At 39.8% G+C, this 72,089-nt stretch overlaps 1 protein-coding gene across 1 annotated transcript; it reads left to right on the top strand.

The window, feature by feature from the left end:
* The first annotated feature begins 42,471 nt into the window (after positions 1-42,471).
* lmo1 (LIM domain only 1) lies at positions 42,472-67,655 on the top strand. Its single transcript, XM_044197641.1, has 4 exons — positions 42,472-43,312; positions 57,861-58,074; positions 65,645-65,770; positions 67,144-67,655. Exons 1-4 carry the CDS (start codon positions 43,291-43,293, stop codon positions 67,247-67,249), a joined length of 468 nt encoding a protein of 155 aa, XP_044053576.1. The 5' UTR covers positions 42,472-43,290; the 3' UTR covers positions 67,250-67,655.
* The last annotated feature ends 4,434 nt before the right edge of the window (positions 67,656-72,089 follow it).

Raw genomic sequence — 72,089 nt, 5'->3', positions numbered from 1 at the left:
TGCAGTATGGTTTAATACTGAACATCCACTTTCACATAATTTCAACATTAGGATCAATCACCACTGGTGGATGTGTAGCAGGCTATCCAGAGCTGCACAGTGTGACTCTTATAACGTAATTAGTCCATCTCTCTAGGAGGGTTTTGCTAGCTTTACCTATATGCCAAAGTAAAGTGCAGTCACTTTGATGATAAAAGGGATAAAAAGGCAGCAATAAGGTGAAATGTTGAGCAGAGCGAGGCTGGTGTGAGCCAGCCAGCGGAGGTCTAATTGGATGAAGGAACCCTGTTGCATGAGGCGTTCTTCCCTGAGAGTGCAAAGACATTATAAAAACCTCCCACGCTGCTTTCAGTTGATTCAATTAATTTATTTTTCTGTTAAACTGATAGAAATATTACCTCTTTTCCAATAAAAGCCTGACAGCTTTAACACTGTGACATGGCTTGAAGTCCTCAGCGCTAAGGAATTAATTGTGAATGTTTTTGCTCCCGTCACCAGCCCTGCCCTCAACGTGATCCCAAAAGGATGACCAGAAATCATCCTGTCTCCATGGCTGCCCAGCCCAGGCTCAGCCTGTGGTCGAGTGATCTCATTCCCCTCTTCCATGTTTGGTGCTGTGGCTTTTGTTTTGACCGGGCTGAGACTGAGCCTTAACTGATCGCCATGCCTCAACACAGCTGAGGAAAAACATTGGTTCAAACAATAGGCAGAGGATCAGAGAGGTGGGAGAGTGAATAATGTGTCAGGTGCCGAATGAATTAAAGTGCAGAGCAGGGCTGTGGAAATACCTCTGTGTGAGGCCCTAATCAGTTGCAAACAAGGGGGGGGAGCTTTCATTCCTGTAACTAATCATTTGCGGTTTCCCAATGCAGTCAGCCAACGCCAAAGGCAGAGACTAATAAACTGGGAGGCTGTGTAGATTTATAAATGATTAATTAAGGGGCCTCCCACGGGAATTACAGCAGCTATAAGCAAAAATATTAATTAGTTGAGATGAGACTTAAACTAACAGGAAAACATTCCAGCCATGTTGGAAAGCACATGGTGGGGGCAGCTTGTTTGACTCTGCGCTGACAAAGAGGGCCCTCACCGCTGCACCACTGTGGGGTGAGGGAGGGGGCTGTGTTGAATTTGGCTGGAGGATAATGAAGAGTTACATAGAGTGTCAGACAGAGAGACACACAGGTCCTTAGTATTGAGTTGTAAGGAGAGATGACTGAGTGACTGAGAGGGTTAGGATTGGGTCTGAAATTAGTTCTCGACTGCCTCAAGTACCTCTGCACCCCCCCACCCCCCACACACAGCTACATTACCATCTCTGGTTGCCTCTCCTCATGCCTGCCCTTCAGGGAGGTCTCTAAAGCCTTTCTCCTCCGCTTCTTTTCATGAATGTCAAGATGCTGAGTTTAAAGTCCTGCAGATTAAATGGAAAGAGTTGAGTTTATTCTGCGTCTAATGAAAGAACTAGGTAATTTCATGCAGAGGATCTCAATGTCACAATCTTTTCCAACTTCTAGAGCAGAGTCTTCTTATTTCCTGCCATCCACCGGGAAGGTGGCAACTGATTCCACCGTTTTTTGATTACAGCAGCATCGTGCAGGATGATGCTACCTGGGTGACATGACCCATCCAAAAGAGTTTGTGTAGGTGTGATAGTGAGGTGAGCACCAGGGTTTCATGGTGCTAAAACTATTCATGGCCAGTGTCAAATCTGATGGCTGATCTGATCCAGTTTCTCTGTCATCTATCAAGTCAGTCACCAACTGCTAGAGAGCTGCAGTCGAACAATAATCTGTCTCCTGTGTTTCATGTTGGCTATTCTGTGGACTATTTGTACTGATAAATAATTACAAATCTCCTTGTTTCTTGTTAATATCCATATCAAAACAAGGGGCTTGGAGGATTCTTGAAAAATACATAACTGACAAATTAGTGGCAGGAAAAAAACCCACATATATTTTTTTCAGGAATTCCACAAACCCAACATAGTTTCTGTCAGAAATACAACATATACAATATACATCTTACAATTTGAAATCACATATCAAGTCTCTGACACATTCCCCCTCCAGTCTGCACCTTGAAGAATAATGTGGCTGGCCTCTGCATACCTACACATACTGTATACCACAAGACAAACCAATGAAAAATAGCTTGAGATGGTAATCATACTTCCACAAATGACACTTTTTTTTCTCTTTCAAAAATTGCAAAGTAAAAACAAAACAATAAAAAGGAAGCGACCACTGCACTGGGCAGCCAGCATGAAATACAATTATATAAATATGAATTCATTTGTAAAGGTTGTGCATCCTTTTCAAAGGTCTTGGTGATGAGAGAAAAAAACACTGGAAGCACAAAGTGTCTGTGCCAACTCAAATATTATCACAGTTAGTAAAAATGGGATCAGACCTGTGGGACAAATAATCTAAGAAATACTTTGAGACCTGAAATAATCAGGACCTTAAAGAGAGTGCGAGAGTATGCATCTGGATGAGATTAACAATCACCTGACTATACTGTAGATGACTCAAACGTAATTCCTGAAAAGCCCTGAAGTGAGTACATCAAAAATCCCAATATGTCAATCTTGACTTCAGTTTCGTGTGCAGGTTAAAAAGAACTGGCCTCAACTATCTTCATGTTTTCAGCACAGAATCAGATGAAAAGAGTCTGAGATGAAAAATTAGGGCCAAGTAGACACTTGAAGAGAGAGGCAGACATTCCTTTAAGCCATCATAATTGTCTCACTGTAGGGACCAGACTCTGGTGGCGGTGAGGTGCTTCAGAAGTCAATGTTCCCAGAATCTAGTGTCAAGGGTGAATACATGTTTTTAGATTTCATAAATAAATATTTCATTCAACTGTCAATGGCATGCACGTGGTGGAAGAAAGCCCTTTCATGTCACTCTGGTTTTTGGATGGGTCGGTGGTATGTGTGCGGGAAAATTGAGGCTACTAAAGGCTACCAGCAGGAGTGAGCCAGAAAGACTCCCATTTGAATGATAGGCAAAGAGTTGAGCTATGTTTTCTTTTTCTTTGCTGAGAGGGTGTCCGCCAGAATTGGAGTGACGTTTGACAACAATTAGTGTTGCTGCTTTGAGCTGTGACAGGCAGGCCTATGTACAACACAAAGAAGACTCTGGTCCCCAACTTCACAGCAGATCATCACACATATCAGCCCCATCAAAAACCCAAACAAGACTGATACTGCAAGGCAATATCTACTGTAAGAGTTGAGAAAACTCGCATTCAGGTCCAATATGAAACACAAAAATAGTAAACTTCAGTTATATAAACTTGCCTGTCTAGCTGATCAACATCATACTGATGTTACAAAAGTGATACCAAAAAAGTTTAGTTAGGTTTAGGCACAAAACCTCAGACCTCATCCATTCACAGACTTTGAGGTGCCATAACATTGTCACGCTACTTCTGCCTTTACTCCTGACAGACAGTCATAATTGACATGGACGCTAGAGGTCTTTGACAGTTATATGTAAACATTTGTGAGTAGCATTATGCTTATGTTCATAATTTTATTTTGGGGTTGTACCAGAATAGGTTTACATAGTTTAATTTTCAAAAAACACCATATTTTTGATCATACTGCATATTGCTGCAGCACCACTTTTCACCCTGTGTTTTGAACACTCCATTTTAGCTACTGAGTATGTAGTAAGGCATCTTACTTCTATTCGATCTTTGTTGGGAGTTGCACATGCGCAGTACCTAGGTAAGCAAGAAGCCCTACTCAGATGCAGAGTAGGGCGGGTCCTGACGAGCAAGGTAGTATGATCCAAAACAAAGCAGCTTCAGCTGTAACTATGGCTATAGCCATGACTATAGCCCGAGTCTGACACCAAAACACAGGCATAACACCCCGAACCAGCTTCACAACGTAGACTGTAGCAAGACGTTTGTCACTAATTTGTCTTTCATACGTAACATTGTAACACTGTCTCTACATCACAGTAACAACTTTATGCCCATTGACTGCCTGGAGGGTATCTAATGTTATTTTAATTTCATATTTAGGTGTACTTGTGGAAACTGCTCAATTCATGCATTATGACACGTGTTACATAGTGACGTAGATATGTTACAGAGGTAAAGGCTGGATTACAATCGAACTGTTTTCAGGCAGTTCAGAAGCAGTTTTTTCTGTGGGAGAAGATAACTCCCTTCGGGGTGGACTTTGGGTTTTTTCACTTTGCAAACCTTTTACATGCACCAAAAAGATATATAACACAATAAAGGAAAGGGAAAAAGCCAAAAAGCATTTTCACAAACTCCTCCCAAGAGGAATGACAGCATCAGTCCTTTCTGCCCGTGTGCCAAAACGACATAATATTACATTCTAGTGACAAAACCCTCTAGTGGCCGTAGCAGTAATTATGACGGGAGCAAAGAAGAAAGTCAGGTGACTTTGTTATATAGCTACAAAGTCCATGTAGAGATAAGGTCGGGGTGGATGGATGGGTGAACACAACATCAGACGGGAGACAGCTGTTTGTTTTCAGTATCAAACTGACAGTCACCGTTGTTTTTTTTAAACATGACCATGATTGTTCCCATGTGTTTGTCATTGTAACCATGATGACAAAACTCCCCTGACCTTAATAAAGTACTTATTTTAACTAAAACCAGGATCTTTCCCTGAACCTAACCAAGTAGTTTTCATGCCTAAACCTAACCAAACCTTATCCATAGCTTTGTCAGATCATAAAACACGGTTTTGGGCGTCAGATCAGAAAATGCTTCTATGTGTCATTTTAGATGGCATGGAAAAACTACATATTTTGCCATTTAATTTGGACGATTTGTTGCATTCTAGGATGTTCTCAATGTAGCAGTATTTACCTTTTAGTGTATATTTCGTTGTGGACCAATGGGTGTCTTGGTTGTTCACACTGCTAATGTGAATGCTGATGAACAGACTTTGTTTCTGATGTTTCTGTGTTTGAGTAAAAATACATTAAAAAAAGAACTACTGAACAGAATAATGTTGAAATCTGGGAATTACTCTTAAATCTACCAAACGTCATGTACATTTTCACTGAGAGCTGTGGACATTTCATTTTAAACCATGACCGTTAATATGCTACAACAGTCACTCTTATGGGAAAACTTTACACAACATTCTCTTTACTCATATTCAGCCACAAGAGCATTACTGAGGTCAGCCACTGATGATGAGCAATAACGCCTGGCTCACATGTCAGCGTTACAGTGAATTAATGAAAAAATAGGTATATTTGAGAAAAATCTACATTTATGTACCAATTCATGTTAGCTTACACATTACACGTTACAATTCACCCCAAAGGTGTTGGATGGGGTTGAGATCAGGGGTCTGTGCAAACCAGTCAAGTTCTTCCACACCAAACTCAGAAAACCATTTCTTGATGGACATTTCTTTGTGCATGTGGGCACTGACACGTTGAAACAGGAAAAGGGCCTTTCCCAAACTGTTGTCACAAAGTTGGAAAATATCACTGTATTTTGTAGTATTAATTTGGACTGGACCTTTAATTTCCTTTAAAGGTCCAGTGTGTAACATTTAGGAGGAGCTATTGGCAGAAATGGAATATATTTATAAGTATGTTTTCATTAGTGTATAATCGCCTGGAAATAAGAATCTTTGTGTTTTCATTACCTTAGAATAAGCGTTTTTTATCTACAGAGGGAGCGGGTCCCCTTCCAAACCCAACACTGGCTCTAGATTGGGCCGTTCGCGTTTTGCGAGTTTCGCAGCCACCATAGTTTCTCCTACATGCTTGAAAGGGGAGTGTGAGGCGAGCATTATTCAAATGGTTGCAAACTGCAATTTCACCACTAGATGCCACTAAATCCTAGACACTGTACCTTTAATAGGAACTGAGACGCCTAGCCTAAACCCCGAAAAACAGCTCCAGACGAAAAGTACACCATTGTACAGTATGTGGTCCACATACTTTTGGCCACACTGTACACTGATAAGCAAAACAAACGAGCAGTTACTGTGTTAATTTGTCTATCATAATGTCGTACAGTACCAGGAGGCAATTCAATCAAAACTGCCTGTATCAGCAGCACAAACTGGCCTGTATTTACTGCTATTATTTGTAGAAGTTCAAAAGGTTGCTGCAACCCTACAGTATTTAAAAACACAAAAGCATGCTGATGTTGTGTGTGTAATGTTAATGTTTGTGTCCTGAGTAAACTGCAGGTAGAAGCAATGACTTCAGGAGCTAAAAACAAATTTAGGCAATAATTGAATTGTAGCATAAAATTGCCCCTGCAAATAACCATGAGCTATTATGTGAACACATTCTCTCTTCTTTCACTAAGAAACCAAACCACACACACAAAAACAGTATGCATGCATGAACACACACACATGCAAGGTGGGAGAGACCTTTGAGGGTTTCACAATAGCACATTTATCTGCAAAATTAAAAATGGTGATTGATCCGTGGAATATTAACGGTCAACAGTGTTTTTCATTAAGTTGTGAAGGGGAGTGAGGGGAGGCATTCTGGTAGAAGAAAGAGAGCAGGAAGGAAAAGAGCGAAAGCTTTATTTAATGCTGATCCTGTACTGTAAAAAGGCCCGAAGAGAAATGTAAATACTAGACTCCAATAACACGACAGCACACTAATCATATTTACAAACTATATTAAATCTGCCCATTGTGTTTGCCTTGCTGAGGATTGGCTACCATGTAATTGTCATTGTAACCAGTGTTGGCTTATGGGAAAATTTAACTGCAGTGATATAAGGTGACTGGTAGGATTATTATTACTTTATTATGACCCAGTATATGTTTATTAAAACAATTTGTCATGCAGAACAGGAGTGGGGAATGGAAACATTAAATCCTGCTCCACTCTGGCCGCAGAAATGAGTTACAATAAAATTAATGGTGGGGAGGCCTGGGCTGACACCAGAGTGGTACGTAATAACCTGCTGCTTCGTTTCATTTGCCGATCATTTCCTGTTGGGCCCTCACCATTAAACATACATGCTGGGGATTATTGAAATAGCCCTGCGACAGCCATTGTAGTGCAGAATTTGTGTATCTGTCTGTGTGCGTGTCTATCTGGGTGGCTGTGTATGCGTTCGCACTTGTGTGTTTGTGGGTGTGTGTTTTGGCTGGAAATGCTGCTTTTATGTGGCTGGGCATTTGATCTTAAAAACACTGGCGTCATGGCAATATGCCACGGTGTGTTTGTATTTCTGGTTGTGCTGTTATGAGAGGAGAGATATTAGGACAGAGAGGCAGTAAGGCTGGGATCTGAAGTCTTAGGAGGAGGCATCATTTCACTGAGTGCCTGGGAGGGGCAAGATTAGTCTGTCAGTTCTGTCTAAAATGACTTTGAGGCTATAGCTACAGGGATGCAGCAGAAGTTTAGCCAAGGAGTTAAGTGCATTTACACTGAACAATGCCCTTCATTCCCCTTGCGGTTTGGTGTTTGTGAGGACTGCCATGGTAAGGTGTAGACTGATTATATGACTTGGAGAGCATTTTTTTCTCCTGTACCTGGTATATTGCAGCCGCAGCAAACTTAAAACAATGGTATGGTTTGCTGCCTTGGCAAACCCTCCTTAACTAGCACAAGAAAAACACTGCGCAAATTTACATTTTAAATGCTGTATATACAGTCACACACATCTCAACCTGAGCAACACGAATGCTGCCTGATTTCAGGAGAGGTGCTGAACCCACGCCAGTCACTGTAATTAAGAGTTAAATGTTAATCAAAAACCATCAGTGGCACATGTGTTGAGATTTAATCTACATCTACAGGAAACGGCATTGGCACCTTTATGTTTTACTGAATCATGTAATGGGTAAAATGTTATTACTAAACAATCTGAAGTGCTTGCAAAGAAAAGAACACATATAAAGAGGCCCTGAGCATCCTAAAAGGTCACAGACGCCCACCTGTTCAATTTTAAACTTTCTAGTTTCCCCTCTCTTTTATGCTAATAGGAAATTATACAATACATGCATCTTCAGGCACCTTACTTTGTTTTGTAAAAATTTTATCGTTATTGTTTTTTGGGGTGTCCCTGGAGATGTTTCACCACCATCCACAAACTGTTTTAGTTTTTACAGCTGTGCACAGAGCTTCCATTTCCATGTGTTTTCCATTGTGGGAGATTAATGTCCATCAACAGCACATTTAATAATCAAGGGTTTTTAGTATGCATACTGACTGATTTCTCCAGTGTGAACACATTACATACTCAAAACCTGCTCAGAATCAGTATGTAGTAGGGATTTGGGACACAGCTATACTAAACAAGCTAATCAGGGAGACATGTCAAACTCTACATCACATGATCTCATAGAGTAAGTCAGGATTCCATCCAAATTCAGAGCAAATTTTAAACAAATTTCCAGAGAATAAGCTAAAGAAAATGCGAAGTAATGCGCGTTTCCATCCACCACTGTTATGCTAATATTAGGAGTTGAGAGCATCGAAATAAACAGCTGGTGGCGCAAATTCTCCAGTAAGGTGCCATTAAACCACTGCAAAAAAAGACGATGATGTAGTTATAAGAGCACCAGTCAAACCTTTCTTTCATGTATTAATTTGAGGAGGTCTCCTTAACACTCCACACAGATCTCATGTTTTTGTCTGCCTCATTTTTTAGTCACTAAAGTGTGAAGTCACACGTGTATTTTTCCATTGCACTTTGTCGCATTTTGCTTTTATCACTACACCAACTTTTCCACCTCAGCCAAGCGGAAAAACTTTTTTGTGACATTTCGACTTTTTTTTTCTTCTCCATTCTGTGCTGTTGTGCGCAAATTTAAAATGCGTACGAAAACAAGTGGATGGAAACACACTTACACAGACAATAGGCATATTCTGGTTGCGAATAGTTCCCACGATCAAAACCTGAGTTGCTGCATAAGACACTGAACTCTATCTGCTTCCATGTTTGTAAAAGGTTGACTAATATTATTCACCAAACTGGGCCTGAATATCAGTATTATTTTGTTAGGCAAATACAGTGGATGTGTCTATGATTTGAACAGAGTATACTTCTGTGTGCGTTAAGCATTCTTAGGTCTTTCAGGTCTCTCTCTCTCTCTCTCTCTCTCTCTCTCTCTCTCTCTCTCTCAGGAATTTCATAGTTATACAGAGAAAAAAAATGGTCACAGTAATAAGATAGGATCCACCCCATGCCATTCAAAATAGCCTGATCAAATCTCTGGTCTGTAAATCTCAGAGTATTGTGTTGTGTTTTTGAATTTACTGTTATTCCAACAAAGCCTTCGATTTTCTAAGAAAAGTTTCCTTATTACACAGGATACACAAATAAACCAGTGCTACCCTCTAATTCCTCAATAATTAAAAAATAAGCCTGTGCTCACCATTATATGACTCTATGTTCTGCGATGGGCTCCAAGGCCTCCAACAGCTCACATAGAGGAAGAAAATGAAACCTTTTGAGTTTGCAGTGTAAATCCCTTCATCATGAAGTGTTTAAGAGAATAATGCAAGTTAGAGGACCCTCTTAGAGATCTTTTTAAAGGACCATATGGTTGGTTTTAAATGTTTTAGCTCCTTAACAAAATAAATCACATTTTTGCTACATTTTTGCTGACAATATCATAAGGTTTACATTCACATTTACATTTCCAGCCTTTTAGGCATCTATTTCTGTTCATTTAGTATGATGTGTACATATTTATTTTATATATATATATATATATATAAACAAAACAACTTGCAGATACTTGAAGTTATATTTTTGTCATGATAGTTATGGTTATGTTATTGTCACATCATAATGCAGTTGCAAGGAGTTATTGTTTTAACTTCTCCTGGGTAGTGAGTTCACATGAAAAACTTTGACATCTGAGACTTAAGCTGCAAAATAGCGAACTTTAAACACAATATACTACTAAATCCACATTATCATGTGTGCCTTCATTTATTAATATTGTCAGTGGTTCACATAATTTGGTGAGTTCTTCAAAGTGGCTATAATCAATATTTTTATAATGACAATGTATCAAATGACAATGAGACAATGTGAAAGGGGTCACTTGTAGTGATGAACCTACAGAGAATTATCACCTGAATCTGCAGCTCCCCTCGGCGTTATGGAGCTTTATAGTGTTTTCAGCTAATTGTTTAGCTGTCAGGCTGTAACTTTACTGTTTTGGTTCACTCTCATAGCGTTATTTTCAGCCATAGCTGTCTTTAGTGAAAAAGTTCTAAAACCCCACTGTACATTACCTGCTCAGCACCAAATAGCAGACAGACACAGTTAGCGACTAGCTAAATCATCCCTTATTGCAGTTTTAAAAGCTAATTGATCACTTGTGTAGATCGCTGTGGCCTCATGATCACTAGAGGGCAGGAAAAACTCCAAAACACACTTTACACATTTAGGAGAAACAGAGCAACATCGGCATCCCATGTTATCTTTCTCAGCCACCTGTCACATAACCAGTAAGTTTCGTTTTCACTAGCTTCCTAGCCTTGGTTTGCCAACTCCTGAGAAAAATAACAGTGTCTCTTTTCAAATGTTCAGCTTTCTTCACTCAGTCGTTTCTTTACTTTGCATCTCTGTTTTGGACAGGTATAATGTAAAAGTGGCTTGTGTGAGCTTTTGGGCAGAGATGACGGCCATGTTTTCTATGAACATTTGGTTCATCAGACTGCCAAACTGAAACAGTGAGCTGAGATGTGCACAGAGCTATAGAGTGATATTTGATTCTCAGTGGGATCGACAGTAGTTGCAACCCTTTAACATTATAGTCAGTCTTTAGATTCACTGGTAATATAACAAATTTTGCTAAATCCATCCATCCTGTAACCTATAGTATGCACACTTAACTTCTCTGCTCATTGTACATGTGCACAATGTGCAATAGCAGTTTTATAACGATGGATTTCTTAAAACACATAATAAAAATTCTACTGAAAACCAATTCTTATATACTCTGCATTGATCATAAATGATTCACATGATTAAGTAGTACATAATCTGAAAGCTGAAATTACACTTTGTTACTTTTGCTGTGCCATTTTTGACAAAATTACTGTCAAAAAGTGGTGGTAATCAAATGGACAATAGTTTTTAAGTGAGGTCGTAGAGCTCATTCTTCGTTTCCAAACATCTACTACCCACCCCTCATCAGTTCACTACACCCCCCATACAAAGCCTCTTATGACCACATTAATGCAACTAATTACCATGTCAATCACAAGTAATGCTTATTAATTGCCCCTCAGAAAGGGGCTATTTCAAACAGTGAGTAGTGCTTTTAAAAGCCCACTGAAAGGCTGACTGTAGGGTAGGTTATGAGAGAGAGAGCCATGGTTCAGCCCTACTGCTGGCATTAGTCAATCTGCTGTCCAGATGTCTTCCACAGGTGACAGCTGCAATAGCCTAACAAGCAAATTAATCATGGAGCTTTTGTGGCGCTTCATTTTAGGGAAACTCATTTCGTTTCATAAAAGGCTTCATCTCGTGTGAAAAATGACAAATTGCGGCCATGGAGTGATGTGGAGGACCAAGCAGCCGGCTCTCATTTCTGCACCATGCCTGCAAGGTACTGAAGAATAGAGAGGCAGAGAGATAGAGCAAAGGGAGAACTGGGCCAGAACCAGCGACGCAGTAATGAAGCCCAGCTCTGCCCCTGTGGGCTCAAGTTCTGACGAACCTCACAGGTGGCTTGGTCAGATTAAAACCCAGCTTGGTTAAAAGACCTAGGCTTTGAATGAGGAGACACACTCTGTGGTCTGTCAGTCATTGTCCCAAAATTGCAACATGGAGGACATTTTGAAAAGCTGGGCCAACAACGGTTTGGTGGCAGGTAGTTTTCTTTGATTTAAACCCAGATGGCTTGTTATACTTTAATGCCTTTTTTTGTTTAGATGTGATGTTTTATCTCGCAGTTTAGTGGTGTTTTTGGAATTTGGGGTGTGTGTTAACCAATAAAAAAGCAAAAGTGTACAGTATGTTTTATTTTAGAGCAGGCAACCCAGCCTATACGTTTGGGATAGAGTTGGTAACGTATAGAGCATAACAAGTCGGTCCTCCTGAGAAAAACGACATCATCAGTCATTTCAGAGTTCAAAAATAACATTTGTTTACGTTGACTGACAAAGCCCTCTAGTGGCCATAGCAATAATGACTCTTGTCCGTCTAGAGCAAAGTAGTAAATAGTGTGACATCGTTATAAAACCACAAAGTCTGCAGAAGGAGGAAGTCTGGTTGGTTTGACGGGGCAGCAAAATGTCGAAGTTTGACATGGGAGACTGTTGTTTGCTTGCTGTTTCTTACCGGCAATCAATGTTGGTTTCTTTTAACCATGACCACAATTGTGTCCTAACCCTAAGTTGTTTATGTGCCTAAACCTAATCAAATAATGATATGTAATATAATAATATATAATAATAAACCATAGCAGTGTCAGATCAGAAAACGGTTTTGGAAGCCACTGATAAATGATGTTGTCCCTCTGATAGGGGCATCAGTTCAAGAAAAACACTTATGTGTGTCGTTCTGGAGGGAAATTACAAACTATGTATTTTGGAGGACTTGTTGAGAGTGAGGGGGTTTTGAATTGGACCAATTTAGTTGCACAAACAGATTGACCCCAGGACAAACCTAAAGTGTACTCCATGTTTTGATCAAAAACTGAACATTGTGTCTATATATTTCGAGGAGCAGCTGAACTGTGGAAATATTTTTATGACAGAACGTCAAGAGAAGAATGTCACATCACAATTTACAGGTATTTCAAACGAAAGTATGGAAAATTGAAAATGTACAATGGCCACACAGAACCAGCAAATTAAACTTTTTGGATTTAAAAGCTTCAGAAAGCCATTAATACAAAAAGGAGATAAATCCTTGAAAGCCGTCCAACAAAAACTGTAATTATCATTGTCAGTAGAAAACGAAAGAGCACAGGGAGGCAAGAGGATTACACTCCTCTACAACAGAGGAATGTTCTGTTTATTTCTCTTCATTTGTTGAAAGAAATTCTGGGGTGACAGATGTCAGCAACACTTTATAATTTAGCATAATTATCATGTTCATTCTATTCTGCCGGTGCATATTGTATTCCACCTTCTATTCTTCAAATTCTTACTTTAACTTGCTCTGATTGCATAGAAATTCATAGTCCCCCTCTTGAATGTTTGACCATGGCACATATGAAGTCTTTTTCTTAACTGCTTAACAAAAGCAGATTCTTTGACAATGTAAAGAATGCGTTGCAGTATAACTGAAAAGTTTTCATTTTGTTCCTCAACAAACTTTCTCATTGAATAAATGCCTTGCTATTCAGAGACTTTTGACAACATTTCTTATTGATTCTACTGTAGATGCTTATGTCACAATGTTTATCAGACATCAATAAAAACTGTTTTGTTTTCTGTTAAAAGGACCATATTACTGTTATTCACTTTTGGATCCTTAAGGCATTTTCTCCCATTCAGAGAAAGTTGATAGACTTTGTATGTATTCTATAACACTCATTATGAGAAGTTATTTTCATCCATTATCAAGGTGACTACTGTATGTTACATTTTACATGCTACTGAACCTACTCAACTATCACTAATACCTAAAAAATGGGAAAATGTACTGTACCAGGACACAAAATAGTGCTGTTTAAATATTGCCACTAAAGGAGTTCAAGGAGGCAGCATTCAATCAGTAAGTGATGGCTTGATCTTGCCCTGCAGAGTGTGCATCGCCATGGGGACCCCAGACCCTGACTCCCAGATGCGACGCCTTCCCAGACACTGAGATACGGCCAACTTCTGACTCTTCAATGTGGTCCCACTGGCAGATATGCTCTTATCAGGACAGGCTGTACCATACATTTTCCAACAGCCAAACACAGATATAGAAAAGGGGCCCTAAATAATGTGACAGGTGAAATTCTATGCACAGGTGACTATTATGTATGATTCACTGAAGCACAGTCAAGATTATATTACTGCGAACAAACTGGCAGGTATTTGGTGGAAACAGGTAGCCTGGCTTTGTAACAAAATCTAGTCCCACACATAACCCACCGTATAAACCCCAACATGCCGTTTTCACATTTTGTTCTTTGTATGCATTAAACAAATGAGATATAATGTGTTAATTAGTGAGCCTTTAAGGTGCTGGTAGACTGATTTTGTTACCTTCAACTGTTTTCCATTGTTTCCAGTCTTTGTGCTAAGCTAAGCTAATTGGCTGCTGGCAGCAGCCGCATATTGAACAGACAGAACTTGACCGTGCATTATCTTATAAAGTGAGTTTCCCTTAAAGAAGAGATTATCATTTCTTTACATTTAGTCGGTTTAATTTGAGCTTGTTTAGTAGCTCCATGGGTGTTGCTTTAGGGTAGTTAAATATGGGAATAGTTTGGAGTGTGCATGTGAGTGAGGGGGTGGAGTGAGAAAGAACAGGAACTGGACTAGTGTCGACTTGAAGATATGGCAATATACAAAAACTCATACATACTCACACACACACATACTCGGACACTCAACACCCCCCTCCCCTGAGGGCCTAGAAGCTAATTAGCTCCTAAAGCATTTATTTATCACAGATAAACTGTCCAGCAATCTCACTGGCACATTCCCCATTGGAAATAAGAACTACTCATTAGTTTGTTCAATTAAGCTTTCTTTTCCCACTTCTGCCTGCCCTCCCCACATTGCCACCGCGACGAGGATACACTTTTTGGTCCCACAAAAGTTGCTCCGCTTAAGCAGACTTTCCATGCATGCACTGCAGTAAAGGTGGAAGCCTTTGACATCTCTATCAATTTGTATGTGACCTAAATTAGATTTAGAGCCTAAACTTAATAAACCTGTATATGAAAAGTCCTTGAAAGGAGAACTATGATTAGTAATCCTAAAACAAAACAACAAGGGGGGAATTAATTCTCATTTTACATTTAACTGTAAGACACTCAAAGAAGCAGCCATCTGCTGGTGCTGTTGAATAAACTCATGAGGTGAACTCACTTCACATTGCAAACTTTTCCACACGAAGGTCTATTTGGGATTATTTTGAGCTGAATGAACTGAATTCATATTGTTGACTCTGCTGCATTTCATTTATGCAGCATGACAACAAGCTGGGACCAAGTAGATCCAACTTGGTGTCAATAGCCAATTATTCAGTGTGCTGAAATAGTACTTTTGAGCTTCCATCTGTACGGTATTTGCAAAAACATGTTCTTATTTCAGGTTGGATGGGTTGTGTTTGATCTGGAGGCTGAGAAATCCAGCTTATACTTTCTGATGCAATGTAATCTTTAAAACTACAACTGAGGAAGATGCCTGGCAGCTCACTTGTATTTAATGTTTAATATAATATTTAATGTTCTGTACAGTAGTTTTAGCAGTTTAAATAAAGTGCCAGTTTTGTCTTTATTTCTCTGTTGCCATGAATTAACATCTTCATCATAATTATAATCATAATTAATTTATATGAATGTTTTTCCTACTATTCTATATTACATAGTCATTCTGTGTAATACACAGAAAAAATGCCAAAAGATTTTATTAAGTACTGCACCTTTTCTTGTTCTGACTCATTTCATTAAATCATTAATAGCAAATTGCATTTTAAGCACCATTGGTATTTGAATGTCAGAGGTATAATAGATTTGTTGAAGTAACATTGACGTTGTCTGAATCCTGTTCTTAAGGTCAAACCCTCATCACAGGTAAAGGTTACAGATATTCCCACCAATTCCAGTTTTTCCTCATACACCAAAATACTCAGTAGCACAACAGTCATCAACATTGCATTGAGGCAAACTTCTCTGGCCTGCTGATGAATGCGCTGAACTTGGAGAGGGGTTTTACTTTCCTCAGGCCTGAGTATCTATCCCCTCAAGACAGTATTGCCGAGACACCACGAAGGCAATATTTGGCCCATTCCATCACTCTAATTCACTCCCTGCACATCCATATTTCATTCGGCCTCAGCTTTAATGAAAGTCATGGCAACTTCACCACCACTGGAGTCTCTAAGCGCACACATTGAACAGAAAAAAATCATAAATAAGGACATTGGCCTTCATACAAAACAATATGAGAGGGAATGAGGCCCGAAAGTTGGGGGGGGTGGTGGTGGTTCAGCTGTGTTGTAGCTGGGGAGGCAATCCCAAGTCCCCACATTTCCTCCATCCAACACCCCACCCCACCCCCACCCCCACCCCCACCCCCACCCCACCCCACTATACAGACAAGTGCCTGTTTATCCCATTGCCCTTCAGAAGACTTTTGCACAGGTCTCATGTGCAATCCTGTTATCTTCCACTGGCCTGAATATGCTCAGATTTTAAGTAGGGTTTGCTGTGTTGAGTTTGGCATCTATATCCCCAGGAAGCAAACATGACATCCCCACTAAAAGGCTGCTAGGACACAGGGCTGGGTGGTGCGGCTGTTACCTGCATGCATTGCGTGTACACAGCCCCTGTCCTGCTGGATACAACACTGCATTAGCAAGAAGAGTACAGTGTCATTTCCGAGCTAGCTCTTTTGGATGTTACTCATGTGATAGAAACACCTGAGTACCTTAATGTTGCCATTTGTTTGAGCCCTCTAATTTTAACTTGCAACTTAATGAATTAATAACAAAATAATAATGGAAAAAAGAAAATGTTAGGTAAAGAATTGCTCGACTTTCCTCATAGCAATCAGAATAGTCCTCAGTCTACTCAAACATCTGTGATGTATTGTAAATCTAATTATGTTTGACAGTCTCAGAGTGACAATATTGCTTGGTGTCTCTAAGAACAATATAGTATCATGTGCCACTTTACAGGAATAGTTTGGGAAATATGCTTATTTTCTTTCTTGCTGGAGTTAGATGAAAACAATTGATACCACTCTTCTATCTCAAACCACGCTCATTAAATATGAAGCTAGGAGTCGGTTAGCTAAACTCAGCTGGAAATGGGGAAACAGCTAGCCTGGCTTTATCCAAAGGTAACAAAATCTGCCTTCTTGCACCTCTAAAGGTCACTATTTTACACGTTATTATCTGGTTTGTTTAATCCAAACAAAACAAAGTGTAAAAATGTCACGCTGTGTTTCCCAGACTATTTCGTGGCAAGGAGCAATTGCTAGGCAACCAGTGGAGACTCCAGAAAGTTACTGCTCCTGGCAAAGAAATAGTCCAGCACATAACCACTCACACACATTGTTTATATACTTTGGTTTTGTATAGATGAAACAAATGAGACATAACGTGTAAATTAGTGAGCTTTAGAGATGCTGGTAGGCAGATTTTGTTAACTTTGGAGAGGGCCAGGCTAGTTGTTTACCCAGTGTTTCCAGTCTTTATGCTAAGCTGAGATAACAATCTCCTGGCTGTAGCCTTATATTTGACAGACAAATAATAATCAGCAAGAAAGCAAATAAGCGTATTTCCCAAAATGTCAAACTATTCATTCAAGATGGGTGGGCATGGAATATTTCTTTTTGGGAGACATCACCATATTAGGCAGCCCCAAAAGCATGGACATGCATGTAGAACTTTGTATAGTAGAGAGTCATACTTTAACTGGATTTACTATAGTAAGTTACTACAGGAATAGCTCAAATTAAGTTGTAATGATGAAATTATTTTAAAAGCATGCACAAGTCGCTGGTGTCCACTTCCTGCTGTCTAACCTCTGCTGTCCTGCATGATACCACAGGTAGCAGCATTCACTCATTGGATATGCACCATCCCAACTGTGGAGCTTAACTGATTAACACAGCCAGTCACCAGATTAATGAAAGCTGTAAATTATGCCATCATTACTCAATTCATTATTTCTAAATAATTACACCAAATGCACAGGATGAGACAAAAGCAGCTGCTGTATTTTAGTCTTTGTCTCCTTGTTTATATATATATAATGATAGATAGATAGATAGATAGATAGATAGATAGATAGATAGATAGATAGATAGATAGATAGATAGATAGATAGATAGATAGATAGATAGATAGATAGATAGATAGATAGATAGATAGATAGATAGATAGATAGAGCTAGGTGTACCTAATAAACTGACAACTTAGTGTAGATCACAATACAGTACAATTAAATTAAATATAATATTTTCATGTTTCTCCAGTTTTGCTTCTTTTTGAATGAAATGTGTTTCTCAGATATTTCATGGTGGAAATAAAGGGCAGCGGAAAACATCATTTACCTGCATTTGCTGAAATAAATGTATCAACAAGGTTTCAAGTCAATGGTCTAAAAACAAATACAGATGAGTCTATTATCCTATTACAGCCACTCAGAACAGTACGATGCAGAGAGATATAAAGAACAGGCTGAGCCCATCAGAGGACATTAAATGGGGCCAGCTCTCACTCTCTCCACTCTCTGCTTTCACAGGGAACCAGCAGAGCAGAGGCTGCTACAGTGCAGCAGGCCGGGATCACACAAGGCCTGCGGAATTACACAAATAAATTGCTACCAAACTCATATGCTGCTGTGTACATAATGTAACTGTGCTCAAATCAAACATAAACAACGTCTGAGCGAAGATAAATTATTTTCTGGAAATTAAAACAAAAACAATTGACACATGAACAATACTTATACAACTTGCCAAGTTTTATGCATTTCATATCATCTAAAAGGGCTTTTTCATTTATATCCATAGGCTAAGAGGAATCAGTTTTTAAATTTTTTAATTAAGAACATCATCACTATTTAAGGTGGAATTTGTGCCACATTTACAAAGCAATGTACTGTAAAATCCCTGTAAGAATGCATCATATTGTGTTTTTATTCATCATGTTTGACTCTATCCAAAACAGAAGTGGATGCTGCTGTTTCCTGCAGGTGAAGACTGACATGTAATGACAAAGTGCTGTCATTTGAACTGTGGATGTAAAGAGGATAGTCACAAATGAAAATGAGGAGGGGAAAAAAATTCCATTGCAAATATCCCCTGAAGCTGCCTCTTTAAAGAAGCAGGCTCAGCATAAGGTATTCACTTTTACAGATAAAGGCGTTCTTTCCACTCATAATCAACATATACAGTAATGCATCATTTTCTACAAGATAGCAAGAGAAGAATTAGCTCAAATTATTTAAAGTTTTTGTTAATTACTTTTGGAGCCTGAAGCTGTTCGCTGCAGCAGCTCGTGCCTCAGAACTGCCGGAAAGTTTACAGTCACTCGGTCACATTAGCTGACTTATAATTCAAGCACTTATCACCCAACTCTAAAGCAGTGCTTTATGAAGCATCCCGGTCTTTATCTGTATGTACACCTCCAATGTGATCACATGGCTAAATGATATTTCTGCTAACACTCATCCCTTAAATTAAAAAAAGCAGTGGGCGTGCATTTCTGTGGGCATAATCTTATTCTCCTGATCTCAATGGGGCATTTATGGAGGGTTTCATAACTCTAATTATCTAAGCCCATTACAGTATATCAACTTTTAGTGGTCCATTGTATTCCCAATATGCATCAACTGGACAGATGCCTCTGTTGCATACAATATTTATCTCAAATTAGAAGGCATAGAAGCTAAACTTTAGTTGCATGCAGTGCTTTATGCCTACATAATTATGAACATAGTATACAGACATTGTTGCTGTGGAGCAAACTCTTTCTTTTTACTCAATCACAGTGAGCCAGAGCAACATGAGAGTAGCCTTACTGCCAAAAAGTGACTCCCAGGTTTTAGCCCCCATCTGTGACTCAGGGGTTACATTTTGCATACAAACACAATATTAACATGGTAATATAAACCCAAAATAAAAACAGATCATGTATAATATAAATATAAGATTACAAGGCTTCACCATACTGTCTGTTGGTAACCATTTAACATATAAATGGTATGCTATAAAGTAGTTGTAAGCAGATATAATGACAACAACTGTAACTCCTAATATGAAGCATTCATATCTAGTGGATAAACAAATAATGAATGGTTGATAACATGATGTAACAAAGTTGTAATCTTAAATAATGACATGTCTTCATCAGTTTCGAGAACCTTTATAAACATGCCTGTGATTGAATTGTACACGTGTGTTAAAAAGCTTGATATCACATTTTAAGTAAGGATTGCTTCATAATTATATGTTATTACAGCTATGTTATACAATGTCAGTCATTCATCAGCTGTTCATACACCAGTATTACCAGTTTCTTTATATAAGGAGCTGCAACTGTTTTCAAATACATTATTAAACATCTCCTCATATCTGCTTATAACTACATAAGAGTGTGTTATCCTGTGTTATAAACCAGTGTTTATAGGCTGCTTATGAATGCTTAATAGGAGGGGATAAAATAACATATTAACCTATATGTTTAAGGTGTATATAGGATGGGAACTGATCTGAAATGCTGTTAATGTTTTGTGACAATTTTACATTGAGTATCCCCTGAAACATGGGCCCCCATACCACTGCAGCCGGTAGCTCAGCCCCTGACAAAGCTGTTAATGTTCTGCAAAGAATGTGCAAATTGCAGAAACGAGTCCAAGTGTGGGCAGAAAACACTTCTGGTACTTAGAACCAGTGATGGAACAAATTTGGTCAAATTGGTAAAGTGCCCAAAGGGAGGAGGGAGATGTTCCACGGAAAACCAATTCCAAGCTTGGGTGAACTCAGGATTGTTTGGAAACTCTCCAATCTGGGGGCCTGCATTGAATTGCGTGTCAGGCAGAGACTGTTAAATAAGATTAGAATAAGGACCAGGAGAGCAGCACAGGTACCTCACAGGATGGATGTGTAATGTCAAACCACAGTCAGCCATACCTCAGCTGAGGTAGTATTGGAAAAATGTTACATGAGGTGACATGTACCGGACAGTCAGAGGAAACATTAGAGGTTTTTAGTGTATTATGAGCTCTGTTTGGAACAAGTCCCGTTTCCTGCTTTGATTTATTCCTCGTAGCGCCAATTAGGCTTGGCCCTCTCCTGGAGGAGTTGAAAAGCTGACGATGGATATGTCATGGGATGGTATGATCAAAGTAGAACGCTAAAGCGAAACAGAGAGAGAGAAAGGAATCACATTCAGTTTCATATTTATTAGGCCTTCAAGAGACTTGTATTATAGCTTGTAAATGTAGCCACTTCAGCTAAAAAATGCAGCTTAAATCGTAAAAAAAAGCAAAATGAAGACCTTAGAATGAAATGAACAGACACATTAACATCTTTTGATGAGCACTCCAGCGAGCTAATGTGACAGTGAGATCTTGAAGCCTCCAAACACTGACTGATCTCTGGCTCCCTCCCCTTTGGTTCAGTTCATCAAGGGCAGTGAATCATTATGTGAGAAATATTTAAAAGGAGTTATACGTACTGTTAGTGTGTATGTTTTACACTGAATGGCTTTGGACATAGTAATCATTGGCATAATAGCAGAGTGGGGAAGATTTATCTATTCACATCCAGTGATCCTGACAGAGTAAAATGCAATGAAGTGCTGGATGAAATAGCACACATTTATTGTAATATTTTAACACCAATTCAAGAACTGAAATACATGAAACAACTTGAAGGCATGTATGCTAATCAAAAACATATTTAACCTTAAATGTATACTAGTTAGTAATACTAAGTCCTCAACTCCTTGGTGTTCCTAAAACTATTTATTTATAACAATGTTCTGGTGTCAAAATGTCAATGTGTTGTCTCAGTTACTAAATACAGACACAACGATGAAAAACTTTGTTTATATTTGCTTACTGTCACATGATGATGGTGCAGCACTGTGGTGTCACAACCATGTTGCAATGACCACAAGCAAGCGACTGTGAGAGTGACGAACAGTGAGAGTGAACCAAAACAGTAAAGTTACAGGCCATAAAACCAAAACAATGAGCTGAAAGATGCTAAAACGGCCCTTAGAGCTGAGGGGAACTGCAGGTGATAATTCTCTGTGGGGTCGTCACTGCAAGTGACCCCTTTCACATTACACATAGTCATTTATAGTTTATTTATATATAAATATTGATTAGTGCAGCTTTAAATTTACAATTCCAAAACATCTTACTGATTTGCTGGTAGTAGCTAATACTAATAAAATATTGAAGATGCAAAATCACTCAGAGTCTACAGTCAAAGCTACTGTATAAGGGTTCCTGGAAATATGCGAAGTGGTCACAGACTCCCCGTTTCCTACATATTTAAATGGTAACAGGTCTAAGCTGGACCTTACAGTTGACTGTTTCATAGGCAACGTGGGGAATTGGAATAAGTGTTCAAAGAGGAAATACAGTTTTGGTTCATGTGAAGTGAATTCATTGTTAAAAACAAGGATGTGGAATTAACAGGCCACCTTGCTTCCTTTCATCCTCAACTTAGTGCTGTTTGACTGAGACAGATGGGGAAGGTAAATCAAGGCAGCTGAGTGGAGAGCACTGCTGACAGCACATTAGAGCCTCTCTCAATGAACTGTCACAAGTGCACAGTGAAAGTAAAGTTTGATCATACGTGGCTGCTGTCCTGTCAGACATCCTTAAAAGCAAATGGGGCCTAAGTGCTGCAGAGCTCTGAATGAGCCTGAGATGACAGTTGTAGTTGGAGCAAAGAGAGGGCATCGGCACTCCATCCTCCATCCTGCAAAAGGACAATGAGGTGAGGAGGACTCTGGCAGCATTTCTCGCCCTGCACCCTCACCTTCGCAGTAAAAGCATCTGACAAAGTGTCAGTCTTCCATATCATTAAGGGCCGGGACTAAACTTTTATGCTGCTTGTGCAAAAAGGTCATGAATCTATGCAAAACTCCACATTTCCACTCAGTATGCACATATTCTCACCAAAATGAACAGTTTTATTAAAAGTAATTTTACCGTCATTATTGAGAATGCCAACCTATAATGTTACCTGCTTTTAGAGAAGCAATGTTTCTTTTCAGTAATGGCTGAGAAAGACTTATAGTCAGGTTTACACTGTTTTCAACTTGATCAGAGTGGTACATGACCACTCCACCAATCACCACCCAACTACATGTACCAACACGTCCTCATACCTAAACGACATAATATATCGTTTACCAATGATTTCCATTACGACATATATGCCTGCTGGGAGTACCAGCATCAGGCGTAATGGTCATTTGTCGCCATGGGAACAATAAACACATGGTTAACGTTGTGAAACGGTTGCAGTTTGGTTAGGTTTAGGCACCAAAACTACTTGGTTAAGTTTAGGAAAAGATCATGGTTTGGGTTAAAATAAGTAAGTTAAATTAGTCACAGTCACAGTAAGTTACGTGACATAACTTAAGTCACGTAAGTAACTTAAAATAAGTCAATGTTGAATTTTGGTTTCACATAAGACATGAACAGTGGTCTCCTGGGTGACCCAGCCATCCATCCCAGCCTCCTCCCTGCGCGGATGGTCTTTATACTACATCACCTGACTTCCGCTTTTGCTCCCGTCATAATTACTACGGCCACTATATTGTTATCTAATTTTCAGATTAGATGACAAACCTACCTGTGCACAGGTGTAATTATTCAGGTCTTAAATGTAGGTTAGTACAATTTCGATGGTTATACACAATACTATATATGGATCAAAATATACAAATGTGACTGGTAATGTGTTTAAATGTTAACAGCATATAACTTAAAGGTTCTGTAAATGAGACTGTTTTGGTGAGTTTTATTTTGTTTCTGTAGAGTTTGAATAAAGTGTGTTTAACAATGGTCTGCGAGGTAAAATTCTAGTTTTCTTCAATGGAGTCTGGCAGCAGGTGAAAGCGATAAAACGGCTGTTTCTCTGTTAAACAAAAAGGATCTTACTGTTTAATAAAAAGGTCTTGCTCTGTGGCAATCTTTTCCATAATTGTCGTTGTCAGACACTTAGAATAACAATCTGAGCCTGTCAGTGGCAAAAACAAGCCCATTTAGTGGACGTACTTTGACGGGCACAATTGTCCACAGCAGCCATTGCAGCCCATTTTGCGGCTGCCAGCTGGCGTAGAGCCAGAATATTTCGATATTGAATTAAAACCTAGACTCAGGTAAGAATCTGTGTAACTTTTAGAAAGCAATGAAAAAGAATGGGTAATAAATAATGTGATTACTTTCTTCACTGAGTAATGAGTAAAGTAATATCATTACAAAATAGGAGTAATAAGTAATTATTGACAGATTACTTTTCTTCAACACTACTAATTACATTAGTTGTTCTTGATATAAACGAGCCAAAAGATTTAAAATAACAACACTACGAGAACCAGAGACTTGCCTCGCTTAAGTCCCTTAAAGTAAATTGGATTTCTTTCCTCCATTGCAAAGCCTAACTTTATTCACTTTATCTAAATCACGCTGTTCCACTTTGACTGGGCCTGTAAGAGTGGGACTACTTGAAAAATACTTTCAAAATACAAAAATCATATTTATGTTTAAGTTGTGTTTAATAGATGCGTAACCACTTCGCACTTTACTTTCATTTTGAGTTTACTTTCATTGTGCTTGTGTTCATTTGCTATAGACTCTTTAATGCAAAAACATGTGTGCCTTTTGGTAACATTTTGGCTATCATGTCAGACTGCTCTTTGTCCAACAATGCAGAGTATGCCACCTAAATTTATTGAATCTGATGATAGAAATGAGTCACTGCAGTATATTGTTTTTATTTTTACAGCTCCAATCAGATAGAAATGCAAGGCTTAATTAAAGATCATCAGTGCCTCTCATTAGAATCAACTAGCAAAACACTACTTTCGCCAAAATGCATACAGGTATTTGTAATTTTTTTTTGAATGTTGGTTTTCAGTTATTCCACAAAGCATTTGCAAAGTGTAGATAAATTGCAGATTAAGCTGATTAGATAATGCTCGATTGCAGCTTTTGAAAAATTATGTGTCTGATTGGAAAGCCAACCAACCTAAATTACAGAAAACACAATGGGACGGTTTCTGTGGGAATAGGTAGAGGCCTGTGTTGACATATCTTTAATGAATGACTTACAGGCCTTTAGACTAGCAGTGGGTAGAGCCTTGTTTACCTCAGCCCAAACCTGCACTCCAACACTGTATGCTACTTCACTCTTCCATTAGGGTGTGTGTTGAGGCCTGTGCCCACTGTTTAGCGTGGCGCAGAGGTACTTCTAGCTGTAGGAATTTGGTCTCCCAGATATTCTAAAACCCACTTTGCTTCCCAGTAGGCCAGCATACCTTATCTCTGATGCAAAAGAACACTTTCATAAGTGCCCCGCTGGAGAAGGAAAACACACAAACAAAGAAATATTCAGACATAGATTGAACTTTGTTGTTCTCAACAAATTTGTTTGGTAGGTGGTAGTGGGCAAATGGGCTGTTTTTCCAAATGGCATGTTTTACACACTTAAAAAATTTACAAGATGGGTGAGTAAAACATGTACATTGAATGTGGGATCATCTTTATGGCATTAAAAATGTAAACATTTCTAGAGGCCTTTTAGAGTCCCTGTGTGAGCGCATTTCGTCTACAGTGATGCTTTCAATGTTGACCATTTAACGCTGAAGTCATAACTGTCCTCGAGGGAGTTTTTCTTCAACAAAGAGGATAACCTAGTTCAAAAACATTGAACAAAGGACAATGGCAGAGCAGAAATGGTCCGTAAGTCCATCTCATTCTGGCTCAATGCTTTTAACGTCTGTTCCTTAGACAGATATCACTCCGCATCTAAAAGTGGGTCTGAACCAGGAGAAACAGCCATTAGAGCAAGTCAACTACATGAAAGTAGTGTCTGACAGGTCCACTCTCAGTGACAGATGCCATTATAACCTGTAAAATGTGATACTGTCACTTTAAGGTTATATCATTTTACCCTTCAACTCTGGCAGCCCAGCTGCTCGATATTAAGGGCAGGCTCCTTTGTTTTAGGTCATATAGCCAATGTGTTCATTTAAAATCCATTACTTCACCAGTGTTTACTATCTACATTTAAATCCCTTTTTAAGTGAGAGGTTAAGGAATATTTTTAGGCTGTGAGTCTGCTGGCCAGCTCAAAATGACTCTCTCTGTGTGACATTATTTTTTCATATACAGTATAATGTTATTATTCTCTCACAACAAAACAAAATCTATTTCTCCCTGTTTCTGAGAGCAGTATAGTTTCTAAAGCTTTGAATCAAGACTCCATTTCTTGAGCTCCAACTCCTCCAAACAAGAAGCTATGAAAAAAATAATTTTCATCGTCACCACAGTTCAGATGACAATTATGACAGCCCAGGTTTAATCATAGAATCGGGTAGTTCATTTTCTCAATGTCAACATGAAACCTTGTCAAAAATGAATTCTGTCTTTCTCGCGGGAGATAAGCAGGCTCCAGTGCACCGGGCTCATTCAGAGGAAAAAAACTTGCAGGTCACAAGGCAGCGACATGCATGTTTTCTTATTTTTTTTCACCCTCTCGCTCCATCCTCCCCCTCTCTTTTTTTCTGAAAACCACCCAAGAAGAGATTAATCATGAAGGGAAAACTCAACTTCACCCTCTAGCTGCAGGTCACAGTTCTTATTTCGTGTGGAATTGGCTTTCGGAAAGCAGAAGGCCTGCCCGGGGGGCAGGGACCTGATATGAGAGGAATTTGAGAATGAAGCAGAGGGGATTGATTAGCCCACTTCATATCCCACACTCCGTAAGCACAGTCCAGCTGCAATCTAACACACCGCTGAGCTGAATAGACAAGAGAAATTGGATTCCTTCCTAATATTTAACCTTCAAGTCAGCTCTAACAGCTGTTGATGGGTTGCTCTACCAGGTAGTTACAAGAGGACTTTTTACATGTTACATAGAGAGGGAATAGCAAAGTGGGAATGTGATGACTTTTCTGTAGGTTATTCAATTACAACAGTGCAAAGAGCAGCTAGGCCATTGAAGCACATCATCTGCATGCAACTGCACTGAGGGATTTAATTTTACACCTCTACTTGTCTGAACAGGCAGAGTGAGTGTGTGTGGGCACACACATATACACCACTCACATATGCATCGGCAAATGTGCACACATACACGTGCACTAACAAGTGTACACGAGTATACACACATAAAGAGCAATTAATGCCACCAAAGTGGAGTGTGCAGCTAATGGATGGATCATATACAGCCATAATGACTTACTTTGATGTTGGTTGTCAAAGTAGACCTATTTTAGACTCAGAGCAAAAGGAGTTTGAAAATATCCTGTAATGCTCCATTCTTTTTATCTCTTTTCACGAGCAGATGTTAGAACAAAGAGCGATGGCATCACTTCCTTACCCTTAGATCTCAAGAGTGACTACCATTTAAATTTCTGGTCTTCTTGGTCTCTACTCGAATCCAGATCAATGTATAAAAATAGGAAGCGTTGACTGATAAATGGTGCTTCTCAGTGACTCTGTGACCATATTAGACACCAATGAATATTTAGTGGCTTAATTTATAGGCCAGTTTGATCATATCCATCCACCATCTCTTGTGCCAGTCTTTGAGAAGTGTTGATAAGAGAGCAGGATGTCATCAGGCTCTTTTCTCAAGTCATTAAGCCATGCAGTTTATTCCAAGCAAAGTGTTTCCCATTTGAATGAGCACATTAGCGAATGTCTTATGATAATTAAGAGCTTGAGTTGCAGAATTGAAGAATCAGATTCATTAGTAGAGTCACACATTTTTTATTAGCACCTTATTCTGTTCCAGGGCTGCAGCAGTGCCTGACGGCATGCAGCTTTCCCCCTCTCCACAAAGAGGACTAGAAATGTAAGTACTAAACATTCATGATTAGAGAGGGCATATTGTAAAACTTCACATCATGGATTTGAAAGAAGTATATTTAAAGTAAATTTAGTTAATTTTTTTGTTCCCCATGAGAATTTAGGTCAATTTGCTAAAGCATATTTCAGACGCGGGAAAGCAATCCAATAAAGTAGTCTGGTACAAATCTATAGATAAATGATGCTTCACATTCAATTACAGTGAGGATTTTATCTTTACTTTTCAATGATTTTGTCAATTAGTCAACACAGTGTTTCTTAATTCATCAAGGACTCTGGCCTAGTATTAGTCAGTGTGCAAGCATTTATTAGATTAGCAAAGGCAGAGGGAGAGAAAGAGAAAACACATTAGATGACATGGATGTTTTTTTTTTTTTTTTTTTTTGGTTAAAATAAATCCACTAGTAAATGAACAATCTACATTCTACTAAAGACAGTTTTCTGGTATTTGGGAATGGCCTCTGCTTCGTGAAGTGGGTTCATAGCAGCAAACAAAACAAATCTGGTAACCAGTCCCCTTATTCCATGAGTTTTGACACATTGACTATCGAGCACATACACAGCACACCAAACCAATCCACTGGGGAGCCCATGCGGGGACCATGAAACTATACTCACAACACAAATTAATTGGGGGGAAAAATAACTAATTCTGACATTCCCTGAAGAGGGTCTTTCATCTTATAAATAGTGGCTGCAAACTTGAGTATTTTTGCTTAAGTAACAACACCACAGATGATAGGATTCGTTTGGCTCATACCCAGGGGCCCAGCATGACAAAGAACACTTGTTTAGCAACTGCATAACCAGGTCCCAACATGGGCCTGTGACTGTGCCCAACCTCACCTAGAAACCTGCTCCATTTGCATTCTGCCTCTCCAGACACCAGTCGACAGAGTCTGAGCGGATACAGCGTCCCAGAGATAGCATTGGAAGCTCACACATAAATTAGTCCTTATCCCCACCCTCCCCCCTTATCCCACTGCTGCCCCTCCCCTCTCCCCCTTATTTGTCCCATGGCTTCATCACATCACAGTTCACGCAAAGGAGAGAGTGAAATTCAACTTTAAAGTTTCTCCATCTAATTACAATCTGTATTTACTTTCCTGAGGCTGCTGTGTGAGCCAGCATATCGGCTTTCTAAGTCTTGAAACCATTGTTTAATTTAGCATTGAACATGTCCTTTGGAATAATAAAACAACTGTGTAAAATAAGGTTCAGGCCAAATCCAAACCCACAAAACTCAATTCCATTTTTATTGGACAAAATGTATACAGTGAACAGTGTTTTCATTAACCCCTTTTCTCAATATTTTGTATTAGATTGATTTTTACATCACATGCTGGCAGAGTTGTTGTGCATACGTACTTGCCCTAGACACAAATATCCTCAATTTTCCATGTGAACATTTCCTTTTTACCATAACACATACAGTACATACATGCCATAACCATAACACATAACACCAATTGAGGGAATATCTTTTGGCGTTCAACCCTCCGGTAGGGTTTAGAGACTCTATAAAAGCTGTTACTGAGGCTTATGGTGGCCCAACATCTTACTAAGACACTTTTTCCTATCTGTAGTTGTATGCTCAACATGCTAAGCTAACATCTTTTACAGCAGTTGTATTTTTGCAACGGCAGTTAGTAAGGCATTAACAGTAGAGAGTCCACAGAGAAGAGAAACACTCCCTCCAATCTGTCCATCTAATGGGAAAAACGGAAGACAGAAGACCACTGAGGTGTTGACTCTTTCAAATGCCACCCCCACCCAATCCTTGCCTTTCCAGACAGTCACACTCTTCATTGGCACATCATTTGCCATTGCCGCAAATGCAATCATTAATTTACCCTTCCCAGTGAAACTTCATAAACCCATGACACATTTTTTCTTTGTCTAATTAAATATAATTTTGAAGCTCTTTAAATCCAACTTCATCCAAATGCACAATCTAATTTTTCATTTGCTTTTGTACATGATATAAGACATCAAGTCAATAATTTATTAAATTACTTTTCCCATTCATTTTCTTCTATCTATAATTGATCTCTTCAGTTGAAATTCTGTTGTTCCTCTTACTCAGCCAGTCTGCGGAGAGGCTGCGTGACATCACTGTGAACAGGGCTTGTACCTCCCCATACCCTCACTGGAAAACACCCCCCCACACACGCGCACACACCACACACACACACACGCACGCTGCTTGGGACATCCTTACAGTTTGTATGACACAGTACTTTCTAAACTCTATGTATGTTAACAATTAAAAGCTTGATTTACTCTTTTAAACTAAGTACATTGTTTTTGGATGCTTCATTTTGACTATTGCATTTTTGTGATGTTAGCTTTTTATTTATAAATATAATTATTATTTGATTTATTTACTTATATATAAGTAATTAATTAATTAATTTCATTAATTAAATTGTTAATAGATATGATGGAGTACTGTACACAAACACATTAGCCATGGTTGAAGATGCTCTCCATACTCTGTTGAGAAACAATAGGATTGTTGGGTCGTGCCTGTTGCACCTGTTCTTGGTTTACAGTGCCAGTAACATTAGTGCGTTAGTATTTTCACACATCAAAATCAAGCATTAGCCCAGTGGTATCAAACTTTGCTAGCTGGGGCACTTTCTTGCACTACTCTTCTGTTTTTCTGTAGACACCACTGCAAACAAATAAACAAATACATAAAATGAGGAAATAGACATTAATGTGAATAATTTGATTATTTGCAAGCAATTACTGGTAATCGTTTACTTGCAAGCGACCTTAACTTTACAGTAACAATTGGACATTTTTCATTATATGTATAAATGAATCATTAATTTATAAATACCCACACTGGTTATTATTTTGATTGATCTTCTGGTCATTCCTCTCTTCTACCACTGTCAGAATTTTGTCAGGAGTGACAGTGATGCTACAAGCTTACATGATAGATGAACTGCAACGTCATGGCCACTCCCTCCAGTTTCAGTGGTTCCCACATTGTTTCAATGTTGCAAAGGGGCTTATCAAGAAGAAATGTGAAATTAAGGAACTCAAGGAAGTTATGTCAGCAGTTCCAATGGAGAACAGGGAGAGAGGACTCTAGTCTGGCTATTTCCTGGTTCCCACAAAAACAGGGCACGAGACCCATTCTGGACTTGCATTTGTTGAATGCTTGCAAAGCATGTATGCTGGCTGCTCATTCACATTAAAAAGGCTACTGAAGCTGCCTCAGCAAGGTGGTCCACCACTATAGACTTGAAAGATTTTTATTTTTATGTTGCAGTGGTGCCCTGAGATGAAAAGTTCCTCTGTAAAGCTTTCTAGAGAGTGGCTTACAAATACAGCATGCTGCTACTTTCTGGGTGTCTAGGTTTCTGCCAAGGTAGTAGTAGAGTCTTCTTCTACCTAAAAGACTATAAGATTATATTGACCTGGTCTACAGAGTCAGCTATGTTCCACACAGCGCAGTTGATGCTGCACCTCACCAGGTAAGAAAAAGAGGGAGAGCTCCCCACGGCCCATCGAGCAGGTGCTTTATCGAGGAGTAGAAGTGACTTCTGCCACACTAACTTCCAGACCCTCTAAGTCCAGATGCACAACAAGGACAGCTTTGACTCTCATGCATCTTTCAGGTTTATTGGCAGAACCTCACTTAGTTGTTCTCTTGGGTCTTCTGCATACGAGGTGCATGCAGATAAAACATGCAGTCAGCCATGTCTGGTCCATTGGAGAGACCCTAAAGTTCTCCCTTTTGTGAGAGTGTCCACCTATGCATCTGTGTTCACAGACAGGCTCCTGATGGAAAGGGATTGGACTTGCATGACAGTTCTTACATTTAGTCCAAGGTCATTGAACTCCCTGAAACTGAGGACTATAATTTATGGTACAGATCCAATGAAAGCTGCAACACAGCTTTGTGTTTTAATTCAAACACCTTTGGCTGGCAGGCACATACTGTGATGCATTAGTGGATTAGGGAAAGTTGTGATAATCAAAACTTTGCTGTGGCTAAAATGTATACAGTGCCTTGCAAAAAGTGAAAGTGCTGAAGAGATTATTAACAAGTCTAAGTCATGTCTGATATCTGGAGGCTGCTACGCTGCTCTCTGTTTGTCCCCTTCAGTTGCTGGACAGAGGGTGAGAAATGTGGTTGCATGAGATCTATATTATTTGTGTGACCCTGCATGAGTGATGTCCCTTTACCTTGCTAAGCCTTACACCCTGGGAGTCAGCAATGGCTTGCAGGGTTAGCCTTTGCTTCTGAGTCCATGTTTGTACTGTACCCTCAAGCTTGGAGCAAAGTATTTTGCTTTCCCATCCTCCATCACAACAGGGGCCAGAAAGGCATTTGTTCCTATGTAACCAGTTCATCTTGATTTTATGATTTTTATGAAGAGGAGCGAGTGTCATGTTTTACCCCCTTAAACCAATAGAGAGCCTGTTAATTGTATCTGTAGTTCTGTGAATGACAGGCAGAGCGTTTGCCTTTTCACATAGCCCCTGCACAAATTGCTGATTTGGCCCAGTAGGGTCACGCTACCACTAATATAGGGTCAATAATAGGTCGGTCAATGATATAGGTCAGAAAAACTATGCTCGTCTTGATTTAGAGAGCAAGTACTGTACATAAATACTTCAGGCAAGGTTCCACAAAGGAGAGGTCCTGTTAAGGGCTCAGCATGGTCCTCACGCCAAACTGCACACATCTCCTCACTTTGTCTGCAACAGTTAACATGTATTTGCGCTCTTGCCGTTCCTGGAGTTCTACTATCTGACACTATAGTGGGTTACAGCATGCATCACAGGAAGACAGCTTTTATAGTTGGCGAAAGCAGAAAAAGCATGTGTATAGCACACGTGTTAATGTTTTACTCTGATTGCTTTTAAATTTTCTAATTTGCTATCTAGCTATAGGGTCGCCACTGTGTTTTTGAAAGCTGTAGAAGAGAAAGTGATTGGCTTGTGGGGTATTACAGACCAATGAACCAATCATCAACAAGGAGATGCGTGCAATCGGCCACAGGCTGCAAATTTTAAGAGGTACACGCCGGGTCCACATGGTAGCCATAATTACATAATTGCAGAGGTTTGCTGGTCCGCATGAAAGAGTGTGAAGACCAGCAGGAGAGCCATGCAGTGGGATTTAGCCGGATTGACCTGTGATCATAGCACCAGGCTTACAAAATATAACCTTTGTTGGCGATACGTGATTAGCAGGCTGTGTAATGGTACATTACCATTTGCTGTATTACCTTAAACATGTATTAATGGGTTACTTCATAAAAATAGTAGAGAGTAAAATAGCATGTCAAGTATACATCAAGTCAAAGGCAGAGTGAGATATATAAGATAATTATCCTGGTTGCATGTTTTCTACCGGAACTTCAATATCTCCGGTGACGAGTAGAGAACAAGGGTCTGACAACGAGGACAGGCAAGGAGCAATCTTGGAAAATTGCTCTATAATTATATGTTTACATAATTCGATGGTTCATTTTGATTCATTTTAAAATTCAAGTGCTTCACTGAAACAATTTCCTCTCACTAATTACAATTTCCTTCTAGACTGACATTTACAAAGCAATCTTCAGATCTTCGGAAATGTGGTTTTGATTTATTATTTCTGCCTTCATCACAGTAGTTAGTGACGAGAAATGAGTTTATAAAATGAGAGCTCAAATTATCGGGGCCTTTGACCTGTACAGCTGACTCATTATTGTATGTCAAAGAAATGCTGAACATTTTTGACAACCATGTACAGTAGAAGAAGATCAGAGGAAAAAATAGGTTGTTTCAATTTTCTCAAAACGCCTTTCTGCTATTGAAATGAACTGCAGAGACATCAAACATTCGTGGCTGCGTAGCTTTCTGAGGGAAGACAGACAAAATTATTTGATGCCATCTGAGGCTCACCAGTGCTGAGGATCACAATACAGCTAGTTGACACACTGGTGATTATTCATGGCACTCACGTTTATTATCATGGAGAGATTGAACAATGGTTTTCTGTTGTGGGAAGTGAACAGTTCGAAAGTTCTAACCTCTGCCAAAACAATCGCCCTATGCATTTCTCTCAGCAGTGAAACAACGGAGGGCTGGAGGGATGCAGACATCTCTGTCTCCCTTTGGTGTAATCTGACTTAGATAAATATTTGCCATGCAGTCTGAACATCACGCAAAACCATTGTGATGCTCTTGTGAAGCTTGCTGTGATTGCTTTACTCCACCACAGAGATGGATTTCAGCATTCAAGTGACTTTCACTTAAAATGGCCATTCTTTGCTACAATATCTACAACCAGGCATGATGTGCAGCTGAAAGTGGAATGGAAATCTATTTAAAATCAATGGAAAATAAAGGCAAACCATCTTGAAAATTTTCACATATAAACTGATATATAGATAATTATTCTTGACATGAAAATATAAAAACCTTTATTTCCAAAGCAATGTGAAGAGGATTTTTACTTTGTACGTTAGAGCTTTAGTCCCTTTAAAAAAACAAGGCAACAAACAGGTGGGTTGAGTATTGGCCGTGACACAAATGATATTGCTTACTCTTTGAAGATCTCTGGTAAAGCTGTTTTCTGAATTTCTGCTTACCCTACAGCACGCTGGCCCATGTAGCTCGTATTTTACCATCACACACATCCATCACTGAGTCAAGAATCATATCAATACTTGCCCATTTCCCCATTTGGGGAGAGCTGAGTAGATCAATTCAATTAAAAGGAACCATAGCCAGACATCCGTTTTAGAGATTAGAGCATATATTGGCTAGTCATCTGATGGAGGGTTTAAGGTTCATTAAGTCAATGGAATCCTTAATCAATAGGGAAACTTTAAGTCCAGGCTTTTATGATAGAATTTCTATGTGTGTGCATGTGTGTCCTCAGCACTAAACAGCCTTGGCCTTATTTTCATGATGTTTACATTTTATTTCCTAACTATTTTCCTAACTGAGTATTTTGTCCTTGGTGAAAAACTAGTCTGACAAAAGGCCCAAGTTATGGCCAATAATGTATTTATAAAAAAATTGTGAAATGCAGTCTCAGAGAAAAGGTGTTACAAATCTGTTTCATAACCTTGGTGCTGTGATGAGGCTTTGAGACAATATAAATGGGGAAATATTGGTGAGCAGTAATCTCTTGTTCCATTCTCAAAGTCAAACAACTGGTAATTTTTGATAGTCAAAGACAAAGGATAAAGGCACATGACACATATCAAATGCATGCTGTCATATCCTTACAGTATTGTCCTCAGTCAGTGGGTTTATGTAAATCCTGCAACTCAAGTTTCTGTCTACAGTCCAGCGTATCCCTCTCCAGCTAAATCATGGGGCATACTCTGGCCGTGATTCTTAAGTGTCACTTGTGTCCACCTGAATTATTGTTTGTGTGTAATGCAAGGGAAGAACCGGCATGCAATGAGAAGTGGTTGTGCCCTCTGATTGATTGTTAAGTGTTGTCCAGGAGCCCATTGCCAGACTCCACTTAACGGCCTGCACAGCAGAAAGCAATCAGTGGCTGTTACTAAGGGTCTCGTGGGGACGAGTCCGGTCATGATTGATCTTCAGTGGATCTCTGAAGATGTCTCAGAGAACTGGGTTTAACCAGAGTCGTGTTCAGGTCGGAGAGAGTGCCCATCAGACTTGAATGTGTGGAATCACATCAAGTGAAAACTTCTGTTAGCTCAACACCAAAAAGCCGGAAACCCTTTTTACTGATTTAACTTTTCCTTGTTTGGAAAATGTGAGATGTCTTGGTGTGTCTAATGATAAATGGTATTGTCCTATGAAGCAGGTTAAGTGGCACGACAAATTGTGTGTATTTGCATACATCATACATACGGTATGTTAACAGCAAATTACTGCATGAAGCAGTGTATTATAGCTAACAGTAAATCCGAGTGGATGTATTGCATGTCTCCCGCCACTATTGTACCTGAGAACACACATGCGCGCACACACACACAGCCACCTCTAGTACCAGGCAGTAGAGCTGTCGGCTCTCCAGTGGTGTGTCAATGTGTTCAGTGACCACAACGCCTGGTGTTACTCTCATTACAGAGGGATCAAAGGGACATGAGCTTCATAACAGCGGGGACTCTCTTCAGCCCCTGAGAAGCAACTCCTCCTCTAATCTCAAAGGTCACATTTAGTCATTCAAATATAAAACAGCATCACATCTATTGCACCCATGTGGCCTGCTAGAGTCTTCTCCAGAGCCAAGGTTCAGAAGAAACAGACGAATGGAAGAAGAATGGAAAACTTGCATGTAACATGTAGAACATACTGCAGTTTATCCTTTAGCAATAATTAACCTCCAAAGTGCTGGGAATTATGGTGATGACCCTGTTGATATTTAATCTAGACTAGAAAAAAATGTTATTTAAATATTCAATTAATAATCTGAGGCCACTGTATCACACACAAACAATAATCCTCGTTAAGAAGCTCGATGAGGGTTTGTCCTTGCACAGTGTCATAATGACTGCCATGAATTGTGTAAACACTTGGTGGCAACTTTAAATGATGTACAATCACTGTTTCAACAATGCTCTAATGTCAGGGGTTAAGTCAGGTAAGGGAATGTAAGTTTAAGATGAAAGCTAACAACTACACGTCCATAAGTATCTTTCTGTTTAACCATTATTTTTTTCTCATAGCACAATGTGTTGTTTTACTTCCACATAACATGTTATACATGTAAATAAATCAATTTAACATGTGCTGTGCAGAGTGATACTGCAGTCAAAGGTACAAACACTGCTACAAACACACAATGTTCACAATTAAAGTCACACCAGTGATTTTTGTCATGGAATTTAGTTTTCATTCTTTAAATGACACAGTGATTTGACAATGATGGTGGCAGCTAATAACACTGCAGTGCCAACAGCAGTTCCTCGGGATCTGAGCAGCTGCTCTGCAGTCTATATTGGCCTGTTCTTCAAGTGGAGAAAAAAAGAGCAACCTAGATGAGAATTTTGTGCTTCAGTGGCTATTGAAAGATGAGGCAATAAACTGCTAAACTTGAGTAATCACACACTCCCTGAGGAATTTCTCAAATGGGGATGGTCAAAAACCTTGAAATTTGAGCCCCTCGCATGCGGCCCAGGCTTTAACATTTGATGAGATTCATTATTGTAGGGAGCTGAATACAAGTGTCTTCTGATTATAGGGCCCACCATTAAAAGTTCCCACCAGTGTGCATTTCCATAGTGGAACGTCAATGGGATTAAAATCTCAATTCACTCCAGTCAATTCTCCAGTAACAAGATTTCATTAAAAGCAGGCAGGGAGGAAAATGGACTCGAAAGCACTGAAACAGCTGGACTATAAATTATAAAAATGTGCTTTCTGCTAACTGAACACACCTTCAGCTTGCAGATGCATTATTATTTAATGTTCAGAGGAGCTGGTTTTATGTAAATTGCAGTCTTCTATTCTCTTCAGTCCCCTTCTCAATGCCAGGTACTTCCAAACCAAGCAAAGGGAGAGATTATGCAAACCAATTAACATATGAAAATAACGTATTAATATACTGTCTCTGAACTGTATCCAATCAGTTCCTTTTCACTGGCGTGTGTACAAAACAATTAAAATTAAATTTATACTGCTCTTCCTTAACATATTCTGCAGCAAATGGAGTCAGTGAGCAAATGCTGACAAAAGTTTTACAGGCCTGTGTTCTTCCTTAAAGGCAGACTGACTTTAAGAATATTTATAAGAAGCCATGCTAATAAATTCCAGTCTTTGTTTCTCCCTAATGATGTGTGCATCTGAGACAAAGCAGTGAAATCCATAGCGGTAGCCAGGTGCTAATGAATGGCTTACATTATGCTGTCCGCTAATTACTACTGCACCATAAATAAAACACAAGACAATCAATTAGTGGTAGACGTGTGTTTGTTGTTGTTTGTCACGGGCAGCAAGTTCCTCCAGGCCAAGGCTATGCAACAGACCTGCCTCTTCAGGGTGTAATTTTGAAATGGATAGGATGAGTTCAGATAAATCACATTTTGAATGTTACCGAATGCACTTCAGGCAATGTATTTCTAGTCATACAGATTAGGAGTAAATTAATATCCGCAGAGTTTTGAACCAAGAGGTGAGTAAAACGTTAAAATGCACATGAAGCAGAAAGTCCTTTCCACTGAATTAGACAAAAGAAATCCAACAGGCGGCTATCATCTCTCTGCCTTTTAATGGAGCTTTGCAAAAAGGCTTTCTCCTCCACTTCATACAAAGCTCCTCCAGTTTCCCAGACACCAACTGGCTGACGTATCACACTTGATTTGAACCAGAGCAGGGGAAATCAGAGTGCATTAACACTGCATGTAGAAGGCACTAACTGAATGATCCTAGCATTATGCGGCCTCTGGCCTGGCCTATCTGCGTAGTTTGATGCATAATTTGAACATTAATGTAATTTACATTTTAACACAGTCCCAAAAGTAAACTGATTAGTTGATAGTTATCTACTAATGTGCCAAGAGGACCCACATGTCACTTGCATGCAGGCAGAGGGACAGGATTACACATGACGAGGTTGGCCTTGCAGGAACACAGACAAAGAGACTATGCCTGCCAGAAGGATAGACAGCAGATAGAGGTACCACACACACACGCACACAAACACACACACACACAGAGTCTAAAACAAAATCTTGTGAGGTAAATGGTTGTCATTCAGGTTTGCTACTGTAGCATTTCTGTCCAACAGAATCTATCTTTCTCCTTTATTTTCAAGGACCTTTAAACAGATCGTACCAATAAGGAGGGAGAACGTAACAATAAATCTGGAGGATGTAACAATAGGTTTTCAGTTGTGTTTGCAGTCCTTAGACCACTTGGTAACATCTACAAATATATGTTATGTGCAAAGTTTCAAGAGCAGTTCACTTGCCATACATCATATAAATCAATCTAAAATTTAAATTTAAGAACTTATTAAAAGTATTTCTGGGCCTTCAAATGTCTTTTATCTCTCTCCCAGCAGAGTGCCTTCTTTTTCATGGGACAAATTAGTGCCCCTGTAGATGACAGAAGCACTTTAAAGAAAGTGCAACAGAGTTGCAGTCCCATGATGCAATGCTCCCAGTGGTTACATCTGCTCCATTCTTTCATCTTTCTCCATTGTTAGGTGGGAGCTGTCACATTAGGAGGAGAATCGTGGCTCCTTCCCACCCCCAAGTACCCCTTTTTTCCCATTCCAGCAGTTGGCAGGGTGGCAGGCCCATACAAAGGAGCGTGCACCAGGAGCACAGAGGGGAGCACCGTTAGAGAAAAAACAGTTTGGGAATTAAGGTCATTAATTTTCCACTTTCAAGGGCTGCCACACAGACGGAGATAAAGTCAGCATAAATATTCCGCCGAAGTTTCTCCTGTTTTTCTCCTCTCCCCGTTTTCATCGGCAGCCCATTTATCTCCATGCTGTCAATTAGAGGCAAAAGCAAAGAACTAATTAGGAACTGTGCAATTTTAATTAGCTGTTTTGATAATTAAACTAATTGGTTCCCTTGTGTTTCTGCAATGTGTGCTGAGAACTTTTTTGATATCTGGGCAGCAGATTTCCCATCCGCTGGTTAATTAGTAACTTTTGCATTAAAAAGGAGCCTTCCTTAATAGCCTTAATTTGCAGTTGAAAAGAGAATCTACCATCAATAATTTGTGTAATTGGTAACCGTTTGATTGTAATTTAGAGGCACGGCTGGACAGCTCGGCATGTCTAATTCCTAATGACTAGGATTAAAGTTGGATTAACTGTTTGGGAAAGGGATTCACTCTCCCCTCTTCCCTACCCACCAAATGACACCTTGTCTACATTTGATTGGTCATGAAATTCAAATTGACTAGGGGAACAGCAGGGCTTATACCACTCCTATTACTTACTATATGGTGAGCCTGTCAGGTTACATCAAAAAGATTCCAATAATTCCTATTTTAACCCCCGCCGTCTCAGGAGCTCCACAAGGAAGTGGTTACAATTTATTATGTGATGTGTTAAACCTCTGCTATCAAACCCATTTGTGTACAACTCTGAGGGGGAAACATAGCCAAGATCAGCCACTAGGAGGAGCAGAACCTTAAGTAGGTCTCACTGTTCAATGAAACTTCATTCAAGTAGCAGGCAATGCTTTTCTCTCTGAGCATAAAAATACATATTAAGCACAGTGTACATTCACAAACAGTAACTGAGTGTCTGCCTTACAGGCCTAAACTCAATGCAAAGAGGATGACATTGCTATAAATTATTTTGTGCAATTACTTACCAAACTGGTGTTTGCTACAGCAGCAGAAACACCAGGGAAAATCACACTGATATTTACAGGTGTCAGCTTAATGCTAGAATGCATTTAAATATTGCTAGAAGCTGGGAAACCTGGACTAAAAGCATATCATTCAGCATCTTAACTATCAGGCACCATCTCTATACTTTTACAACACAGAGCCCATCAGTAGTCTGATTAAAAAGCACCATTCATCCCACTTAGCCAGAATACAATTAAGGGACATGGCTTTAAAAGCCCAGCCCCGAAGCCTCTCCCCAACCCACATAAAAAGAGCACTCTCCACTGAGCCTTGCCTGTAAATATCATGTTTGATATGAGGTTTTAATCTGCTTAGCCATTCTGAACTATAGAATGGGCTCATCCTCTCTGTGAAACCCCTGTCCAATGGCTGTGTGCCTGAGGACGAATAGGAACACAACACTAGTGTGCTATCTGATTAGGTGGGGTTAATTACAGAGCACTGTTTTGTAGTGGCTGCATTTGAGAGCCGCCCATAAATAGATGGGCATGGCTAATGCATGCTCAGAAATGAATTTTAATTAACTGTGTATCAGAGAAGCCCTCTCAGGGGCTTGTTTCTAGTATGTACTACTGACCCCACTGTTGGATGTGGAGTGGGGAAGGGTCTGCACCCAAGACACTGTGAGAGGGACAGAAGAGTACACCATGGCCTACATGAGCCATGTATCATAGACACACACAATGTTGCGTTTGTACACAAAGGTAATGCGGGTCATTTATATTGATGAGAACTACCTTGATTGAGAGCAACTACTGTGCAACCCATCCATGTGTTCACATCATGATCATTGTTAAAATAGGAGTTGGACTGGTCTCTGCAGCTACTTCACCTGTCCAAATGAGGATCAAATACCAGTTACACTTTAATATACATGAAACTTCTTCGGCTACATGATTTTATATAACATGTAGACTCCAAAGCCTGGTGTACTAGTGAGGTAACTGGTAACTCCATCTGTTATTACCCATCCCTCACACACACACCACTTTTGTTCGCTCTGTGAACGGTCTTTATATGTTTTTTTTCCACATTCAAATGTCAAATGGCAATTTGATGTCAAGCCCCGATGATACTGAACCATTCTTTCCCCTTTTCCTTTCCAGTTTTCTGTGTGATTAGATTAATTATGTGTCACTCACTTTGCTAAAGGTCAGCAAACATACATTCTCGGTCATAAGTCATCAATCTATGTGACCGTGGCGATGAAAAGTCAAGCATGTCAGCCAGGAAGCTGGACAGAGAGGGATCAGCCCATTGATTTCAGGGGCAACCCAATCTCACCGCAGCCTACTGCCCTGAGAACTGAAATGATCCCTATGGGCTATGTACAGTGAACTTTATACCTTAGATTTGTGGTGCATGATCACATTAGCAGGGCCTTCAAAAAAGTTATTTCAAATGCAGGGCAGGATAATTATCAAATATGAAAGCATGTGAAGTCCATATACTGTAATGTGACAACAGAATCTATAAAAAAGCAATGTGGTTCAACTCAAAAGACATGCACTTCTCTGTGGATTCAGTTATTTTAAATTTAACTCAAAGTTTTTACCTCCACCCCAGGTTTATACAGGTATAATTCTTCACAGAAGAGATTCCACTGCACAAAATCTTACTGTAAATGTGGTCTAATGCAGATCTTAAAGAGGCCCTTGATCTGAAATAGTTTAAGAATAATTGTTATTGCAATTATTCATTATCACAATTACTTGATTAGAAATGATAATGTGCTTACACTAGGGCTGTAATGTCTGATGCAAAATGTAACAGAAGGCAAGGACAGACTGAGCAAGCTCATACCACTGACAGGCTGCTGGCGAACCAGCATTATTGTAGCTATACTCCACTCCACTCTCCTAAATGGCTAATCTTTGTTGGATCTCACCCTTAATTGGTTAACAGTCTCCTCAGGGCAAGTGAAAGTGGTGCTATTTAAGGCTCCACCATGAAACAGCAACACTTTCATCTTGGCAATAACAGGCAACAATTATATTACCAGATTCGAAACTGAACCTTCTATCTACCCACTAATCAAAAACGCAGCCCATCTGTTGTGCTGTCTCTTTTGAAACGACTGTTTATCTGCAGCCTGTATGATAACCGCTTCTGGACACTAATTACTTGCTAAATAGACCACAATTAGATATTATTTCTATTAAATTCTGCAGGAAAAAAAGTGAAGAGAAGAAAAACAATAAGTGCATTTTTATGTTTACTCCAACTGTACCAGGCACCGATGGAGCAGCATCACTCTTCCTCAGTCTCTCTCTCTCTCTCTCTCTCTCTCTCTCCCTCCCTCTCCCTCTCTCTGACAAACGCGCACCCGCGTTTGTGCGCACGTGCATCAATACAACCTTACGTGCATGCGCGCTCTCTCCTGCTCTCTCTCTCTCTATCACGCACATTCAGACTGGCAGGCAGACCAGTCACACGCACACACACGCACACACACTTTCCCTTAGCTGTGCTTTTGTGTTTTGTCAGAATTAATGAGAAAAGTTCCCTTGCCCTAGGGGTAATTAGTGTCCTTGGAGTTAAATAAGCTAATACTTAGACACCTCTGGCACAAGCAATTATGTTTGTGTATTGAATAATTGATTCAAAGAGGGGGGAAGGGCTGCTAATCAGATCTGAGCATAATGAATTGATTTAATTAACAGGGGAATCCGAGGGTCTCTGGAAACTGCGCGCATTTATTCAGTAGCAGCAGAGGCGAGCGCGGCACATAAACTGGGAGAGAGGCGGCGTGAGTTGCTTTTAGCAGTTGTCAGATTTGCAATTGGATTTGTTTGAATGTAGTTGCTGTTTCGGAGCAAATGAGAACGAGAAAGGGAGAATATTAACAGCGAGGAGAGCTCAGCCGTTCATTCGGAGCGTCTGATCCGTCCGTGTGTGCACAGTTACAGATAGGCGACACTAGATTTATATCGCTTTTCATTGTTTTGCCCTTTTTTATTCGCATGGAATTTATCAAGAGCAACCAACGCTGTTTGATCGCTATTTATTTGCGTTACAGTTCAGTCCGGATAGGGGGATCTCGCCGCGTATATCACCGTATTCCGTGTATGAATTATTATTGATAGGAGGAGGAAAAAAACGTGCAGACGGCAATTCATCTTTCCAGTGTTTTGATTTATCGAGGCGTAGTCTAGTCAACCGCGCGTTTCAAAGCCTTTTCCAGGAGAAGCTCTGAGCAGACCGAGCGGTGCAGCCTGCTGGAGCCGAGGACGGATCGCCCGGGGAAGGACTCCTCGTTCCTCAGGACGATGGTGTTGGACAAGGAAGAGGGTGAGTAATATCTTCGACCGTACGTTGCTAGAACCTGGGGAGTAACACGGAAAACTACTGACATTTTACACGTTAAACGTTCCCAGTCGCCATGGACCCTGCGCACCCGCAGCCTCCGCTTTATGTCGGCTTTTTCCAAACCCCATTTAGTCGCGTCAGGATCCGTGTTTCCGCGAAGAAACCTGAATGCTGTGAGGTGCACTTACACAAATAGCCTGCCAAACTGCAGTTCAGTGTGGAAGAGTTGCATGTTTATTTAGACCAGATTTGTCTGTAGCGTTTTGATGTGTAACCCCGAGTTTGAGGATACTCCACAGACGCTGCAGTGCATGTGGCTCCTCTTTTCTTTCCTCCTCTAAGTGCTTTTTGCGTCTGTGAAGTTAGCGAAGCAGCCTTTGACATCACCACGGGATGGGAGATGACAGCAGAGTGCTTTTAACTTGATTGCAAATTATGGATAGCGCCGTGCAACGTTCACTCACTTTCCATCCAAATAGGCCTACTTGCATTACTTATCTATTTCAATGTATTTAGGTTAATGGGTGAGGCAATCTAATTAATTTTAAATCAAACTCGCCTCTAATGACGTCCCATTTCGGATTAAACTGATGTTGAAATGTGCAGTGCATTTATCACTTTCAGGTCTAAATGCATTTATACAACATGATAATCATATTCAAATGGAGACTATGTACAGTACTAAATGCTTTACATGGTCTGAAATGAAGTCATTCTCTGATGTTTTTCTTTCTCCTGACACTTTTTTGAGGGTTGTTTTGCTCACACAATATAGACCACCTGCTGATATGCACAATGACAACCTCCATTCACCATAAAACACGTTTTTTTTTTGTGTTAAGTATATAGCTTTTGCACATTTGAGTTTATCCAAGGGTTCCTCCTCCTCCAAAAGTAATGGATGCATTTGTAACCCATTATTTATGTTTGAAAATGGATATTTCATATCTCTTAGCAGAGCATCCTTTCACTTACACGTCTAAAAACCAATAAAAGGATTGCGGCAGAGACATAAATTGGTCTGTCTGGCTGAATCCATGTTGTGCTGCAAATGTACCTAAATTAACTCAACTGTAAATTGTCTCCTCTGGATGTCTGTCTCGCTAAAAGTTCCCTATATGATTCATGATTCAGATTGCTTTTAACAGTTATTGGCTAAGCAGTATGGTAAATGTACAAGGTGATGCAAATGGCATTAGTGGGAAAGGATGCACAGGAGCATGTAATGCAGTCAATACTACATTAACTACTGATGCCCAATTACAGAACCAGGGAGAGTGGCTTTTAGGAGCATTAGGACTTGCAGAAAAGCTGAGATCACCTGCTGCTCATTGCCTAAAAGCTTCACCCTTTATTTGCTGGTCCCGACCAGCAGCTCCAGCATTTTGGCCAGGTTGTCAACAGAGCTGCTTGGATCTGGACTCTGTCATTGTGGTGCCTCTTAGCGTTTACTGGCTCTCAAGTTATTGGCTTGTCAATTCAAACCTTCTTGTCTAATGTATCCACTTAGTGCCTGCACAAATAAATGTGTGTTTATGTGGAGAGGGAGGTGTGGTCGGTGTTTTGGGTGGCCACATGGGTGTATGTGTATGATTACTGTCTGTTTCTCTTGATTGATTCACTATTATGCATGTGTGTGTGTGTTTGTGCGTGCTGCTTAAGTGTTCATATTTCCATCCTTATGTGGCCTATAAAACAGATCATCAGTGTGTCTTGTCTCGTGTTCAAAGCCAGCGATCCTACTTGGCAGCACAGTAATGCTGCTGCTTGTTTGGTGGACTGTTTTTGAACTCTGACTTCTCTTTAAAAAAAGCCTGCAACAATTTGTGCTACAAAGCAATAACCAGAAATGACTCTCTGTGGCTCCCTTATCTTAGCTCCATTGAGAGAATCTGCCTGTTCCAAATCATTCCCCACTGTATCAGTCTATTAATAGGAGTCAAAAATGTAACATAACATTTCAGACAGACAGACTGCCGTCATGAGTAACTTTCATCACAACTTACATGCTGTATGTAGCCACCTGCCCATATTGTCTGTTTTGTCCGTTACAAGTTATACGCACGTCGTAAACTAATCACCATATTCTCAGATGATGCAGTCATTAACTTATAATACACACTATCTGGTACAGCACTGAGTCTGAGAGCATGGAGGAGGACTGTAAAAGGAATACAGGCACAGCTCTGTGAAATGACCTAATATGCAGGTCATAGCTAGTAATGAATAGCAACACATGTACCAATTCTGCGTCAACATTTTATTTCACCCCGTGATATGAAGTTTCCAATTTGCGTCTAATTTGAGAGTAAAAAGCAACTCAGCCATTTTCTCTCCTTCTTTGTACCAACTGCAGGAGAAGAAAGTGGGTCCACACTGAAGGCATATTTTTGCTGAACATTAACACTACTAAAGTATATTCTTCACAGACCTCAGCAGAAGAAAAATCATCCAGCTACTGATACATTTCTGGTTACCTTTGCTTGTTAATTTATGACCCTGTTATCATCCTGTCCAGTGAAATTTGTACATTCATAAAGCATGTGATTGAAAAGCAATGCTTCAGATGAATACAGACTGGTGATCTGTCAGCTGCTGTAATAAAACTTGGGCTTCAGGCTCTGATTTTTATTTTGAAATAATAAGAATTGCTTCATTCTTTACCAGTGTTACCATGGTAATACTGTCTTGTAGCGATGTTATATTGATTTAGAAAGTGGACAGTAATATTTCTTTTCTGTTATTTGGTTTCTGAGGGTTGATTTCTAATTTCCAGTTGGAGATTACTTTTATATGTTCTTTAAGTCTTTTCACTTTTCCAAAGGAATGCAATTTGCTCGCCTGTATTTGCTATTTTCTCAGCTTATTGGTTTGCTCTTACCTCAAAATTAAACTTGCCCATTTCAAATATTGAAATTACGTCTGGTTTTTGTGCTCTGGGCCCTGAACAATATTACAAACACATTGCTTTCGTTTGATATTTCTTAAGTCACTGCCGTTTTTATTACAGGCACCTGCACCGCCTTTGCAATACTTTTCCAATTTTGTCTTAAACATAGATTGTCAAAGGAGACAGTCGTGTGTTTTAAACAGTTACGAGTGGAACCTGTGCACACATAAATGCAGGAAAATCTCCTTTTTTATTTGCATACACATAAAACAGTACCAAAACATACAGTATGAATCTTCCCTGATACAGATGTGATAATAACATTATCTACTCTGCATTGACACTTAACATATTTTGCACCCTCAGCGCTTTGCCCATCCATATCATACCAAAGCTGTTCTCGTTATTCAATTTAGCCAAGATCAAATTAACACAAAATCACATTTATACCAATTTCAGCTGTGAGTGTTTAATTCCGTCTAATCTGTTACTGATCTTACAAATGCAGAATTCCCACTGGAGACAATTTCATCTGTCACCACTAAACCTCTAGATCCCTATCGGTCCTGATCGTTTCTCATCTACGAGTGCTCGAGATGTGTATCATTTTCCATCATTTTAGTGGAATTCAAAGGGACTGAATCAAGACTTAAGAGACATGTGTTAGCGAGTGCACCCACCTGCCTTCAATGTAAATGGCTGCACTCATCAGTGTGGCACACAAACTCAATTATGCACTCTTGAGCTGTAAGAGCATCCCTTTTATTATTGTCAGAGGCAACATGCTAGCCATGTTATCATTCAAATTCGCACAACATGATCTGGCTACCACATGCATCATAGGGAACGGACGATCTCTGTTGTGTTGTCCAAAGTCTTACCCTCTGTTATTATCCATTCCAAATTATTTTTTTCAATGCCAAGAAGAATTTCTGGTATGTTGTTGAGTTGTGTGTGAGACTAGTGAAGGTTGCAGACATAGAGGTGCCACATTGAAAATCATATGAACGAATGAGAAACTCTAAGCCGCAAGGGCATATAAACACCAGTCCAACTGTTACAATGAAACCTTTTACAAAATCCACAAATATGCTGACAAGTTGAGATGAATCGTTACTTTAAACCACCTTGGAGAAACCTAATGTCTTTTTTCAAGCTCTGAGACAAATGCAGACATGCACAGAAGTAATGTTGATGTTTCACACATGCAAAACTATTCTCGTCTGCAGAAAATAAACCCCAGTAACCTCATCAATAGTTAAGCAGGTGTAAACATATTAGCGTATTTACCAACAACATGTAATCCAGCTTTAATGACAATGACCCACCATATAAGAATCTATATTGTTAGTTATTCATGTGTTTGAACCTGTTGGAAGCAGGTTGCACTGCCACTTGTCACTGCAAAGCTGACTCTCTCAAGCTGTTGTTGACTGCACTCATGTCGATGTGGAAAAAAAAGTATTCATATATCGATGCCTTTATAAACACACATATGCACACTTCCTGCAACATCTTATCATTTTTTTCCACAAAGTTATTTATTCACCTGTTTACCTATTGTGCACGCTCTGTTCTGACTTGTTTGGCATTCTGATGCACTCTGTAAAGTTTTTTCTTTGCTCTCTGGAAAATCATTTCTCCTTTATTCTGTCATCATAGGCTTAGTGAAGAAGACAGGAAAGATGGGAAAGTGGAATGACATGCAGCTCTTGAGATGAGCAGATGTCAAAACTACAATGTCACCAACTATGGTTCTTTGGCATCTTTGGAGTGCAAGTGTCAAGATGCCCAGAAAATGTTACTGAAGAAAAAGTTTAATATTCTACTTGCAGTAATAAAATAACATGTGTTACACTCCAAGGAAATGTAAGCACTTTGTATAGTTAAGTCTGAGTGGCAATCAAAATTCTAACACTGCCAGGGTTAATGTCATGCTTTACATATTTAACTTACACAATTGTATGTGTAATAATGTGAATGTAATGACATTATGAGAAAATGTCTCACAAATGCAGTCATATTCTATGCTACAAAAAACCATCATGCGTCTTTACTGTAATGTAAAAATGGCATAAATGACATATTTGAAAAGAAGAAACATGAATGTTTACATGTTTATCTGATTATTATAGTGAATTATTCATGTGTGAACTAAATCTCAAATCATAATTTCACTGATGTCTCTTAATACTTTCTTTCTTAATGCAAGATCTACTATTATTCATTCAGTGTTTAACAGGTCTTGTTTAATCCCTGCTGAAATAGTCCCTTGATGCATATTTGTTTAAATAAAAGGCAGGGCTGTGTATATGCATGTATGTTTGTGTGTATTATGGCCTGACCAATAATGGATTTTTAAAGCTGATAATATTAAATGCCAATATTGATACATACTGAGCGGGACATTTCACAGTTGAAAAATAAACTTGTCAGTGCTCTCAGGTGGACAAGATATATAATGGAGACACTGTTTCTAAATTACCTCATACCTAGTTTGGCATTTTTGTACTGCAATTTCTTGTTACTTATTGGCCGACATATACACCAAAACCAATATATCTGCAATAAGCTAATAAGCAATTTATCGGTCTAGTTCTAGTGTGTAAGTGTGTGTTTGTGTCGGCAGAATCTTGTTCTGGTGGCAAGTAGGAAGCCACATGTAAACTGTGCGGGGCTTGGGGTTGTGGACAAGGGTAAAATCTGTTATATGAAAATTTTACTGTTTCATCAGCTTCTCATGGAATTTCCCCTATGAGAGACAAACATGGAGCAGTGTTACTTTGTGTGGCAACACATCTGAGAGCAGCTTGGTTGATTGGTTTGATTAGCACTGTTGTATGCTAACGTGGGTAAATGGAAACCTGCAGAAATACAATACTGTATTATTGTAATAAAGTAGCTTTAGAAGTCAGCTATATGAACTGGCCTGCTGAATTCTCTCTATAGTGCACATACCACTGTACTGAAATCTTGCCGATGCCATATTTCCCACTTCCCAAAGCCCTGATCATTGTTGCTGACTATTTTTCATTTGTTTTTGGCCCTGCCTGTGTGAGCATGTGGTTCTGAGGATGTCAGCGTTGATTGGTCAGTGAAAGACACTTTGTTCTTGTGGGTGTAAGAGGCAGCACCGCCCCTAGGGGCTGCTAGCGGAGCTTTTAGACTTTCAGTCGTGTTTCACCAGTCTATTGTATTGCCGGTGCAGTATTCACTTTTCAAAAAGTAGCTTTTACCTTAAGTGAGAGCTTACTGATCTTTGTTGCATCTCAGACAGAGATGTATATTTCTCTATTTCTGATCCATTTCCCTCCTCCTTATCTGCATTCCCAGTCAGAGGATGAAAATGTAATAACACTTGTGCACTTTACAGCAGTTAAACTGTAAGTTGTTTTATGTTACTGGACAACTGGTATTTTGTAGGCCTATAACTTGCAGTTCTTCTGCTTTTAAATGCACATTCACGTACAGTATATGTAGTCCTTATGCAACTTTAAATGATCTTTACTTGGCTTTTTTTTTTGTTGCAAAAGCAAAATGTCACATGCATTTATTTAGGGTCAAACACAACAAAATGAAAAGTCTCCTAAGAGCTGCTTTTAGAGAAATAAAGGAGGAAGGAAGCTTCACACTTTCTTAAGATATTACAGTTATCTTGTGGGTAAATAGAAAAGCTGGGGGTGCCTTCTCTTAAATAAGAGCCAACTTGCTGAGAACTAATCTCTTATTGGATGACCTTCAGTAAATCAAATCTTAAATAGCTAATTAAAGTCTGTGATTAAGGGAGGGGTAGCTCTTTCCCTCTTTAAGCTAGTAGATTAGGTTTTGGACATTGAAGTTCCTGATTTAATCAGTGCTTAACTATGATGTTTGCAACAACAAATTCAGAGGCAAATGACAGCCGCCATCCACACACATTCCCACTGAACTCAACATTAACTGAAACTTGTTTCTAAGACCTTAGACCCCTCCCCATTCCAATCACGCCTCTCTCATTTCATTTTATTACATTTCATTTGACCAGTTGAATTGCCATTTGATTTTAGCCAGTAACAAGAATTACTCCTTGAGGAAAAAGGGTCTTTATATTATGAGGTAATATAAAAGTGTTAAAAGGAATTCATTAAAAGCAAGCCATCTTCATAATGAAACATCAAACGTTGTCTACAGTATTCCTCTCTTGTGAGATTTAGGATAGGCTGCACTACATGAGACAGCTTAGTTTACCATCCCACATGACATCAAGCCCAATCTTCATGAAGACCTCTTCCCTAACTGCACCCAACCAACCTCCCTCATTATTTACCCCATCAGGTGTGGGAGTAGGTGCTTGAATGACATTAGAGGCCTGCACTGCCAAATAACTGCCCCCTGTGGGGAATTTGCATTATTCAAGATTAAAGAGCCTCACACAGTGCACCACAGTATGGTGTTCCTTCTTCCCCTCCATTTTCGACACACTGAGGACCTTGAATGGCACACCTGTCTCTTGGCATATCCTTTGAAATAATAAGTGTGCAGTAATTGCTGGGGAGTGGGGAGGATTTTGTACATCACTTCCTGACCTCATGAGTGACACAAACTTTAGAGGGCTACATTTATTCCTCTCCAAATGCATTTTTAATGTGGACTAAAAGTGTTTGTGCATTATTCTGTTCCGGATGGCGGAAGGTGGCTGTGACAGGTCTAATGGTTTGATTTTTTATTTTATTTTTTTGGCAGGAATCGTGAAGTGGCAGATAAGATTGCCTCGTCTATCAAAGTTTAAAAGCATAAAGTGTGAGAATAGATGGATTTTTCCTCTATTCAATCTCAAATGCAAACAAAAAATGTAGTTGATCTCGCACCTAATGTATGAGGATAGAAGATGAAGATGCATTCACCTTCTCAGTTATTGACAGCTTGCACTTAAATGAAAAATGGTATAATGGCAGGTTTTAAGAACTAACTACCTCAAACCAACAGCAGACAAAGCCCAACATTACGCCCCACATTTGATTGGCTAGTTGCAATATAAAATTTTCTCCTTGTTCTGTCAACACAATCCTCCCTCTTTAAGCGCTCTCATGGGTTTATTTGGGGTAACACTGCACGATAAAACTATGAATGTCACTCACTCTGTTTCTGCTGTTGACAGCTTACCTTGCCGAGCTCTAATCTCACCCTACTACTGAGCGACCAAGTGTTGGAACAAGTCGCCTTCTGTAATAATTTGGAAACTCTGCCAGTTTCATGTCTTAAAAAAAAGCAGCAATGAATTTAATTAGAAAGCTGTTGCATATCTCTGTGATACATTTCTTTTAATTAACCCCATGTGAATAAATTAAAAATAATAGGGGGCTGAAAAGTGCGGAAAAACACCCTAATGAAGTTTTCCGTTAATTGGGATGGAGTCTGCTGCCAAGCCACAGTGAGCAGTGAGCACCAGGAGCTAACAATGCCTTCTGTAAGCCTCAGAAAAGGGCCCAGGGCCTTCGTGCTGACTTCAAGTGTAAGATATGCACCTCTGACGTGATGGAAATGACCATGCGCTGGGAGAAAAGGCAGTCCTGTTCCAGGCTGTTCTGCTGAGACTCCCCATGCCGCGCTTGAAGCTCGGCCAGTGTTATTGCAGCCCTAATGCGGCTGACTCATTTGGAGCGGATCAGGAGTAATTATGGTAGGGAAAGTGGCTGCCGACCGTGGGGGTCAGGATACTTGTAACATGTGAAAAGAGCAATTATTCCAGGAGACAAAACCCTCCCTTATCCTGGACAGTGCCAGGGTCAATGCAAGGGACGGCTTGGCTCCGTTTCACTGGGGCTTATTAGCCACACCAAGCTGCAAAGTTTGAGAGAGTGCATCTTGTTAATGAACAGTCCCCTCCTCATCCGCACCAGCCCTGTCTGCTCTCTTTCCCACTTACTGTGGGTGTTAATTATGTCATAATCATAGCATGCATACAGTCCCAGAAATCACCTCACAGACCCCAGCATTCATACACAACCATCTGGAAATGTAGCATGCAGTACAGTAACATAGAAGGCTCTCAGAGCGAACTATAAGAAGTCAGTATGAAATGTAATATTGACTTGGGCCTTAACTACCTTATTTGAGAGAGAGCGTGTGTCTGTGTGCTTCTCTCTGTGAGTGTGTGTGTGTGTGTTCATGCATACCTTTTCTTTTACTCCTTGCATATGCTCCAGCTAAGGATAGGAACATGAATCACACAGTGAATCAGTGGTCTTTATTTTTGCTTATCATTCAGAATGCATTCATCAGTCAGCTTTCAACTGGCATGTGTATTCCAGCTGATATTATTACCAGATGTCCTGTATTTTGTCTTGGCAATACAGAAACGTGTCTATGGGCTCAATTACAGCGATGACGGAAGCTGAATGAAAGGGGCTGATTCATGCACACAATGGCAAGACATCTGCATGAGATCCCTATTAACCTTAGAGGCAGACACCTTGGCCTGGGGACAAATTTTATTTGGAATTGCCATGGCCACAGCATTTACAGTGGTGGCTTAAATCAGCCCCTGTAGCTTCTAAACTGCAGACTTGCTGAGAGTGTGGGTAATACAGTACCAACATTGTACTTTTTCTATTTTCCACTGTTCTGTATTGTTTTATGTCTTACCATCCATAGGAGGGATATATAATATAAGATAATATAATTTGGCTTTTTAGATTTATTTAAGATGATTCATTCAGTCATGCAGGGTTGATGTACAATGATTTGGTATCTTATGCAGCAGTTTATAGATTCATCAAAGGCCATTAATGTCTGGTTGATGTCTTGTGCAGGAGGGCTTTGAATTAAGTGATGGTGATGATGATGATGATGATGATGGGGATGATGACAAATGCACTTGTTTCAGCTAAATGCAATCATTTGGTAGTGTACTATCTAATTTCCCTGAGCATCTCAGTCTGTGCATTCACCACGCTGGTGGCTAACACTCTGTTATTTGCTGCAGCTGGGAGTTGGAATTATAGGGGCCCCTGAGAGGAGGCCCACCCAGGGCAAGCTTCCACCTCCTTGAAAGCCCACCTCCCTCCCCCTGTGTCAGGAAGGCTGAGTGATTCTCATCAAGATCCTTTACCTCCCCGTGAACCCGCAACGTCTGCATCACACCATGGCGTCAGTGCTTTTAATTGATCAAAAGACATTTAAAAAAAATACAGCATCAGATGTAACTGTCCCTTCTGCCAATAAGGTTGAATGCCTGTGAGAGCAGCTGTTCCATTGGGATCATGTGTGTAGTGGTGTGGTGAAGGATACCATGAATTTGTTTCCTTACAATTTTGTTGTATGCATGTGATACTAGAACTGAAATGATCAATTAGTCGATAAACATAAAAATTATTTGACAACTATTTTGATAATTGATTAATCAGCTCAGTCATTTATCAAGCAAACATTTGCTGGTTCCAGTTTCTCAAATGTTAGCATTTGCTGCTTTTCTCGGTTTTATATAATTGTAAATTGAATATCTTTGGGTTTTGACTGTTGGTCGGACAAAACAAGCAATTTGAACCTTAGACTGAGAAATTGTGATCGGTAGAGCTGCAACTGTTTTGATAATTGATTAATCATTTTAGTCACTTTTCAAGCAAAAATATCAAACATTTGCTGGTTCCAGCTTTTCATATATCCAGATTTGAAGCTTTTCTTTGTCATATATGACAGTAAACTGAATATCTTTTGGTTTTGGACTGTCGGTCGAATAAAACAAGCTAGCTAAATTGATCACCTTGGGCTGTGGGAAATGTAACTAAGCGAATAATCAGTTATTCCAGAAAATAATAATATAAATTAATCGATAATGAAAATAACTGCTAGTTCCAGTCCTACGTAAAACTATGTAATACAAGAGAGAGTAGAAATGCAGACACAGTAACCCTGGCAGTGTAGCAAGTGAATTATTATTATGATTATTATCATTTCCTGATTTTGCACCCACAGCAGTTGTTGCCAAGGCAATAGCCAATCTTCTTTTAGTCCGCATGACATGACACAGCATGGCTGATGGCTCTGGGACTCATAGGAAACCTGTATACATTACTGTATGCGGAATAATATCCAAGCACCTGCTCACTTGTTTTAAAAATAGCAACCATTTTAATGATAGGAAAAAGGGGTATGGGGCAAATTATCTTTCTTTTCACACACTCTTGTCCAGTCTGAGGAAATGTGGGTTTTGCCATCTCTATGTGATAATTGTATTTCTCTAATTTCAAACATTTCTTTGAGTGCTCCAAATAGCGAATTTTCTTTTAAAACCTTAAATATATCAAAAAAGGTTAGCAGACTGATGTGATTTTTTTGATAGCTGTAAAGACGGAAGTGTAAATGGGGTAACATAGAAATCGGATGCTATCTCTATAATGGAAAATACATGCTCTGACAGACTGCTTGGGCTGAGAAAAACTAACTGTACATAAGATACAATCTTAAAGAAAGTAGATGGATGGAAGAAGGGAGACATGACAGGCTTTTACACACAGTACTAATGGCAAATTAAATTCCTTCTCAGGAAGGATATTTCGCAGGGCAAGTACTGTCTCTCCACTTTGTGGGGTAAACTGTTGGAGAATGAATCGTGATGTGGAGAGCCATGCTTTTGATGACATCAAATGACACTGGAAGGTCAGTGGCACTTGTATCTGTTAAATGGATTGGATTAAGTGGAGGCTGCCTCCTAGTCTGCTGCTTCCTTTCATAATGCAGCTTTTCTTTCTGGGAGGTGGCAAGCATGGGAGGTTCTGTTGTACTCCACAGTTTCACATAGCGCTGGGAGTGGTGACAGGTGCAAGGAAATGTCTCATGGCATTAAGGGAATTGAAAAGACATTTACTTTACACACTCTTTTTTTCTGTCACTGCTCTTTGTTTAGTGGGTTTGAGCTTGCTTGCTACACTAATATTAAAGCTGTTTTCCAGAGGCTGCTTTGGTAGAAGACATCAAACCCATGTTTGTTCCCTGCAATGGCTTCCAGAAAGAGGCATCAGTTTCCTGGCAGACATTAGACATTCTTCCATTGAGACATCTCTCCTACAGTCAGGCCTGAAAGACCAGGACATATGCATGAAGATATGAATGTGAGACTAACTGCAAACACAGAACCTGGGTTGCACTACGGCACAGAGAGTGTTGTCACTTTGAGGATGCTGAGCAGGTTATTAAACAAAGTGTGCATCCAATAGACAGTGTGAGCAGCATACAGTAATTCCAGGGTAGGTTAAGCTTTGGCCTTTTCAAACGTGATGTAAAACACACACGTGATATGTTTAACCAGTGTGTGGTGGGTGGTGGTCTCAACCAATTAGGAGTAGTTCTCTGGAGGTGGAGGAACGACCTTTTTGTATAATTAGTTCTCTTATTTAAAGCAAAGATTTTGAGTAGAATAACTAATTAGGTGTCATAAAAGGCAAATTAAAGATTTTTGTGATCCCAGAAGGAATTGCTGCAACTCCTTTCTTTTTCTTTGCACAAGCTCTAAAGCACACACATATACACATGTACACAGGCACACACACACACACACTCACACACATAGGCATTTTCTCTATCCTCATTAAGACTGTTTTTAGTTCTGTAGAAGTCTGTCAGGCGAGCACTGTTGGCATACCTGCAGAGAGCTCCCCTAACAAGCCATGAAATGCAGGTAGAAGAGTCCGCCCTTAGCCAGTGTGGCTTGAATTTGAAGCTTTTTAGCTTCATTTACACTGAACATTGGTATTTATAGCAGGTTTTGTGATCCTAATGTGCCAGCTTCAAGGGGCCTGTTTTGGGGAGGGAGGGAGGTGAGGGAGCTGGAGGGCAGGCAGAACACTAATTGATGGCTCTCATCACCAGCACTGAACCAATAAGCCTCTCCTTTCCACTTCTGATAAAGGAATAAGATGGCTCAACACCACCGGAGCACTTACTGACATATAAACCAAAGCCATAAATTTGACTAACAAGCTCTCTTATTTCTTATACCTCTTTTTTAAAAGGGGAAATGCTAATTATATTACATTCATAGCATTATTGATGTGTGGATGGCCAAAAATTCCAGACAAATCTGGATCCAATAAGGCACTTTGTGAGTCCGTTTAGGTGTGCAGATATGTGTGTGTGCGTGTGAGAGAGACAGAAAGAGAGAGAGAAAATATGCTTTTCTATTCCAAAGAAGTCCTTTGAAAAGTGGTATAAGGTTTCTGTGAAAAAGAACGAACTTGACAGGCTTAGCAGAGAAAACCAGTGCCCAGAGTGAAACAGTCCCTTGTTACCAGCTGAGGTTGTGTTTATCACTGAGCAAACCACAGAAGTTACTGTAAAATGGCAGCTCTAACTACAGAATGACCCCATTCGCACTTAACATTACACTGCCGCATACATTCCTGCTAAAGAAATGAAAACAAAAAAGTTGATCTGGTCTGGACAAAATGCACCTGTGCCCATTTCTAAAGTGCAACAGTAAAACAGTGACATTTCATATAAAGCTCAGTGTAACGTGTCTTTAAAATGGGCCTTTATAGATACCCATACAACGCTGGCCTAACCCCCTGCAATGCAGAGTGTCCAGTCTTTTTTTTTGAGAGAGAGAGAGAGAAATGTGTTTTGAAAGTAGAGTGGCAAGTGGCGTCCACTGTGTGTTCTTTTAGACAGATCAATAGCTCAGTGTGTGAGAGAGTGTCTTAAGAGCTGTTGTCTTGTGCTTTCAGCTGTGGCAGACCTGTTAGTGCTACAGAGGGGAGCTGCGCGCCCCTGCCTCTGTACCACCAGCGGCCTGAGGGGGGCTTTTAGTGCAAACACAAATGTCAACCACACATAGACTATTAGTGTTTAGTGCAGTTATTAAATGGACTTTATTTTTCCTTTAGGAGGCTAAAAGGCGCGCTTAAAGGGGACCTGCGTGACAGCAGGGCAATTTGCGAGTTTGGTAACTTAGGCTTGCTCGTTGCAGACACATGAGTACAGATAAGTGTAAAAGGAGGAAAGGCTGTAATGCTCTGAGTAGGGAACACTGTGTGTGTGTGTGTGTGTGTTTGTGGTTTGTGTGCGCAAATGTGTGTGTGTGTGAGTCTGTGTCTGTATGAAACACAGAGAGTGAGTGTATGCTAAAAGGCACTTAGGCCATAACATATCTCACTGGGGTCTGGTAGCAGCGTTTTCGTGGTCAGAGGCTTTTTAAAAGGTTAATGTTAATCTATACCAAACAAAGCCCGTGAGGAGCTTTTACAGCTGTGGACAGTTGAGTGAAATGGGCTTTGATGAAATGGTAGGTAACTAACGCGCTACACAGCTCGCTGTAAATACCACAGTAAGCAAAATAAACATTGTGTCTTTTATCGTCAGAAATACACTAGACATGCCCCTCTGAAACCTGCTGCAAGTGATCATGTAACTTTTGTATTACAGCATGTTCTTAGTGGAACAAGTAAGTCAGGGGTTTGTAGTCCAATGTGACCTGTGTGCCTATCTACATGGAAGAATGTTTTCTTTAATGCATATGAAGCAGGTAGGCAGTGTGCTGTGGTCGCACGCGAGGCCAGGCTTAGACGCCTCGAGAAGCAGCCGGCTTATCAAAAAGAGAACATGAAAAGTCACTTGTGTTCCTGGGCCGTAAATCACGCATGGCTGTTTGTCTCCTTATCGCTACAGGTGTGCCGATGCTCTCTGTCCAGCCCAAAGGGAAACAGAAGGGGTGTGCTGGCTGCAATCGCAAGATTAAAGACCGCTACCTGCTCAAGGCCCTGGACAAATACTGGCATGAGGACTGTCTCAAATGTGCCTGCTGTGACTGCCGCCTGGGGGAGGTGGGCTCCACCCTCTATACGAAAGCCAACCTCATCCTCTGTCGCAGGGACTACCTAAGGCAAGAAAGACACACAATCGCCTCTCTCCACTCACAACAAACACAAAAGCCATGCCATTCCAAGTGCTGTGAGACATGAAAGGATCACAAAGGTTTTTTACCTCTTGGTACTGTTTGCTTTGGTTTCTCAGTGTGTGTTTCCCGTGGCTCCCATTCACAGAAACACAGCTAAAATCACAGCTAAAATCAATCTAAATTATGCACAGATTCCTCAGTGTTAGAACAACATCATGGCAAAATCTAGCATGTTGAGAGTGTGTTGTCATATTCTTTTACAGCATGTATACAGCAGAAATGTTGTTTTGGGATGCTTCAACATAAGCATATTGCACAGGCAAAAAACATTTGGGGCATTTTAAGAGCAATGTCGTTTCATAGCATACTTAACATTTAACATCTGGCAATGTCAACATGCAAAAAATCTATAATAGTAACCTGTCTCTAACTTAGGCTGGTGCTAGCGATTCTTTTACTATCAATTTCATAGTATTAATAGATACCCTATGATGTGAGAGTCACAATGAGAGACAACTTAGACAGAAAAAGACAGTGAATGATGTTTTGTTGATGAATTGGGAGCTACTGTATCAGGTGGATTAATTTACCTCAGCATCGATGAAAAAAATAGGCATAAAATTCAATATAATTAAAATTTAATAACAATTGTACTATACATTAAAAACCCAGTCAAACAGTCTCACTGCGACCACCACGATAATTGCTTGAGAATCTCAGTATGTTACAGGCACCACTATATTTTTATAGTCAGTGTAATATTTCTACAGTGTTAGATGTTAATTGTTCTCAATCTTGTTTTGGTAAATTTGTTTGACTTTATAGGGATAATTATACGGACAAGATGTTAAGTTTAAACCACTACATTTTGTTTTTGCAGTGTTCTTTTTGGTGTTTATATGAACACAGAGGGCTTCTGTCATGAAGTAGGCTGGCTCTCAGTTGTACCAGAGCTGTAGGCTGTTGCTTCATCAGTGTCATCCCCCCCTTCAGATGCCCCTGCCATCTGCTTAATAAATAAAACATGACCATTTCCTGGGCGTTAAGTCACATTCCCAATGAGATCCTACCATTTATCTGAGAGGGAATCCCCATGGGGCTGACTTAGGGATGCCGGTGGCCAAGGCCCCCCTTCCTAAAACTCCCTGTCCTGTGCTGTCCTCCCCCTTTCCCTTTCTCCATCTCCCTTCCACCAACTTGTCTGTTCACTCCCTCACTGATACTTTCAGCTTATTGGTACCCACTGGGTTTGTATCAGTTCATTCTAACTTAAAAAAAATTAAATTTAAAACAGCAGCTATCATTTTGTATCACTTCTAAAATCCAAAGCAAAGAGAACCTTAATCAACTTGGTTCTCTTCCTACCTCACTCATGGATCTCCATGACATCGCACTTATATCTCAGCTCTTCCTCTGACCTGGAAGAAGCCCGCAGCCCACTTGAGAGGTGCTTAGGGACGTTATGTTGAGATAGGCCATTACCATCCATCAGTTCCCACCCACAGTTAATGCTTTTAAGATGCAGTGAGAGGTCCACTAAGACCAGATTCTGCCCCCAGAAGGGGCAGATGGTGCAGATGAGGTAATAATAAATGGGCAAATGACCAAGAGAAGGCAAAAATGATGAAGCTCAGAGTTTCACTTGGTAAAATACATCTGCTGAAAGGACAGCAACCCCAACCCCCAAGCCATAAGTGCCTAACTGGCACTGTGAAGGGAGAAGGAAAAGCTTTCTCGCACATTAGACCAGAAAAATGTAGAGGTCAGAGAAGGGACGAAAAACTGAGAATGACATATGAAATCAAGAGTTAGGAATACTAAAATAAGACTAAAAATGAAAGAGGAGAGAGCTTTCTGTGCTCCTATGTTGCCCCGGATTGCCTAATGAAATCCATCCCACTCGCCTGCTCTTCAGCCTGCGACAAATGCAGAACACTTAATGGCTAGAGATGCTTGAGATGAATTCTATTATGGAACAAATTAAAAACCTTGCCTTGCGTATAGAGGGGAGGCAGTTTGAGAGACCAGAGTATTTGAAAGTAGGTGATGCAGTCTCCATCCAGTTTCCTTTTCATTCCTGCTTTTCTGTGTAGTAAGACGAAGGCTCCCCTCACCTGCAGTAATGAAGTTAAATCTGCGCACTGAATTAGCCTCCTGCACTTCATTAAAGACAGGCGGGTGGATCAAACACACTTTGGTTATTTCCCAGGGTTTGGAACCCTGCCATGCTCACATTAATTATTATAGGAGCTCCATCTGTGATTGTCCTTCAGTGGCATTAGCAACTTATTAAATGCACTCATGCTTTCCTGAATCTTACACTTCAACACACACAAACACTAAAATGCACATATACCTTAAACAGCGTCCTCTCCCTGCCCTCTAATCCATTGCTTAAACAAAAAGTTCTGTTTCTAATGTCCCTGACATTCACTTCCGTGTATCAAGAGAGTGTTTCTTGGCCACACCCTTTCATTATAAATGAGAATAATAGATTAATTAGGCGTTTCCTTTATGTGTAGTGCCCAGGATCGTATGACTTCACCAGAGGGTTGACAATCTAGTCTTGGTGTGATCATCAGGACTTGAAGCCTGAAATCATTTAATCTTCTATTTCATATATTAGAGAGGATATAATAGCCATCCACTTATCAAAATGGGGTATAATTAACTGTAAGAGGAAAACGTTTTCAAGATAATGAACATTATAAGTTATCCACAAACCGGTGGAATAGCAGGGGGGAAGATAATAGCTCCATCTGGATGTGACCGTTTTTCAAATCTGTCCTCTTTTTACTACTTTAGTAAGTAAAACAATTGCTCACCTCCCTTAACAGTTGCTCTTCCTCTCTGGGCAAGATAGATCTGAACAGAAAGGTTTACACTTTCAAAAAGACACAACTGTTGTGGGAGGGTCAGAACATACGATGCATGCATTAACAGCTTTCCCTTTTATGAAATCTGACAAACCCGGTGCAGGCTGGGAAGTCTCAAAGAGCTCAGAGAACAGGTAGAAAACTTCAAGAGCCACAGCCCAATCTGAGGGAAACAATACAGAGAGGCAGATGATGTACTGTTGGAGCTTTAAGGGTTTGAAGTTAGTAAAGCAGCAAGTTGAAAGAACTAAAGAAGGCCCTGTTTTCTCTAAAGAGTCATTGTAATAACTCAATAACAGAGGAAGGAGAGCGGAGTGTCTTTGCATTCCTGCCACTCAACTCTGCTCCCAACAAACCACATCAGCACACAAAGTTACATTTTTAGCTCTTAGGAGTACAGAGTGTGGCACTTCTCCTGTATTGAAGGCTGTAGGAAGCAGGGATTAGGCAGGGATACATGTTGTCATATAATGCATGTAAGAGCTGGCATGAGGAATGATGTTGATTATTTCCAGACTTTAGAATGAGCTACCAAAAATGAATGTATATTTTGCTGGAAAGAACTTTAAAAAAATACTATTCAGAGTATTTTTTTATTCAACAATTAGAGCAGTAGACCTGAAGTAAATGCTACTATTACTAACTCTTGGAGCTGAAACAGTTAATCAATTAGTTGATCAACACAAAATTAAATGGCTATTATTATGATTATCAATTAATTGTTTTAAGTCATTTTTCAGGCAAAATATTCTCTGATTTTAGCTTCTCAAATATAACAATGTGCTGCTTTATTTGTCACATATGAGATAAACTGACTGTTGGTTGGATAAAACAAGACATTAGAAGTTGTCACCTTGGGCTCTGTGAAATTATAATTGACATTTTTTACGGTACCACTATAGTTACTGCTATAGTTGCAGCCATACTAACTGTTAGGTTAGTAAGGGGTCATTTGATATCTCAACACAGATGATGAAATTTGAAAGTTCCTAAAAACACACACTCCAATCCAATAAATAGTCAGCCTGCTTTCACTTTAGACAAATCCATGCCACAATGTCTCACAGGTTGTGGGGAGCAATCCAGATCTGCACTTCTAACCCTCTAATCCATTTAAATACAACACAGAAGCGTCTATTTTAAAAGAGTACTTTTTGTGCTTCAAACTCTGTTACAATGTTGATGATTGATCGACAAAACCTGATGGGCTTGTGTATTATGAGCAGCTCTGAACAATACTCAGTTGTTCTAAAAACTCACCATTCACACTGTATTTAAATAGAAATGCTGAAAAACTGTGTTGTTGAATTTTACACTTTCCCTTTAAGAATATTGATTTATTTAATCAAAATGACCAGGGAAATTGAAGTGCATGAGCCACTGCACTCCTTCAATACAGGACATGTGTCAGAACAATACATGGGAATTCTGCAGAAAATAGTCTATTCAAACAAAACGTCTATTGTAGATGAAATGAATTAATGTTTTTCAAAGGTAATCCACAACTTCTGTTCTGTGAAGGCACAGTTTCAGTGCTGTGAAGCATATCAAGTTTATAGAGAGAAAAAAGACTGAAGCAACTGTATTAACAAAGTTTTCTTGTGTATATACACAACATACTGTACATACTGTGTATGGTTTCTTATAGTCATTAATTACAGTCAGGTAAATCACAGTCTTCATTGGTTACTTGGCCATCCTCCACAATTGGCTTGTGTAGATTACATTAGCTTTAGTATCGTCCATACTTTAGCACAAGATAAAGGTAATAACTGACTTATTCAGTCCATTCATGTGCTGGCTCCTATTTTGCTTACAAAAACTTGAATAGACCTCATTGTGCCTAATCTATTTTACTTTGTGTCACTTACTACTTCATGTTTGTGGTAATGTTTTGCATTCTTCAGCTGTTACTCATGAGACCGCTGCAGTGGTGGTTCAAATCCGGTTGCTTTTAGCTTCATAGGAGCAGGAAGAAAAGAGTGTAATGTGTTTGAACAGTTCTCTCAGGCTGTAATCTCCTCTCAGCACGAGGAGCCCAATTAAGCCGTATGTTGATGCCACGTTATAACCCAGACACATCAATTGTTGGCTGAAGAACTGTGTGAATGGAACACAGCCATAGCCAGCGCTCTTTCTTACACTCCAACTCTTCAGGTAATGGTGGAGATGAAGATGAAGTCTGTGATAGTAAATCACAAAGTGGATAAGGATCAGGTTAGCATGGAAGAATTGGATCTCCCCATGATTTGTAAACTATCGGTGTGATTTAGAGGGACCAGTGTCATGCCATGGTACTTTAGCTTCATTTTTTACTGTACTTCCGCAGAATACTTTCGACTCCTTGTTTGGCTAGCAGGCTCTTTGGTACAAACATTTAGTATCTAACCCCAAGGTAAAATAACCCGACATCATCAGGGTTATTTTCTCAGACTTGATAAAGCCTCTCCAATAAAGCACACTTCATTTGATGTGTAAAACTGGTAGACTGCCCCTTTAAAATCTCTTAACCTTTTTCAAAAACAAGGGAGAGAAAGCAACTAATCTGATCTGGGGGGGGGGGGTTCTGCTGAAGCAAATACAGGAAAGCCTTTAGTATATTTGCACTCATTTCAAGTAAAATATTATTTTTAGTATTTTAGTAGTGTTTTTATTCTCCCAGCTTTATAAAATAAGTCTTAAAGGTCAGTCAAAATACCCTATATTTCTGCTAAGCTAGTAAAGTTAAAATGCAGCATATCAACACAGCTGGGATTGAATATGTAAACAGCTCTGCAGAGGTGAGATGGTCAAAAAAAATTCTTTGTGTTTCATAACAAAGGGGTAAAGAGGTTATACCCATAGTATTTGGATTATTGGTTTGTAGAGAATATAGATATCGCTGAAAGGTAAAAACTAGCCACAGGTGTCACACTCTGCTTTGACTGAAGGTAGAACTTAGTGTCGCCAGCAAGCTGGGCTCCCCCGCCAGGCGTTTTCACAACCTGTACATATGAAGTGAGCACCATGTCCGTAGTCCAGCAGGGTGTAATTGAGATGGGTTAGAAAAATCCTACGAGCTGTTATAGGTGTGTGCATGTCAGACTCTGTAAGTGGCCGAGGCTCTCCGGGCTCTTTCACAGCCTGTGTGACCCTTCAGTCCACTATAGAGCTCAGGTCTGGTGAAACCTAGAGCAGACCCTGCCACTTGACTGTCATGATGACACAGCAGGTGTGAGGCAGTGGGTTACATGCAATAGGGGCAACGTTTTGGTTAAAGGGAAAAGAATTAACCTTCATTTCCTCATGTTACAAAGCCAAGAAATCAGGGTTGCCAGTGTGTGTGTTTGCTGGAAAACCTATACAGTATACTGTCATGGAAACAAGGCCAATTTCTGGTGCACTGATATTTTTGGATCAATACTGAATGTGTGAGAATTGCCTAGATGTTTGGAAAAACATTTTCCCTGTGGAAAAAAAACCAACTTATTTGTGTTACAGAGAGCCCAGTGGGTGGCAGATGTCTACTGTATGAGAACATGCAGTATTTACTGAAACAGTAACCGGTTGTAACAATGTCTCTGTTTAACACTGTGTGAATCCCTCTCATGGAACATAACAACCTTTCTCTCTCTGTTTCTGTCTCTCCTGCTCCTGTGGGGCAGTGGCCCCTTATTAGAAGCAGGGCTGCTGGATAGACGTTTTCTTTAACAAGGTGAAAGCAACTGAATGGGACTAGCATAAACGAGGCAGAATATCAACACTGTGACTCCTCTTTCTGAGCCCCACATGTTTGGGGAAAAGTGTTTAACATACTGTTGGATTGGCAATCTGCTGTTGCCTTATCCCCTCTTGCAAAGCTGTGAAACGGCCCTTCCCCTCCTGCAGAACACATAAATCTATCTGTGCTTTAGAATCTCCAAATTAAACACAGGGGCAGGCGCTTGGAAAATGAAAATGTAAATCTGACTGGGAAAAGCTTTTGAGGATCCTTTGCTTTGAGTAGAAAAGAGATCTACACCAGTGCCTCCTTGTGCTGTTTGTGACCTTTATCATTTGGCTCCCATCTAATAAGCCTAAACAAACAAGCAGTGAGGTTTGAGCAGTGAGTCTGTTCACTGTGAAACATTTAGTTAAATCTTTAAGGTTACATCTCCCATCACTGTCTCAGGCTCCTCTCTCAATGAAAGCAGAAGATGGAGAACGAGAGAGAGAGTAGGGATAGAGCCTGAATCCTTGTAACAGAAATCTTTTGAACTTACGACTACATTATAGAACGTAGCCTCTTGTGTAAAAATCCAGCTGGCTTTGGTTGGAGATAGACTCATTAGGTATTTTAGTTATGAAAGAAGAAAACTTTCTACAATTCAAATGGTTTCAGATCTGTGTTCATTGCTTTTGTAATGTGTAAGGGGGAAATTCTTTGAAGAAGGAGATTAAAACCATGTGATCATTTTAATTAGATCATTAGCTGAGAATTAAGATCTATGTTTGTGACTCTCATTAACAAAAATACCAAGTGGGTGCCAAGAAAGATTTGTGCATTACATTCAACGTATTTCCATTTTGCCCTCTTTTCCCTTCCATTGCAGCATTTTTCTGCTATTGTTCTTGCTGTCAGTACGTTTTTGTTTGCTCTTTTATTGCATCAAGGTAAAGGGGAGGTGGGTTAATCTCTGTCTGTGCTCTCTGTCTTTCAGGCTCTTTGGTACAACAGGGAACTGTGCAGCCTGCAGTAAACTGATCCCAGCCTTTGAAATGGTGATGAGAGCCAGAGATAATGTTTACCATTTGGACTGTTTTGCCTGTCAGCTTTGTAACCAGAGGTAAGAATGGGGATCATAACTGCACAACAACATTGCCTTTTTACAAAAACATGAATGGAGTGTTAAAATGGCCAGTAGCTTAAATATTAGAAGCTGTTAAAAAAGCAATCTTAAGGTACAACAGAGTTTTTCTGTCTTATATTATTACAGACCATTGAACAAGTCTGAAAAACAACTAAGTTGTCTTCCTGTGTTGTAAGAATAAAGGTTGCTATATTGCATTTCTAATGCTCTGCTAATTATTTTCTAGTGTGACACACTGGCCGCAGTTTGTCCTTGTTTGTAGCTAGCCCTGGAGGTATAGGAGCTACTTCCAGAGGTGTGTTGCTGCTTAAGGGAGAACAGACCTGTGTGAAATGCTGTTTCCTTAATGATAGGAACTATTTTGAAATTAGAGTGAGCAGAAAGCATATGGTATGATACACATACATATGACGTACCCAAATATTGCTTTTTCCCCATTAATATACTGTCAGTAATGGCACCACTGTGGGAGCAGAACGTCCTTTGCATGCTTGTCAGGGGTGCTGTGACCCTGTTCCTCCACACAGCACAAGCCCATTAACCTTCTGCAGGCCAGATTCAGTTACCATAGTGAACACCTGCTGTAAGGGAATTATGACTGCAGTCTCTCTTCTCAGCTGGCAGACATGAAGCCGGGCCTCATCTGGCATGGTATTGCCATGGCTGTTTAACCAGCCTGGCTCATTACTAAAGCCAAGCTATGCTCAGCTATATTCTTATCTTCACTCCCCTTCAGTCACATTATGGAGCTGTCTCCACTGTGTCACACAAACAAACAGCAACATAGAGAAGAACATCAGTTGGGCAGGCCGCTATGTGTTATTTTCCCTCTTCAATTGACTCTGAGACTTTAGAGGAAAAACATTCTCGAGCACTGGAACCAAACTGGTGTGTTAAAAGCTAACCCTGTGGCAGAGAGAAACTCTCTTGTGGTGCCAGCGCCTTTTTGCCAGGCCGAGGAGAGTTGACCTGCCTTTCATTGGGTGCCAGTGCTCGTGTCTGCTTTCTTTAAAATGATAGGGTTTTAATCTACTTTTATTTGAAGCCACACATTTATGATGGCCATCAAAACAGGTTTTGAGTCAGCGCGCGTCAGGTAAAACGTCTCAAACCAAATGTGTGCAATCAAACAGAATCACCATTACTTGCTGATCTTAAATGCAACATTTTCACTGCCAGATCAGAGCAGCGTCAGCCAGTCAACATACACACACACACACACACACACACACACACACACACACACACACACACACACACACACACGCCACTTTGTCATAATGCCAATAGTAATCATCTTTGTGTTTTTAACAACAGTGTTGTCTTTGTTTGTTTTTCTCTGCCAACAGGTTTTGCGTGGGGGACAAGTTTTTCCTAAAAAACAACATGATTTTGTGTCAAATGGACTATGAGGAGGGCCAGCTGAATGGGAGCTTTGAGACACAGGTTCAATAGTTAGAACCTCGTGGCAGCAACAATCAGCTCCACACTTTACACACGAGATGGATGTTCCGCTGCACTTGGAAAAAGACAAGCGTCTGTCTGCTTGCCTGCAATACTTTTTAAGACCCCTTTATCAGTCCCTAAGGACTCTATTGTAAATGTTCAACTTTTTGCCCCTCCCACACCCCAACACTGAGCAGTTACAAATTTTGATGTACAGTTGTGCCTGCTTATCTGAGCACTGTATTGCTTGTATGTTTTGTGAAATTTGTTTCTGGTTTGTTTTATTTTCCTTTTAGAAATGGTTCATTGGAGGGTATGTACAGTCTGTTTTCTCTGTATATATAAACTGGAACATTTATTTTATGAAATGTAATGCAATTTTATTACTAGTGTGAATTAAAGATTCTTAAATGTTCATAGTGAGTTTTTTCTCTTGTACCAAAGTTGTTGGAGGAGGTTGGCCCACGTGTTCATATGTAATCATGTCTCCAAAAACTGCAATGCTATAAAAAGCCTTGCAAGAGAAAATATATTTGAAGTCCTTCCTCAAACCATGATGCAACAAAACAAGTTTTATTACATTTTACAGAGTTCTGATGGAATTAGAAATGCTGTTTAAAATGAACTAAATAAGATTTTATTTGGAATAAAAGAATGCTTCGACAAAACTGTGTTGTTGTGAACATGCAGGTGTCATGAAAGGGAGTGAGTTAAGCTGAGCTGCTCTCTGTGATTCATGCTTCACTAATTGCTGTCTGATTATAAGGGCGAATTGGCCTGGAAATGAAATGCAACAGCAAATAAATTAGAGGGAAAATAAATGCTCATTGAGTTTGAGCTCATTCAAACTCATCAGCAACAGAGGTGCAGAGTCGTATTAAAAAGTACTTTTCCCAGAAGACTCTGTTAATTGAGCTGTGTGACACTGTTTATCTGATGAGGTTATATCTGATACACCCACCAAGAGCCAACAATATACCAAGTCTGGTTTCTAAATTAGAAAAAATAATACTGGGTAAGAAAACTTTGACGATTACTTGCTGCAAATACACAATGTAGGTGATAAACAGCTATATATATATACACACATGTGCTGATGTCTTCAAATTGCTTCTCTTGTCAAACAATTAATCAACTTATTGTTTCAGCTTTAGTTTATTATATTTAGCATTTTAGAGGTCTCTAGCCTTTCATTTCACACTCTGGAACAATGACGTCAAATGTTACCAGACCTCATACGTGACATGTTAGACCATGAAAACCAAAAAGACATGCAGTTGGTCATCTTACGTCACTAGCTTTGATTTAATGTGATGTTGTTAAGTGCATGGAACTGCATGCTCTGTTTTATACCTGTCTCCCACCAATGCACAGCGTGTGTAATGCAGGCCTCAACGTATTATTCAAGACAATATTCTTCTTCCTTTTTGGTGAAAGCAGGCAAACTCCAGATTTCAACCCATGTGTGGCATTCTGTAGGCACTTGTCTACTAGCAGGACACAGAACAGCAATATAATTTGCTAACACCTAAATCAAGTGTGCAAAGAGCATTAATTAGAAATTCATTAAAAATTCAGACTCAGCGGCAGGTGTGCAAATAAAGGATTAGGTAGACATCAATTATACCACATAAGAGAACATTTTAATTGCAATTCCTGGATTGATTTACAGAGGGAAACAATCAGGCTCCATGCAATATGGCTGATTGCTCATTTTCCGGAAAAATAATGAGGAAAACACCTCACCAGGTAACACTGTCCCCAGCAGTAAATTCATACGCACATACAGATTCAGAGTTGTGTGTGTTCTGTCATGCATGTGCATACACAGATACATGCAGGCTTATGTACATGCCCACAAACACACTTTTAATACTAACCATATAATAAAACCCATGCACATGAAGAATAAGGTAGAAACAAACAGACATGCCCCCACAGATAATATGGAGACACATGCACACTCGCCCAGAATTACAAAACATGACACACACACAGGCATGCCCACACACATAAATACACATGCACTGCAGCTTGGCATTCCCATCTGCTTGTGTTGGTGGAGAAGTTCTTAAGCACCAAATGTTGTGCTGTTATGACTCAAGTTTGTGAATTCTCCAACCTCCCGTGTGTTCCTGATTACTGCATTATGGCATCTGCTTAATTAGCTTGGCTTGTGTCATATGTTGCACACGAGGGGGTGTTAAAAAGTGCCCTTCCCTCTTGCTCATTATCTGCCTCGATTCATGTGATGTATAATCTCTCTTGACAGACATTCATATTGACATAGGGACAGCTGTCAGCAGAGCATGGTCATAAAGGGTGCACATAGAATAAAAACCACAAGGAAGGCATATAAGTTAAACTAGTGATTTTGTGTTTCATTCTGGATCCATCAACACTGCAACAGATCTAATTATACAGAATTACATTTTATGGAAGAGAGTTTTCTGGGAGAAAGAACTGATAGTAGGCCATGCATTTTGATTACTTCAGGTAATATTCAAAGTAATCTCCTGCCAGTGTATTTTCTAAATCGGTGTGGTGTCCAACTCTTGGCGAGGAATCAACCTCATTATTGCCATGTGGGAAATTCTAATCATTATCTGCATAACAGCTCTGGACAATCATTTCCATCCCACAATACGCTACTTTCTTGATGGGACAGAGAGTTTGTAGATTAGAAATTTCCATTCTATACAAGTCAAAGGATCACATTCTGTCCAGGTTCAAAATGCATGACAATAATATTACAATATTACAATAATGTACCCCAACAGGGTTGTTATACCAATGGGATCTTTACTTAGAAATTTTATTGCTATGACACAACCCTATAGCCAGACAAAACGTTGAGTTTTTGTAACATTCAATGCCAAAATAAAAAACAAACAAACTCCACAATATCTACAATATGGTAAAGGTAAGGAAAATGTCATGGTTATATAAGATATGGTTAAGGTTAGGAAACTAAACCGTTTGTTTAAGGTTATGGAAAGATTGCTGTTACAGTAAAAAAAAAGAAAAGAAAACATTAATTGCAGGTCTGCAATGGGTGCTGATCTTCAGCATCAGAGTTTTGGATGTACATGCCCAACGCCTGTCCACCACACCAACCTCCACACCCTTACTTTCTGCTTTGCTACAGTACATAAATGACTACACTACTACACCACACTACTTCCTGCACTGGCACTGAAAGTTGGCATTAGAAAAAAAACACGACCTGCGAATTTGTCCAATGTGAACATAATTCCTAGGATACTGGGCTGCATGACAAGATGAAGAACCCAGACCTTTATTTTCAGTAACTTTGGCTTTGGCTCACACAGTACACATAGAGTAACAAGATTTAAGAGTCTAGAGCCATGCTAGCGGCTCTGTGTTGTACTTGACCTAAGTGCTCACATCAGCATATTAACATGCTTACAATGACAATGCTAGCAGGTATAATGTTTACCATCTTCACCATGTTGGTTTAGCATGTTAGCATGCTAACATTTGCTAATTAGCATAAAACACAAAGTACAGCTGAGTCTGATGGGAATGTCAGCTTTGCAGGTATTTTTTCATAAATCAAAGTACTGGACAAAATAAAATTTTGACCAGATGATGGTGCTATAAGAAAAGTCAGGATATCTAAGTTATTACAATTCATCCTCTGGAGACCATGAATGTGTCCACCAAATTTCACAGCAAACCATCCATTAGTTGTTGAGATATTTTATTAATTTTTGTGCCGATATATCATAGCATAAGTGAAAACTTTGACCTGCCAGTGGCACTAGAGGAAAAGTCAGAGTATGACCAAAATCAGTAGACTGTATCCTCTAGGGACCTTGAGTATCAGAAAAAGTCAGGGTTCACCAAAGTCAGTCGGATTCATCCTTTGGGAACCATGAATGTCTGTACAAAATTTCAAAGCAATCCATCAAATACTCGAGATATTTCAGTTTGGACCAAAGTGGTGGACGGACAAAGGGACGGCCATCCCTAGCCATGCTGCTGGCTAAAAACATACACATCAAATTGAAAAACTAAACTAAACAAAAAAAACCCCACATAAAGTTAAGAACAGTATGGCTGCGCAAAAAGTGGCAAACATGTAAATATGTGCATGTGTTAGAGTAATAAGTCCTTCACTGCTTGTTTATCATGTTAGTGGAAGTCGGAATCAACCTTTTGAATATATTTGTACTGACCATAGGATTATTTGTCCTTTGACACTGAAGAGAAAATGACTAGAGGAAATTTCATTGTTTGAAATAATTCAGGACAATATTGGATATATTGCCATCATTAAATGGGTATACATGTGATTTGGCCTCTAACTTTTTTTGAAAATAAAAAGCAGCTGATCATCTAAAAAAAAAGTGACATTAATACCAATGAGGTTGGTTGATGTATTTTTGTGTCTGTATATGTGTAATGTTTATATAACAATTTGAATGGATAATCCATGTTCTCTACTCATAAACCTTTATGCCGTCCTTCAAACAGACAGCTGCAACCTTACAGACGCCTCAGAGACAATGCTACAGCATTTGTTTTAAAATGGGGTGAACACAGTTATCTTAAATAAATATAAATATGAGCAGAGATGCTAACTGTGGTAAAGTGACGATTATTCCTCTTGAAAATAAACAGAATTTCACACCCACGCACCAACGTCAACATATGTTTCATTGATGCCCAATGGGCCTGCTTGTGCTATTCGCAGGAGGCTGAAGAGGGCAATTAGTTGCAATGTGGCCTTGATTAGCACTGATTCCACAGTGCTGTAAGGAATATAGAAAACAAAATATTAAATTAGTCTTGAAGCTCTTTTTGACAGAATGCAGTGAAATGG

Source organism: Siniperca chuatsi, linkage group LG1 (genome assembly GCF_020085105.1).
Source record: "Siniperca chuatsi isolate FFG_IHB_CAS linkage group LG1, ASM2008510v1, whole genome shotgun sequence".
Classification (NCBI taxonomy): Eukaryota; Metazoa; Chordata; class Actinopteri; order Centrarchiformes; family Sinipercidae; genus Siniperca; species Siniperca chuatsi.
The sequence above is the reverse complement of the archived record's forward strand: the minus strand, read 5'-3'. Positions and strand labels throughout refer to the sequence as shown.

Excerpts from the sequence above, each read along its gene's own strand:
- lmo1 (XM_044197641.1), top strand. The coding sequence starts at position 43,291 with ATGGTGTTGGACAAGGAAGAGG. Across the intron at positions 43,313-57,860 it reads GGTGTTGGACAAGGAAGAGG|GTGTGCCGATGCTCTCTGTC; the intron begins GTGAGTAATATC and ends TTATCGCTACAG. Across the intron at positions 58,075-65,644 it reads TGTCGCAGGGACTACCTAAG|GCTCTTTGGTACAACAGGGA; the intron begins GCAAGAAAGACA and ends TCTGTCTTTCAG.